This window comes from Podarcis bocagei (assembly GCF_964188305.1).
Source record: "Podarcis bocagei genome assembly, chromosome: 13".
Lineage (NCBI taxonomy): Eukaryota > Metazoa > Chordata > Lepidosauria > Squamata > Lacertidae > Podarcis > Podarcis bocagei.
This window is the reverse complement of record NC_138138.1, coordinates 50635270-50696217: the sequence shown is the minus strand read 5'-3', so window position 1 is coordinate 50696217 and position 60948 is coordinate 50635270. Positions and strand designations below refer to the sequence as shown.

At 47.5% G+C, this 60948-nt stretch overlaps 3 protein-coding genes and 1 gene segment (V, D, J or C); 1 reads left to right on the top strand and 3 right to left on the bottom strand.

Moving 5' to 3' along the window:
- Positions 1–2212: 2212 nt before the first annotated feature.
- Positions 2213–9297, bottom strand: MRPL52 (mitochondrial ribosomal protein L52). The gene is made up of 5 exons (XM_081168263.1): positions 9155–9297; positions 7637–7721; positions 7379–7446; positions 6377–6441; positions 2213–2378 (listed from the first exon to the last, which is right to left on the bottom strand). The coding sequence occupies exons 1-5, from the start codon at positions 9195–9197 to the stop codon at positions 2232–2234; spliced, it is 408 nt and encodes a 135-aa protein (XP_081024389.1). The 5' UTR covers positions 9198–9297; the 3' UTR covers positions 2213–2231.
- Positions 9298–11100: 1803 nt separating this feature from the next.
- On the top strand, positions 11101–28271 carry SLC7A7 (solute carrier family 7 member 7). 3 transcript variants are annotated; one of them, XM_081167938.1, is made up of 11 exons: positions 11102–11450; positions 11599–11832; positions 12674–13207; positions 19303–19428; positions 19927–20071; positions 21264–21387; positions 21716–21819; positions 23831–23927; positions 25593–25742; positions 26677–26860; positions 27894–28271. In XM_081167938.1, the coding sequence occupies exons 3-11, from the start codon at positions 12676–12678 to the stop codon at positions 27974–27976; spliced, it is 1545 nt and encodes a 514-aa protein (XP_081024064.1). In that variant the 5' UTR covers positions 11102–11450; positions 11599–11832; positions 12674–12675; the 3' UTR covers positions 27977–28271. The 3 variants fall into 3 exon arrangements, with proteins under 3 accessions (XP_081024063.1, XP_081024064.1, XP_081024062.1); XM_081167937.1 differs by lacking the exon at positions 11599–11832 and having other exon boundaries at positions 11101–11450; positions 12652–13207; XM_081167936.1 differs by lacking the exon at positions 11599–11832 and having other exon boundaries at positions 11107–11450.
- A 1496-nt stretch (positions 28272–29767) lies between these two features.
- Positions 29768–40784, bottom strand: OXA1L (OXA1L mitochondrial inner membrane insertase). Its single transcript, XM_081167995.1, has 10 exons — positions 40657–40784; positions 38770–38913; positions 38438–38627; positions 36484–36627; positions 36106–36191; positions 35520–35684; positions 33353–33457; positions 32400–32562; positions 31564–31644; positions 29768–29997 (listed from the first exon to the last, which is right to left on the bottom strand). Exons 1-10 carry the CDS (start codon positions 40744–40746, stop codon positions 29894–29896), a joined length of 1272 nt encoding a protein of 423 aa, XP_081024121.1. The 5' UTR covers positions 40747–40784; the 3' UTR covers positions 29768–29893.
- A 9048-nt stretch (positions 40785–49832) lies between these two features.
- The window catches only part of LOC308572139 (Ig gamma chain C region-like), a 23800-nt gene continuing 12684 nt past the window's right edge, over positions 49833–60948 (bottom strand). Inside the window, exons 2-4 of the C gene segment in view lie at positions 56520–56729; positions 50823–51041; positions 49833–50279 (exon numbers count right to left, since the gene is read on the bottom strand).

Sequence of the window (60948 nt, the reverse complement as noted above, 5' to 3'; positions counted from 1 at the left end):
ACAATACTGCGATGCTCGCTGCAAAAATGGCTATTGGGTGTGACAGGAAACATTCCACCCTATTAGAAAAAAGAGGCAATTTAGGAGGGGTAGAAAACCACCAGAATAGATCATTGCGGTAGCAGTGAATGTGTGGGAACCTCTTTTCCATTGGGAAGGAAGTAATATTTTTGTGTTTGTGTGTGCACACCTCAGCCTTTCAAGTCCCTCATTCTCAGCCCTTGATCCTTCCTTCCTGCAGTGCTGTGACTTCACCTCCAGCAGGCAGTGGTTCCCACGGGGCCAAGAGAGGGAAGGTGAAAAAAATAAAATATGAAGAAGCAGCGAGCCATCTCAAGAGGGAATCTACATGGCAGGAGGGGAAAAGGAGAGCTCCCTTTTCCAGAGGAGAGGGCCAAGATTCCTTCCAGCCTGGCTTACGGCCACCAGGAGGTCTGCAGCCAGGCTGAGATCTCCTCCAACCTAAACACACACACAGTTCCTCAGGCCAGCTGACAAAGGCAGAAAAATATTAAGTGTGTAATCCTACTGACTCTCTCCAACCCTTAGGCCGTACGCTTCGGGGAGAGGTAGCAGCAGTTTAAGCTTCTCTTGGAAAACCTCCCCGGAGACTCCGAACAGCTAGGACAGTGGAGCGAGGGAAAGCACTTTGCGCATGCTTTGGCGTCCTCTTCACAGGGTTCCAGGGCTCCTTTAACAGCTACAGATTATTTGGGTAGGCCTTTGGACCCTAAATACTTTCCCATGTATTTTAGTTTTTCTTCTCCCCGCCCCCTTTTGCAGATTTTAGATTCTCGAGGTTTAAAATGTCAGAGGTCTAATCTAGGTTTCTGATTGTTTGCAGCAATGTGTTATTGCTGTAAGCCACGTTTGAGAACCTAGATGAAAAGAGGGGATGCGCGGTTTAAAACAAACAAACATGGTTCCCAAAATTTTCCATGGCTGTTAAGAGTGATACCAAAGTCCTTTAACATGTATGGTGCGGAGGTGACTCTTAAGATGCGTGACCCTGAGATGAGCTTGTTGCAGTGCCCCAGCTCCTGCCCAAACCGTTTTTTAAGCCTAAGCCACATCCCATAAGGCTGCATGAAAAATTGCTCCTCCGCCAAGCAGCGACCGGCTGCTGTGCAAAAGGACCGCCATTTTGTGCCGCTTCCCCCTTAACCCAAACAAACAGGAGCTACAGGTTCCATTTTCTTTGGACAGGAACATTCTAGAAAGGCTCTCGATGGAACAATCCGGTTATTTCCCCACTGCAAACGTCAAGTGGGCACCAGGGGAGGGAGATCACAATGGAGACGAATGGATGTGGCAACCTTGCCAAAGCTAAGCCAGCCAAGGCCGCTTTCTCCTTTGCCCACTGCTTCATCTCCTTAAGATACAGCACAGAAAATGGCTGCCAAGGCAGTTGGCCCCAAGCGAAGGCTCTAGGCCAGTTCTTGAACTAGAACCATGTTGGGAATCTGTTATTCCTCCTCAGGGGCGAAGGAAGGCGGCATGACACCCAGGGCAGGCGTCGTTACGCACGTGCGCTGTACAGTGGTACCTCGGGTTAAGAACTTAATTTGTTCTGGAGGGCCGTTCTTAACCTGAAACTGTTCTTAAACTGAGGTACCACTTTAGCTAATGGGGCCTCCCGCGGCCACACAATTTCTGCTCTCATCCTGAAGCAAAGTTCTTAACCCAAGGTACTACTTCTGGGTTAGTGGAGTCTGAAACCTGAAGTGTCTGTAACCTGAGGTACCACTGTATAGCGGTTTGCCACCGACGCCGCTCCGGCGCCGTACGGACGGTGCCAGAATCCTCCATTTGCGGCTGTAGCGGCGACGGAGGGAACCTGGCACCGTCCGTACGGTGCTGGAGCGGCACCGGTGGCAAACCGCTATACAGAGCATGTGCAGCATCGCTACGTGCAGCGCATGCGTGTGATGTCGCACATGCGTTGTATTTAGCGGTTTGCCACCGGTGCCGGGATCCTCTGCTTGCGGCTGCAGCAGCGAATGGAGGATCCTCCACATGCGGCAGTGCGATGGCTGCTCACGCCGCCGCGAGCCCCCGCGGGGTGACTTCTTGTCACCCCCGCAGATATGGAACCCAGGGCGCCCTGCCCGCCCCGCCCGCAGCAACGCCACTGTTCCTTCTTCCTTGGTATTAAAAAAGAGAACATTTTAAAAAAACAACCACAAATCAAGCACCAAATTGGAGGGGTGTGTACGTGAGGAGGAAAGTATTTATTTGGGGTCTTGCTCTTGGGAGCTTCCTTTAGGTTGAAGTCTGTTGCGTCGCTTTTCCTCTGCCTGTTGCTTTCGTTCATTCTGCTTAGCTTTCCACTTCTCCATCCCGTGATCCATTTCTGCGGAGATCATGGCTACCCGACGCTGAGGAGGCAAGGTGAAGAGCAGAGTGAGCTCAGCGCCTGAGGAAATCCTCAGCGGCCATTGGACAGGCGCAGTCTCTGTTGGCCCCATCTGCATTAGACGTTCAAAGCAGTATCATACCACTTTATACTGCCACAGCTTCTGCCTGATTCCTGGGAACCATAGTTTTTTTTAAAATAACACACACACACACACACACACACACACACACACACACACACACAATCAAGCAGTATATAAATTTTAGGAAATAAAATAAAGGGTTCTGAGTGTTGTTAGGAAACCACTATTTCCCTCAGAGAACTATCATTCCCAGAGTTCCCTGTGAGAACTGTAGCTCTGCTTGAGTTTTAAGTGATTCTCTTTATTGCAGTCTATATTCATATTGGATCTGGAATGGTTTCTACACATGAAATTGCTTTTAAACAGCGTTGTTTCGTTTGTATACATGGAAACACTTTTTAACATATGGAATCTTAAAAATCACTTTTACATATGGAACTGCTTTTAGCGCTGATGCTTTTTTTAAACTGCGAAATCACTTCAAGGTGTTTCAGGGGGGAAGTGATTCATATGCTGGATCAAATAAATAAATAAAATAAGTACATAATCTGTTGCTGAGGGTACATTACGTTATGCCGTGAATTTTAAAACGGGTTTCAAACTGCACTGTCCTTTCTCAAGAAATCTTGAGAACTGTTCAGCAGTATTCCGGAAGGCACAAAGCTAAAATTCCAAATCTTCGTGGGTAGCGATGGGATTCAAACTGGTTTACGTTCATAGCTTTAATGGAAACGCACCAAGGCTCATGCTTCTCTCCCATCCTTATCCCAGTTTCAAGAGGTTAAAGAGCTGGCTGAAGTTGCTCAGCAGTGGGCACTCTGCATATGCTCATAGGCAACCTGCCTCTGAGCATATGCAGACTTAATTCATGGGATCCAGGACTGAGTCTAACATTTAGATTGAGGTTGAATCCTGACAAAACAGAAGTACTGTTTTTCGGGGACAGGAGGCGGGCAGGTGTGGAGGACTCCCTGGTCCTGAATGGGGTAACTGTGCCCCTGAAGGTGCGCAGCCTGGGAGTCATTCTGGACTCACAGCTGTCCATGGAGGTGCAGGTCAATTCTGTGTCCAGGGCAGCTATTTATCAGCTCCATTTGGTACGCAGGCTGAGACCCTATCTGCCCGTGGACTGTCTCGCCAGAGTGGTGCATGCTCTGGTTATCTCCCGCTTGGACTACTGCCCTGCGCTCTACGTGGGGCTACCTTTGAAGGTGACCCGGAAACTACAAATAATCCAGAATGCGGCAGCTAGACTGGCGACTGGGAGCGGCCGCCGAGACCACATAACACCGGTCTTGAAAGATCTACACTGGCACCCAGTACGTTTCCGAGAACAATTCAAAGTGTTGGTGTTGACTTTTAAAGCCCTAAACGGCTTTGACCCAGTATACCTGAAGGAGCATCTCCACCCCTATTGTTCTGCCCGGACACTGAGGTCCAGCTCCGAGGGCTTTCTGATGGTTTCCTCGCTGCGAGAAGCCAAGTTATAGGGAACCAGGCAGAGGGCCTTCTTGGTAGTGGCACCCGCCCTCTGGAACGCCCTCCCACCAGATGTCAAAGAGAAAAACAGCTACCAGACTTTTAGAAGACATCTGAAGGCAGCCCTGTTTAGGGAAGCTTTTAAGGTTTAACAGACTATTGTATTTTAATATTCTGTTGGAAGCCACCCAGAGTGGCTGGGGAAACCCAGCCAGATGGGTGGGATATATATATATATATATATATATATATATATATATATATATATATATATATATATATGCAGGTTTTGGTGTTTTCGGGTATCTTCCCGTGTAAGAGTTGGGGTGTCTAGGCGACGTTTCGACGAGGTCTCACTCGTCATCTTCAGGCTGGTGCTTTCGGCTTCTTGTTACTAGAACAGAGCAGGATCTCAGTGTTTGAGTTCCTATAAATACTGTTGAGGGGGTGTGGTGTATAGCCTCCAACGTTCTGGGCAGAGAGGAAGTTCCCAGGTTATTGTGCCTTTTCTTCTTTTGTTCATTAATTACTTGAGGGATATCTTGAGTGATTTCTTGAGTGATATTCTGAGTACCACTTAGGAGGGTCATTAGGTGTGGATTAGTTGCTAAAGCTTTCGTGTCTTGACCTCTTGAGCTTGTGAAGAGTTTTTCTGAGTTTTTCTGAGAAGAGTTTTTCTGAGAAGATGGCTGTACTGCACTTAGTTGTGCTCTGGCTTGGCTTCGTGTATAGGGGCGAGCTGTGGTTTTGTGCCCTGTGCCAGCCAGATCTGTGTAGGGATTGCAGGGGGGTGCAGCATCCGGAGGTGCCACTATGGTTTGGCTACTGGATGGTATCTGTAATTTATCTGTGGAGAGGGTCTGGGTTTGGGTCTGGTGTGGTTGATTGGAGATGGCGTTCTGTGTGCCTCTGGTTCTGGTGTCGGTTTTTGTGGGGAGGGCTAATTTCCAGATGTCTGGCAGGCGGGACGTGTCGTCACGCTTGTTCATGTTGTGAGGGTGTTTCTCTATCTCGATGGCTTCCATGATTATTCTCTTGTGGTGATGTTCCATGTTAAAGAGCAATTTGGAATCTGCAAAATTAATTTCGTGTCCTGTTTCTTTCATGTGTTGGTAAAGAGAGGAAGTTTTTTCTTCTTTTTTGACGGCATTCTTGTGTTCTGCGATACGTGCATTTATTCGTCTGTTTGTTTGTCCAATGTACGTGGCTGGGCAGACTTTGCAGGGTATTTCATAGACCCCTTGGTTTTCTAACTGGATTTTATCTTTTGGGTTTCTGAGGATATTGGCTATTTTTTGGTTGGTGCAAAAGGCTGTTTTGATATTGTGTTTATGGAGGATTTTGCTAATTTTATCTGTGGTGCCCTTGATATAAGGAAGGAGGGCCATGCCATTGTTTTCTTCTGTGTCTTGGTTTTTGGGGGGTGTTTCTTTTGAACAAGCGTGACGACACGTCCCGCCTGCCAGACATCTGGAAATTAGCCCTCCCCACAAAAACCGACACCAGAACCAGAGGCACACAGAACGCCATCTCCAATCAACCACACCAGACCCAAACCCAGACCCTCTCCACAGATAAATTACAGATACCATCCAGTAGCCAAACCATAGTGGCACCTCCGGATGCTGCACCCCCCTGCAATCCCTACACAGATCTGGCTGGCACAGGGCACAAAACCACAGCTCGCCCCTATACACGAAGCCAAGCCAGAGCACAACTAAGTGCAGTACAGCCATCTTCTCAGAAAAACTCTTCTCAGAAAAACTCAGAAAAACTCTTCACAAGCTCAAGAGGTCAAGACACGAAAGCTTTAGCAACTAATCCACACCTAATGACCCTCCTAAGTGGTACTCAGAATATCACTCAAGAAATCACTCAAGATATCCCTCAAGTAATTAATGAACAAAAGAAGAAAAGGCACAATAACCTGGGAACTTCCTCTCTGCCCAGAACGTTGGAGGCTATACACCACACCCCCTCAACAGTATTTATAGGAACTCAAACACTGAGATCCTGCTCTGTTCTAGTAACAAGAAGCCGAAAGCACCAGCCTGAAGATGACGAGTGAGACCTCGTCGAAACGTCGCCTAGACACCCCAACTCTTACACGGGAAGATACCCGAAAACACCAAAACCTGCATTCCTGTACCCGTGAAAATCTACGAAAGCATATATATATATATATATATATATATATATATATATATATATATATATATAACACAACAGACCTCTAGAGAGAAAATTCCCTGCCTCAGAACCCACTGGATCATTTTCCTATAGGGCAACAGAATAGTAATAGCTCCAGATTGGCTCATTTCCATCTGTTATTACACCTGTGAGGTTTTCCAGCGTTCTGCCAATCCGGGAAGCCCCACACTCTTCCTTAACGGAATTCCAAATTTCCCCCCAAACCAGGACTCCTAAGACTCTTAGGTGCTCTGGCTTCCACTTACAGCCAAGTTTTCGTTCTTTTCCTTCCGATGGAGATGATTTTTCATTGGTGGGGCTGGCTGCCCATCTGGGGTAGAGAAGAAACAAAAGAAGAAAAAGAGTTTGGAGTTGATATTCCGCTTTATCACTACCCAAAGGAGTCTCAAAGCGGCTAACATTCTCCTTTCCCTTCCTCCCCCACAACAAACTCTCTGTGAGGTGAGTGAGGCTGAGAGACTTCACAGAAGTGTGACTAGCCCAAGGTCACCCAGCAGCTGCAGGTGGAGGAGCGGGGAATCGAACCCAGTTCCCCAGATTACGAATCTACCACTCTTAACTACTACACCACACTGGTGTAAAAATAGGATACAGATACTTGCTCCTTCCCTGTATGCTCAAAAGTACAAGAAAGTAACCTCAACAGCACCTCACGCCAGGTTGTTAAGGTTATTTCAACACAGATGCATGCTCTCTTCCAGCCTTCCCAGGCTGGTGCTCTCCAGAGGTTGGACTATAACTCCCATCACTCCCAGTAAGGGGCTGATAGGAGTTGTAGTCCAACAACCTCTGGAAGGTGCCTGCTTGGCAAAGGATGCTACAGTCACACCCTTTTACTGCGCCCTCAGATCATGGCAGATAGTAACAAGTTTTATGGGCCATTTTTGTTTTAAAAAATATTTTTTTATTAAAGATTTCTTAGTTTACAAAAGTACGTGCAATGTCTCTTTTTTTCAAGCTGCGTTTTCTACAGATCAGTTTCATTTGCTGTGAGACATTAGTGTTACATTAGGAAGAAAAGGGGGAAAGAGGTGGAGGGAGGAATGGTGATTATGGGCCAAATTTTAACACTAAAAGTTAGTGCGCTTAGCGAAGTACACTGGTTCTCTTACAGATTAACCGAGCTGTGAGTTGGAGTGGAAGAGGAGATTATAAACACTGACCTAGTTGGATCAATGGTCCGATATTATGCAAATCTGCAACTTAAATACAGTGAAACAAATAATACAAGCACCCATTTTTCTTACCAGCAAACGACCAGTCGGGAAGGTCTGTTAAGGGTCCGTAATGTGAAGGGTTTATAGGGAAACCGTGCCTGGAAGGATGTATACAGAGGGCAAAGTCATTTGCAGTGCTGCCAGAAAAGTAGTAGTAGTAGTAGTAATAATAATAATAATAATAATAATAATAATAATAATAATAATAATAATAATTATAATGGAGTAAGTAAGATGAAGGATCCCTCTCTAGCTCTGAAGATGCCCCCCTCTATCTCTGGCACTCACTTCACTCTCCAGGCCCCACCAGACTGATCCACAGTACTGCAATGGAAGGTCCGAGACATCGAAGCAACTTTTGCCAGCCGAGGTCCTGCAGGGTTAGAAGGGGAAAGAGAAATTCAGGATTCAGTTAGACTCACGGTGCCTTCTACTCTTGAAACCACTGCATATAGATAAATATACTTTAGGGGACACAAAGCTTTCTAAGCATTCTTCTGGTAATTGTTACAACAACCCTGTTAGGCAGGTCTATACTATTATTAGTATAAATAAAAAAATTCCTTCCAGTAGCACCTTAAAGACCAACTAAGTTAGTTCTTGGTATGAGCTTTCGTGTGCATGCACACTTCTTCAGATACACTGAAACTTGCTCATACCAAGAACTAACTTAGTTGGTCTTTAAGGTGCTACTGGAAGGAATTTTTTTATTTTGACTATGGCAGACCAACACGGCTACCTATCTGTAACTGGAACTATTATTAGTATAGTATTAGTATTAGTTTCAATTTCGTTGTTCTGTATGGGACAATGACAATAACAATTATCGTACTGTATCGTATTATTCTTATTCTTATTGCAAATGATCCACTGCCCCAAGGCTACCACCAAGTTCATGGGCAGAGGCAAAACCTGACCCGAGAACTTTGAAAGGATGATGTGCTGTGTGGTAAAGAAAAGCAGGTACTCATTTGGATTAGCCCCCCACCCCCCACATTATGGCAGGAGTGGGGGAAACCTATAGTTCAGCATTCACCAAACCTGTGCCCTCCAGCAGTTTTCAACTACATTTCCCATCAGGCTGTGCTGGGCCAGGCTGATGGCAGTTGGAAGTCCTACATCTGGAGGGTCAAATCGCCTCTCCCTCTCCTGACTTACAGGAACATAAGCGAAGGCGACAAGATCAGGCCAATGGGCCATCTAGCCATCCTGTATTCACAGTAGCTGACTAGATGACTGTGGGAAATCTGCAAGCAGGATTCGAGCCATCTCCCCACTTGCACGTTCTAGCAATGGGCATTTCATAGGCACAACAGCACAATAGAATAATGCTATAGCCAAAGCCGGAGCATAAATCAGTTATAACAATTATGGGCTCTGGCAACAGGTCGCGCTTAAAATGTCAAAAGTCATATTCTATTTTCATCGCAACGCACAAGCTAAAATAAACTAAGCAAAGGCCATTTAGAAATCTTTATATATATATATATAAAGCCATTTAAAAGCCATAAAAGTCGTGCGCCCCCCCCCCTTTTTCAAAAATTGCTAGAGGGGCTACTGTGCATGTTTCACCATCCAGAATTTGACATGGGTATAATTCTGGAACAGCAACCTGCAAGGGCACTTGGGGAAGAACTCTCTTTTAACCCGCAATCCTCCCATGCATGTATACTCGGTAAGGACTCCCCATCGGGTTCGGTGGGACTGACTCCCGGAAAAGCATAGAGCATCCTGCTTCTGGACAGCCATGCAAAATCCATAGCCCCGCTCCCTTCCCTAGCTCTCCCACCGGTAAGATTTCCGTACCCAGCCTCCGAGCCACGCAAGCTGCCATTTTGACACTAAACATCGGAGAAAGGGACCGTGGGCTTCCGTTCGCAGAGGTTGTACGGAAAATAACACACACCTCCACTGGGAGCCGCCATTTTTAAATGAGCGCCGCCATTTTGGGATAATTCGTCAGCGGAAACCACCCACTTGCGGCCGGAAAGGTCGCGTCATCCGGAAGCCTTGCGAGACGTTAACAAAAAGGCCAGGAGGGCGCCATCTTGTACGGAACGTTTCATAGTTCTAAGAAAAAACCGTAGGAAAGAGTAGAAAACGCCCGAAGGCTCCGTAAACCCAGTCGGATATAGCTGCACATTCCCACAGGCCCCGCTCCAGGGCCTTGGGATCGTGAGCTGATCAATATTCCTAGTTGCCGAAGGGAGAGCTTTTCATTAGTGAGAGCAGCCATTTTGGTACGGAGACCCGGATGTGAGTACCGGCAAAAGAAGAGCGGCGCCATTTTGTGATTTAAACCGGAAGCTATATCCCCACTCACCGTATTGGGTTAGGGAACATGCTCTGCGTCGCCTTTTCACGTGAAAGATGCATTTCCCTTTCAGAACTAACACCTCTGTCTCTAACACAACCCATAGCCTCAGGAAAGGCGGCGTGCTTGTTTGTTTGTTTGTTTGTTTGTTTCTGGCGTGCCCTGACTGCCATTTTTCTTAAGGGCGGAAAGGGGCTCTTTGGCCATCTTTGAAATGGGCAAGGCTTTTCCGTCGCCATCTTGGCCTTTGGTTGCTAAGGAAGCCGTCGCCCTTGGAAATGGCATAAACAGGAAGAGGAGTCGCAGTGCGGAGGCCTTTGCTGGCAACCTCGAACTCCTGGGTTCCTGGAGGTTGGGTGGATTAAGTCCCCCCTCCCCTTTGAAGGAACTTGGTCTTTAAGCACGTGTATAAATAACATAGATTTATTAAAGTATAGATTTATAAAGCGCACATTTATAAATTGTGATCTGATATAAATTGAACAGGTGTGCATGTATGGTTCATGCAAGTGGACTCCTCATGCATGATAACTGGAGCCCATACCCCCTTGCATTTCAGTGAAGCCAAATCAATGCGTGTTTCTGCCTGTGATACAACTGAAATAAAAGGCGCAGGAGCACAGCCAGTGAAAAAGATGGCAGCCCTAAATGTAGCCACAGGGGTGGGGTCGGGGTGTTAATTTAACAGGGTGAACCCCTCCCCTGCTGCTCTTGTCCTAATTCTCTTACAGCGTGATCCTGTGTATACTTGCTAGGTCTTCAGTCCCACGCTCTTTATTGAACGGGGCTTGCTCCCAGGGAAGTGTACAAAGGATTGCGCTCTTGCAGTGTAATCCTGTTCGTGTCCCATTGAATTCGATTAAGCTTATTCCCAGGTAGGTGTGCATAGGGTTGCAGCCTGATTCAAAGCCATTATATGATTTGCAAACGTGGAATAATGTGTGGCTCATTTTATCCAGAAAACGACTTGCAAGTAGCCAAGATGCAGGGTGTGTGTTGTGTAGCAATTGTCAAGAGTCGCACAGGACTTTTTCTGTCTGAAGAAGAGTTCGGTGTGGCTTGGAAAGTTGCCATCGCGTGTGATTTATACAGTCTGGGAAAAGATAACATTTGAAGTTTGGGATTCCCACTTGCCATTCACTTGTCAAGTTGTGAAAACAACAACTCCCCTGCTCCAACTCCCAACTACTACTATCAGAAGCGAAGGTTAAGTCTATGGATCATAGAACTGCATAGTTGGAAGGGGCCCTTGAGGGTCATCTAGTCCAACCCCCTGCAATGCAAGAATGGTGGCGAGATTTCCATCTTGAACCAATCTGACAGGCTTGGTTGCCTTCAGGGCTGATAACTTTTTCATTTTGAACAAGCTGCCGATTCCCACAGGTCTCTTTGTCTCTGAAGAGGCGCCCTGTGTGACTTGAGCGGCTTGACGTCTCACAGGATGCATGAGGGGGCTGCTGCGGGAAACTGATAGCGCCGTTTGCGAGCGTGCACATGCACGAGACGTTCCTGCAGGAAGCCAATTCTTGGATGGCTCAGCCATGGGGTGCCCTAGAGGCACTGCCAGTCCTCTTATCTCCCATAGCACTCCTCCTGCCCCCACCTGGCACCAGACGGACCTTGGACTCGGTCAATGGCTCACCCTCCTTTAACCCCCTCACCCCGCCCCCGGCAACCCTGGTTAGTTCCTCATGTTAAAAGTGCTGTTCTGGCAGCTTCTGTCTCTTTATTCTTAAGCTGGTGTGGGGATAAGACGACAGAGCAGGAGGAGGAACTGCGCTGTGGACTGTGAGTATCAGTCAGTTTCTCTTTCCCATCATCCCCATCTATATACCCCTTTCTGTCCCCTAATAATATTGTGTGGGAGGTGGGTGGGAATCCAGCCCCAGAACTGCTCTCTCAAAGCTGAAACCCACCCTCTTTTCCTGGTTCCCAGCCCCCTGCATTCTCCACCCCCCAGACACCTCTCCCTGGGCAGAAGAGGAAATCTACAGTGACTAGCTCCCAACCTCTTAAGATTACCCAACCATTACCTGTTTGGGCTGTTCAGATTTAAGAGATAGTGCCTAGGTAACCTCAGTGCCCCAAATTCGCTTGCTGGACTCGCCTTCCAGAAATGAGGATCGAGGTTCTAGTGCTCATTCTTTGCAGTTCTCCAGGCAAATAAGAGGTAAGAACCAGGCCCTGGGTCCCAGTATCTGGGAGGCAGAGGGTGCCTGCTTCTAGCACTTGTTTGTCTCCTGGGATAGCATGCTCCCCGCCCCCTGGGAAAGTAGAGGCACTCTTGTCCGGTTTCCTTCCTGCCTGTGCATGCCAACTTACACCCCCAACCTCTTTTCTCCCAATGCCCTGTCGCAACTGGCTCCTCCTGGAAGAGAACGCCATCTTTTTGGGTGCTGTACCTCCTAGAGGTACTGCTTTATATTAGCAAAATGTGCCATGAGTACAGCAGAAACGGGAGAGTGTTCTTCAAGTTGTTAAGGAGTTTGGGAACCGCTGCCTTTAATGTGCAAGAGACAAACCCATCTTCTTGGTTTCGAAATGTACCAGGTGCAAGAGTACAAGATGCCCTAGAGCTCAAATGCCTCAGGTCCCAAAACACCTGAAAGATTGCTTACATCCTGACCCTCTTAGATGCCAAGATGGGCAGAAAGGGTCCTCTTGGTAGTTCCTCCCCCCTCTGAGGCTGGAGTGTAGGTGGAGTAGCAGGCCAGGAGAGGACATGATCTCTGGTGAACCCCTAAGGCGTGGGTCTTCCTCCCCACAGACGTGTTTCTGGCACCTTCATTATACAGCTCCTGGAGGATGCTGAAGGCTGAAGACACCCCTCCTTACCCTGGCTTTTGACACTTGAGGTGTATATTTTTATCTGTATGATTGTAAATCGTCTCAAATGGTTTTTAATGTTACGTTTCAATGATGCAACCTGCTTGGGAGGCCTTATGGTTGTAGGACAGGTGATTATTAATAATAATAATAATTATAACAGAACCATTCCTCTTCTTGCCAAGCTATGGCCAAGACCACCCGCTATGAGGCGACTCCTCAGGATGAGCTGCCGGCCAACTCAGTACCCAACGGGACCTCCTCCCGCCAGCCCCTCGAGGACTCCTCCGCCACGTCTCCTGACAACTCCATGAAGCTGAAGAAGGAAATCTCCCTGCTCAACGGGGTCTGCTTGATCGTGGGCAACATGATCGGCTCGGGCATCTTCGTCTCGCCCAAGGGCGTGCTGATGTACAGTGACTCGTATGGCCTCTCCCTTGTGGTCTGGGCCGTGGGAGGGCTGTTCTCAGTCTTTGGGGCCCTGTGTTATGCAGAACTGGGCACCACCATCAAAAAATCGGGGGCCAGCTACGCCTACATCTTGGAGGCCTTTGGGCAGCTGCCGGCCTTCATCCGCCTGTGGACTTCTCTCCTCATCATTGAGCCCACCAGCCAGGCCGTCATTGCCATCACGTTCGCCAACTACCTGGTGCAACCCGTGTTCCCGTCCTGCGAGGCGCCTTACCTGGCAGGCCGACTCTTGGCTGCCGTCTGCATCTGTGAGTGAGACTGCCAGCGGGAACTGTGGGGAGAGTATTTGGGGGAACCCAGCGAGGCTGTGTGAAGTTTTTTGGGAGGGGGGGGCATGAGTTGCTGTTTGAAAAGAAAAGTTAAAAAGCTCTGGCAGTGCCTGAGCTGATTCAGCCTCAGGTGGGCTGAAAGATAGCCCTTTCCCCCCACTTATCTAATCTCCCATTGTTCCTTTATCTTTCTCTGCTGCGACCTTTCCTTCCCAGTTCTGGGAAACTCTTTCCTTCCTTGGCAATGGTTTTGAATCTCCGGCATAAGGGAAGCTTCAGACTTTGTGCTTGGCCAAAGCTCCACCTTGAGCTTCTGGAACTGGGCGTGGGATGGACCCAGGAATTCTGACACCCACAACATGCCTTTAGCTATGGGAGTACCACTCCCCTCTCTGCTTTGGAAGGGGCGGCAGGGCAGGGGAGCAGAATTTGAGGCGGGGAGGGGTTACTGGGTCTAACCAATAGATATGGCTGTTATCTCAGATAAGGCCCGGCTTCTAGCTCCCCTTGCCCACAATACATCTCACTCCTCTAGTTAGACATAAAAGAGAAAAGTATAATTACTGCCTCACCAGGGCTCCACAGCCTTTATCAGCTGCCTGTTTGCTAGAAGTTAACCTTGTACCTCCAAGATGGAGAGATAGAATGATAGAAGTGTAGAGTTGGAAGGGACCCTGAAGCCCACCCAGCCTCATTCTCCTCCGCTGGAGCTCTAGGGTGGTCTCCAGGAAGAATGAAGGAGGTCCTGAGTCTCTGCTTTGTGGAAGATGAGTTGGTTAAAAGCTAAACTGTTTGCATCTGGGCATGTCCGTGCCTGCTTGAGGCTGTTTGGGACTGGGTTTTGCCACCTGTTGCCTTGGACTGAGTCAGGTGCGTGTATTTGATCGGTGGGGAGGGACAGACACTCTGCACATGCTCAGAGTGACACCACTTTCACATCAAGCCTTTCTGACTCATGGTCTGGTGATCCATCAGTGGTGTCTAAACTTGGCACGAGCCTCTCCTCCGGGGCCTCTCGGCTCTCCGTTCCTCCTAACCCTGTGGGTAATTCTGGGTCTCTCTCAGGAAATGAGTGACTTCAGCTGGGAGACGGGCAGTGTGCTGAGTCGGCAGCTGTTGTCCAGATCCAGCTGGCAAGAAACGCAATGTCAGGCTCCCCGAAACCGCTCCCGTTGCAACACACAGGAATGTGACAGCTGAGGGAGGCACGAGGTTAGGCATGAATGCCGGCGGTGATGGGAAGCTAGCTGAGAGCACCCCACAAGCCCAGTGTGTCTTCGAGCAAAGGGTGCTGGGAGAAGGTTAGAGCAGAGGATTGTGTGCCCCCCTGCTGCTGCCCAGGTGCTCAGTTCTTCGCAAACACTAACTCAGTAGCAACAGGTCTGTAAGTTAGGCCAGTGTAGTAATCCCCATTTCACAGACGTAGAAGTTGAAAGATTCATTAACCACAAACCCCTAAATTTGGGATTCCCCCCCAAACCTCTTATAGGGCAAGTGAATGGGACAATGTTGGAGTTTATGGGGGATACCCCTGGTTTGAGTATCAATTACTTAGTTTGAGGGGGGCACTACAAACCATGGGGTTCACGCTACAAACCCATGGGGTTCGCATTACAAAACCCAACAAAACGACCATGAAACATTGGCACAGGTTATGTTATGAATCGGGACAACGTCACATTTCTGCGTGTTAACTACGAACCCTGGTTTGATATACCAATTACTCAGTTTGGGGAGCCCTGCAAAACGTGGGATTTGCCCGACACAACCTTACAAAACGACTGCAAAACCCTACAAAAGGTATGGAGGGTATCTCAGATTTAGGGGTTTGTAGTTGATGATGTTGAAGCTGAAAATCAGAGATAGAAAGAGAACCTTTCTTAAGGCAGTGCCCTAAGTTTCTATAGTGAGATCTCTCAAGGATGTGGTCCTTGCCCAAGGATGCCCTGTTCTTAACAGCTGCCTTGCCCTAGATGTGCTGGGAGCTCACATCCACATCATAGTATCCTGGGAACTGCAGTTTACCATTCACAGAGCTGCAGTTCCTGGTGCCCATTGCAAACTATGGTTCCCAGGATCCTTTGTGTGGGTGGGTGAAACATGATCATTAAATGTATTGTGTGGATGTGATGTATGATTGTCTCCTGGTGTGAGATTCCTACTGGCTTGTCCAGAATGCCATCCTTAAGGCCAGGCTCCTAATGCTGAGACTCAGGTCTGTTTTGAAGAGGAAAGCTGCCTCTCTTTGATGAGGAAAGTGCCCTCTGTTCATGCTCTGTGGCACCCTTGCTGTCAGGCAGCCAGCTGCAAGAAGTAGCAGCCAGCACTCCTGCAAGTGTATTTCTAGGTGGAAGTGGGGTGAACCATTAGACTTCCTTTTCTTAATGGGTTGGAAGAATATTAGGAAGGGTAGTTCTGTCCCCTTCTGCCCCAGATGTGTGGAGGCCAAGGGGCTTGTTCACACACAATGCTTCCATTTTAGGCTGGGTCACATCTAGCCTCAGATGAGATTATTTGGAGACTAGGCTGGGACAGAAAAGGTGGATTTGAGATGGGCTTGGTCCACCCCCTCCCCTGAACTGGGGAAACTGGGCTGCTTCATGCTTGGGGAATTGCTGGAGCCATGTGCAAGTGAGTTCAGCTCACAGTATGTGTGGTTTTCTCTGTTCAGAGCATGTCACCCGCCTGATAAGAGAGAGGAATTTATGGCCTTGTTTATAAAGAAGCAGAGCCGTTGTTTGCAAGGTGTCCCCAGTTCCCCCCACTCCTGCCAATAGGAAAGCTCCATCCACACCCTGGAGCCAAGGGGAAAAGGTACAAAGTGTGTGTGGGGAACCTTCTCTGAGCCCCCCCTGCCCCATGTCTCACATCACCCTCCTGCCGGGTTGGGGCGTCTGGTAGAAAGCTGAGTCCCACACAGCCCCTTGAGTCATAACAACTTGTTCCTGGAATAAACTTAAAGATAAAGGTGATCAGAGTGCCAGGAGCCGGAAAGGGATAAACAACCAACTTCTCCACCTCCTCTCGAGGAAGTCCCATCTCCCTCCCTCTTAATTCAAACTCTGGATGATCGTTTGTGCATTAGCCACAATCCTTGTTATGTTTGCCCATGTTGTTTGGTTTTGTGAATGTTACCTTTTTTATGAGGGGCTAGGATGCGGAGGGGGTCCCCCAAGCTTCTCAGCCTGCAGAACCACCAGCCCTGCTTTGCATCCTCCTCAAGGATTCATGGTGGGTGCATGTCTGTGTCTAGAAGCCAGAAGGGAAGGTGGAAAAGGTCCGTCCCCACAGCCGAAACACTGAAATAAAAAGACCAGGAGCTGCCTTATACCAAATCAGGCTGCTGGGATCTGCCTGACTCCTTGCGAACACTGATGGCCAGCGAGGTTTCGGGCTGTTGTAAACAAAATCTGCCCTTTTCCCCTTATGGGGTATCCAAGAGCCCATATAGAGTCCTTACGTAGGTTCCCTATTGGTAGGAGAAAATAACAGGGGCCAACCAGAGAATATTGAGAAGCAAAGCAGCTAGTAAGCCTGATCTTTATTGATCTGTTGCAACAGGGTGCTCCCCTCACACGCAGGAGGATGGAGGAGGACCCAGAACCAAGGTGTGCCTGCCCTTATATGTTGTTGTTGTTGTTTAGTCGTGTCCGACTCTTCGTGACCCCATGGACCAGAGCACGCCAGGCACTTCTGTCTTCCACTGCCTCCCGTAGTTTGGTCAAACTCATGCTGGTAGCTTCGCGAACACTATCCAACCATATAGCCCTTATATAGACATTTTAAATTCCCTGCCCTGGAGCTCAAGACCAGCCCAAGTACATCCATTGCAGAAGGGGTGTAGCTCAAGACCACCCCCTAGATACATCATGCCTACATCACAGAAAAGGCGGTCTAAAATAGAAATTTGAATGTTGTTTTTCTCCTGTCATTGTTTATCTCCTGTCTGGCAGGTTCCTTGATTGGATACCCTGCTTACTTGATTGGATACCCTGGGGAGCCTGGCCAGTCTTTTGTAATGATAAATACTTAGTTCCTGAGCCAGTTCACAGGCTCACACCCTATTCATACCTTAAATGTACCCTTAAGACAGGATTTGTGAAGGAAAAGACAATGGGGAGGCTTTTCCATTTTCCTTTGGCCTTGCAGAGAAAACATTGGTCAGTTTGGGAATCAAAATGGTTTCAGGTCGGTCTTCCTGTGCTGATCTATGTACGTGCTTGGTTGGTACACTTATGAACATTTAACATATATCTAAGACCTCAAAATTCCTATCACAGGGCAAAGGCGCATTCTCTCAGTTCTGCTTGGAAATGCCATCAGGTATGGAACCTGGGACCTAGGCAGACCCCACTCCTTCTTAGGACTAGGAATAGGTGATAGACTCTGTGCCCTGTGTCCCCCTTTCCATCTTTTGCTCCAACTCTTGGGCGCCATGTATCTATCAGATCTCACACACGCAGGAAACGAGGGGAATGAAGGTCGCCTTTTAGCTGGGGCAATGCGTTCCTTTTCGGCCAAGGCTGACCCATCTAGCATCCTTGCTAGACTCGTTTGCTGACAAGCCATTTCCCAACGCTTACTTTCGCTCTCTTTCTCGCTCGGTCTTGCATCACAACCCAGGAAGGAAGTAGGACTGGCAGGCCAGGGCTATGAGGATTGGACTGAGCTCAGCAGCTGCATTCATTTTCCATGGGAATAAACAGAAGCCAAGCAAGTAGCGGGGTCCAGGGAAACACCTCCCCACCCTTTAAAATCGCAGAGAGTCAGGATTCAGATTTTGTCTCCCAGTGATATCTTGTGAATACACACTCTTTCTCACATCTAGGAGAAGGGGTGCATGTGAGAGGGTCATAGTGGTGTGGGGTGTGTGTGTGTCTGTCCTCCTTTGTGCCTGGTCCTAGACTAGAGATGGCTAACCTTTGGACCCAGGGCTGCAGTGCCTCCTTGCAATTCCTCCAGGAGTACACATGCCAGCCACGGCCTTGTGCATCACAAGACAGACAACACACACCCTTGCAGAGAGGCTTCTGTTAATAGCAACTCACGCCCAAGAGACCCACAAAAGAAGAAAAAGAGTTTGGATTTGATATTCCGCTTTATCACTACCCTAAGGAGTCTCAAAGTGGCCAACATTCTCCTTTCCCTTCCTCCCCCACAACAAACACTCTGTGGGGTGAGTGGGGCTGAGAGACTTCAGAGAAGTGTGACTGGCCCAAGGTCACCCAGCAGCTGCATGTGGAGGAGCGGAGACGCGAACCCTGTTCCTCAGATTACGAGTCTATCGCTTTTAACCACTACACCACACTGGCTCTCAAAAGTGGGGCAGTTAAGGGGTCAGGGAGTCTCCTCCTTCACCAGGTCACTCTAGGGGTGCAGCCACCCCATTTGCCTGAGGACGCCTTGGAAGGTTTGGTCCAACAGCACTAGACTTCTGTACCTTTTGTTTTATTTGCTCCTCGTTTGGAGCAACCGAGGACCTCAGGTGAAGCGTGACCCTCCAGGCCTCTCTGTCCAGTTCTCAGAACTCTTCCCAAACTGCAGCCCTGCTCTCTCTTATCCTTGAGGGCTTTTGCCTGGCTGGATCTTGGCCTTGATCTGCGATGTTGCCTCATGCTTGCCTGGGTAGAGAGAGGTGTGTGTAAAAAACTCTGATTCATACTTTAGAAGAGTTGCACCTGTTGCTCCACCCACTTTTGCCACTGGCCCCACCCACGACTGGGAGGTGGCCCCTAGGAGGTTCTCTACAGGGAAATGTGTCCCTTGGGCTGCCCACCCCAATGTTTTCCCACCTCTGCACTGAGAAAATAAAATGGAGTCCAGCAGAAAAATTACTGGGCAGCTGCGTCCATTTCTCCCTCTCCTTCTCCTCTCTTTCTTTCTCTTTTCCCCATTTAGGAATCAGCCGCTTAGGCATGCATTTATATTTCCGTATTGGATATACGTTTGAAATTGGAGAAGGGAAGGATTCAATGGGACTTTGCTGTGTATATGGATGGTCTAGGGTGGAGGGGGCTGGTGTAATCCAAGGGCCCCTTGCCATGGGATGACTTCCGGCTTGTTTTCTCTTCCAGGCCTCCTCACTTTTGTCAACTGCGCCTATGTGAAATGGGGCACGCGGGTGCAGGATCTGTCCACCTACGCCAAGGTGCTGGCTCTCATTGCCGTGATCATCGCCGGCGTGGTCCGCATCGGGCAAGGTACTCCCATCTCTACCCCTGGTCTCTCCCCTCTTGCCCTCCCTTCACATTAAGGTTTAGAACGGACGGACGTGGCACTTTTGATGCACATAGGCCTAGAAGCATTGGAGCCTTCTTGACCTTTACTGTGTTTCGACCTCACAGCCTTTCGGTGTAGGCCTCTGTGCCCGTTCCGCAGTGGGAGAGCTGAGAGTTAGTGGTCCACTCCAGGCAACTCACTGAACCCACGTCTGAGGCGAGACTTGAACCCAAAGCCCAAACCCAGACAGCCCCACAGCCCACTTTCCCACATCTTGTGGCTTTGTGGGCTTTCGTTTGCACCTGAACAATTTTCGCCTGACAGCTGCGAGCATCTAGCGATGGCTTGCGCAAGGGAACAGTGTGTCAGCACCACAGATGGGACTTTTGTACCCATTCCAATTTTCCTCAGGCAGGATGTTTTTTCATTGCAACTAGAAGTTGACTGATTGACCCAAGTGTGGTTATCTTTCCATGTAGGACATTCGCAGAACTTTGCAGACCCTTTTGAAGGATCCTCCTGGAACACGGGGGACATTGCGCTTGCCCTGTACTCTGCCCTCTTCTCCTACTCGGGATGGGACACCCTCAATTTTGTCACCGAAGAAATCAAGAACCCTGAAAGGTCAGCATTTGCAGAGAAAAGCGTGGCTTTCATCCTCAGCTAGCGAGACCAATGTGTTTTGGCATTTTGTGTGGGATGAGGCTGCAGGGACCTATTGGACAGCGCCTGTGACATCCCTAGGGACAAGCAACACTGTTCCCTCCTTAAAATCTGTGCTCTGCTTCTAAAGGAATTGAAACTGACTAGCCTTAAGTACCGCCCTCCCTCCCTGCTTCTCCTGCAAAGAAGTGTTGGGCTTTCTGTTGCAGAGAAATGGATAAGGGTCTTCTCCATACTTTGCCTGGAGAGTTGTTTTTAAAACAGCTGAGCGAGAGCTCTCCCTCTTGTGTACTTGAAAGCACATCATACAGTCTCAAGAAATGAGAAAAGAAAATATGTGTGTGTGTGTGATGGAGTTGTGGTGGCCGAACCCCGGTGTTCCCTTCCATTCTATAAGTAGCTGAATTTCCTTTCCTCATTTTAAGGGGCTTTGTTTGGGATGGGCTCTTGTGGAGGAGTTCTGCCATCTAGTTGCCACAGCTGGGCATTGCATCACGGTCCAGGGACGGCTGAGAGAGGTTCAGTTTGCTTCCTGGGTCCTGCCGTGGGCTTGGCAGTGAAGGGGGATGCTGTGTGAAGCCTAGCATAAAATGTATTGGGTTTTGCAGAGCAAGCTGTAATCTAAAAATCCACTTTCGGCTAAAGAATTGTTTAAAGGGATCTCTGCAGAAATGTTGATTTGATTGAATCAAATAATAGCTTGGCTTAAGAGGGAGGAGGTGGCAGTCTTGCAATTTTCATCACAGCAAAGCGAGTCTGCAGAGTCAAGCACTGTATTTTCTGCTTAGCTGGAGCATTTTTTCATTTAACACCCTGCTCCGCCGCCTGGTAATAATTTTCTCAATATTCTTTAGTACAGGAGGCAAATGAAAATAAAGGAAGCCAAGGGTGACACAGAGTTTCTTAGGCTACTTAGGGAGCAGGGGATTCTGGGAGCTGAGCCTTGGGGAGTAGGGGATTCTGGGAACTGGGTCTTGGGGAGCAGGGGATTCTGGGAACTGGGCTTTGCAAAGCAGCTTTCTAGGGCCTCTGGGTGGTAATGTGTATTCTGCTAGCCCTGGGCATGACCGGGTTGCAGGAGTAGTGCCAAGGGAAGTACGAAGTGGGCGGTGGAAGGGAGTTAACACTGTTTTTCCTCACTGCCATTCCTCAGGAACCTTCCCCTTTCCATAGGCATCTCAATGCCCATCGTCACAGTGATCTACATCATGACCAATGTGGCGTATTACACAGTGCTGAGCAAGACGGAGATATTAACAAGCGACGCTGTGGCCGTGGTGAGTAGATCCCGTTCCCTCTTCCTCCCGCCCCCAAACGACAGGTCACTTTGGAATCCAGTTGGCTGGTCCATGGAGGGCCATTAGCGTTGATCATTTACTCAAAAGAACATCTTCAAAGGGACATTAGTACAGTGTGAAGTAACAGAGGGGCAATTCATGAACAATTTTGTTGCAATGATTCGCAATGAGTTGCATTCTTCCCGCCTCAGCCTCTTGGAGGACAGGCGCAAGTAGTCTCTTGTTGAGTTGGGAATGAAGTTTATACTAGAAACCCCCTGCAAGGCATTCACCAACTCATTTTCTTCTCATGTTCTCTTCCTTCCAGACCTTTGCCGATCAAGTATTTGGAGTTATGAACTGGACGATCCCACTTGCTGTTGCCCTGTCCTGCTTTGGGGGCCTGAACGCTTCCATTTTAGCGGCTTCCAGGTAACCTGCATGCATCTCCCGTTATAAAGATGTGTGTCTGAACCCACATGCCTGCCCGACACTCGTGTGCATTCCTACACACACTTCCGAGAGGTTTTGGACCTTCCGCTAGAGTTCACATGTGTGTTTGCTACGAATATGTGTTTGCCCACGAGAAGTTCTCATGCAAGAACAGTAAAGAAATTTGGTTTATTACAGGGGTCAGCAAACTTTTTCAGCAGGGAGCCAGTCCACTGTCCCTCAGAGCTTGTGGGGGCCAGACTATATTTTGAAAAAAAAAAAATGAACAAATTCCTATGCCCCACAAATAACCCAGAGATGCATTTTAAATAAAAGCACACATTCTTACTCATGTAAAAACACCAGACAGGCCTCACAAATAACCTAGAGGTGAATTTTAAATAAGAGGACACATTCCGCTCATGTAAAAACACGCAGATTCCTGGACCGTCCGTGGGCCAGATTTAGAAGGCGATTGGGCCGGATCCGGCCCCCGGGCCTTAGTTTGCCTACCCATGGTTTATTACATGAGAGACAGAGGGTATAAATGTTGCTTCAGGCAGCAGAGTTGCAATATAAGTGGGCAGCAACTTGTAGAGTAAAAGAATCCCAAACTATTCCCCAAAGCCTAAAGAACGTGAGTGTGACAATTTTGCCACAGAACCTAGAATAAAAAACAAAACAAGAAAGGTGAGGGAAAATGTATACCTGTCCTATCATGACTCCTAGTGTCAGGCTGGTCTTTGACCGTGTAGAGTCAAAAGGGGCCGATGTTGGTGCTTTTAATATCTCACTAACGATTGAAAATCTTAGGGTGTAAGTGCTGTTTTGAGCCAATGCATTCTCAAAATTGAGGGGACAGGGTCTTTGGGATGAGTGATTTGTTAGATTACCTACATTCCTATTCTGTTGTCTCTTCCTACAGTTTCCTGCCTATTTCCCTATTTTGTTTACCCTGCATAATTGGGACTTGAAAGAACATAATCCTAGTTAGAAATTACAAGACTGGTTATCTTGTTTGTTTCCTGAGTTCCAAGTTTATCTCTTTTTACAGGAGGTGTAAATTAAATTTTGCTGGTAACACCAGATTACTGTGCTAGTCTTTACCTAAAGTATTAAGAAGATCAGGAAGCCTTACATTACATGTTCATGATAAGGAGTTGTACCAGGGTCAAGAAAGTTCATAACGGAGATCTCCTTCTATATCAAATTATGCCAACTTTTACTTGTGCCCATGATCTTCAGAAATAAACCATGGAAAACGTTCAGATTGGCCCACGCCAGTCCACTCCCAGCCCTGGGAGTCATTCAAAATGTAATTTTGGAGCTCTTCCATGAATGGATTAACACCTACTCATTTTCACCAGAGGAACCGTCAACCACATTTGGGAGGGGGGAAAGGTCAGCATGCCAGAGAGGCCTAGTTTAGAAACTAGGTAACTTTCCACTTTTGTGCAAAATTCTGTCTTGCACGGAAGTCTTCCCCTATGTGGTAAAGCTTCTCATGTATGAGAAAAAATGCCTGGATTGACCCTCAGAAACTCACCTGGGATCCCAGGAAACTAGGGGTAAGGCTGTCAGTGTGGATGCTAGCCATATGACGGCTGTTCTCCACCCACTGTTGGTGGCAAAATGGATCTGAATCTGCCCTAATTTTACTTCACTGGAGGAGGCGTTGTGCCACCCTGCGGGTATGGCAAACCTCGCTGAGTGCCAAATATACATCTGTTTCTCAGAGAAAACCCCACCAGTAAAGTTAAGCAGAGGAAGAGGGACTGCAGGAGTCTGGGCTGTGGAAGTGCTTTGGGAAAGGCCGGTTCCCTTGTCTGAATGGAGCGTCCATTCTCTTGTTCTTTTGAATTGACACAGTGGATTCTGGGAACTGTGCCAGTCCCCGGGGGGGGGGCAGCCTGACCCCTTGCCCTGCCCCTCTGTGGGTCTTGGTCACCAGCTAGGACAATTCTGCTCTGCCTCAGCCAGCAGCTTCCTTACGCTCCCTCGCTCTTGCCAGGTTGTTTTTCGTTGGTTCCCGCGAGGGGCACTTGCCTGATGCCATCTGCATGATCCACGTTGAGCGGTTCACGCCTGTGCCAGCACTGCTTTTTAACGTAAGTCCTGGGTAGCCGGGGAGAACACCCTCGTCTGCATGGCAGGGGAGGAAGGGAAGCCAGTCTTCCAACAAAACAAAAAGCAAAAAAGGGCTTTTTGTAGCTCCTGGCAGCCTTGTGCAGTGGGAGACGACAGATCTCCCCAGGTTCACTGGCTAAAGACCTGATCTCTTAATCGGCTTAGATGGGATGGGGAAAACTGAATTTGTTACTGATCAAATATTTTGGAATGCAAGCTCATTTATTGGACTGCTGCATTTCAATTAAAAAACCCCTGTGAATGAACACACACACACACACACACACAGAGAGAGAGAGAGAGAGAGAGAGAGAGAGAGAGAGAGAGAGAGAGAGAGAGAGACAGAGAGGAACCGTATGCCTATTTATTCAGAATCCCATCCCACAGTATCTGCAGCCGGGGTAGAAAAGGAACCATTTTCATCCTGAGGGCCGCATTGCCTTCTGGGCAACCTTTTGAGGGCCAAACACCGAAAACCCGGAAGTGAATGCTTCTGTTTTCGAACGCGCCTCGGAAGTCAAAAGGCATTTGAGGCGCGTTTTTCATTTTTTTCTATTGACTTCGCAGCCAGCACTTTGATCCTTGGTTTTCGAACATTTTGGAAGTCGGACGGACATCCGGAATGGATTACGTTCAAAAACCGAGGTTCCGCTGTAATAACTCCCTTCCAAGGCGATGCGCAAGATATAATAAAAACGGTTAAAACAACGGAAAGGCAAACGTAAAACAATATTAACCAGACGTCCCATGGCAGTGATCTATTCTTACTGCTGGGAAAGCTTAAGTGAAGAAATTTCCCGAAACTGCAGGCTGTGGGCACCTCTCTTATCTCGACAGGAATGCTCTTCCACGGAACAGGGGCAGCCGCACCAAAAGCCCTGCTCTGAGTTCGTGCGGAGCGGCCTTTCTCCGCAGACCACAGCAGCCTAGATATCACTCCATCTGTGAGGTGAACAGGGCTGGGTCTTGGATGCGAGGCTGTCCTAGAAACCAGCAAGACAGCTGCCCTCAGCTCCAGGAAGACGGGGGATCAAGCGCCATGAGTCAGCACCCAGAATAGCACAAACCTGCACTCCTGGGAGATCTTGTGGGGAGAATGTGGGTGGCCCTTTTTGGAAGGGCTGAGTTCACGGAGTCACAGTCTTCAGGGAGAGATGTGTCTATGTGTTTGGTTAGACGGTGGACGCTGTGTTGCTCATTGCATTTCTATGCCTCACCTTTTTTTCCAAAGAGCTCAACATGGTTCTTCCCCTCCTTGTTTAATCCCCACAACAGCCCTGAGAGGTAGGCTAGGCTGAGAGAGGCAGGGGCCAGCCCAAGGTCACCCAAGGAGCTTCATGGCCGAGTGAGGATTTGAAGCCTGGTTCCCCATGTCCTGGTCTGATGCTCTAACCAGGCATGTCCAAAGTCCATTCCGGGGGCTTAATCTGGCCCACTGGTCGGTTTAATCCGGCCCCTGTGGCAGTTTATTTCTTGGGGTAAAATCCTAAAAGAACCTCAACAACTCCAATCCTAAAAAAAGGTCAACAACAGGCCTTCACTTCATCAACTCTGGCCCTCTTTGAAAAGAGTTTGGACACCACACACCGACTTCCTAGCAGAGCTTATCCCAATTACCATCTATTCCCCCCCCCCCATCATCACAGGGAGCCATGGCGCTGGTCTACCTCTGCGTAGAGGACATCTTCAAGCTCATCAATTACTACAGCTTTAGCTACTGGTTCTTTGTGGGCCTGTCGATCGCGGGGCAGCTGTACCTACGCTGGAAGGAGCCGTCGAGGGAACGTCCCCTCAAGGTAGGGCAGGGGAAACCCTCAAAACTCATCTTTGAAAAGAAAAAAAGGATCCCGCAGCCTGCTGTTTAGTGCTTAAATTGACAAGGCACAATGCATGCTTCCCCTCGAATGCTCATTTAGGCGTTCTGCAGTGCTGATCACACACCCTTTCCTGTGAATGGTGCAAAGTGCTTTGCTGCATTAGACCAAAGTCCGCCTCGTCCAGTATCCTTTGCAATGGTCCCAGCCAGCAGGAAGTGGTCTGTAATAATTCAGCCAGTGGTTCTTTCTAAAACTGAGCCTTCCTAAAACCCTAGATGCCTCTCTCGCAGAGCATATGCATTCTGCCCGTGCCCCAGCATCCTTTGCAATGCATCATGGCTGTGGGCAGGTAGTCGCTGTGGCCGAGATTCCTGCCAGGAGGGGATGGGTCAGAATGGCTTTAATAGGCAGAGCAGTGAGCTCCGTGCTGGAAATCAATGGCCCCAGACTCCAAGAAAAAGAGTAGTAGTGTAAGGCTGAGAAAAGTTCATGAAAAGTAAGTTCTCTCGCTCTGTATAATAGTGGTAATAATTTTATTATTTGTACACCACCCATCTGACTGGGTTGCCCCAGCCACTCTAAAAGCATGTGGCAAGGACCGTGAGCTTGAGATGGCTCCGGAAAGGGGATTGTTGCATTCCCAGTGTGGTTGCTGTGCTGGTAGCTAAGCAGAGCTTCCATGTTCAGGTGCAGTATACCCCCGAGGACTAGTCGGCTGGAAGCGAAGAAAGCTCATGGCCGCCCCCTTTATGCCTTCCTTATGATCTCACCCAGCTGCTTGCTTATTAGAAAGAGACTGCTGTACCCGTTGAACTGAGCTTGTTCCCCCTCAGTTCTTCGGAGGAGAGCCTGAGGTGAAGGCGGGGAGGTAGTCTGAGATGCCAAGTGACGCCCCTTTTTCTTCCCCCACCAGCTCAGCATCGTCTTCCCCATCATCTTCTGCCTCTGCACGGTCTTCCTGGTAGCCGTCCCCCTCTACAGCGACCCCATAAACTCTGCCATTGGCATTGCCATAGCAGCTTCCGGACTGCCCGTCTACTACCTGGTGGTGAGGGTGCCTGAGCAGAAAAGGCCCCACTTCTTGCGCCGGGCCGTGGGTGAGTCAGAGGGGGAAACACCCTCCTCCAGTTCACTGATGGCTTCTTAGCTCTCCCTGCTCCACTGCTAGAACAACTACGCTTAAACTGCAGAACAGAAATTAGCGTTGGGTCCCGATAGCGGAGGGAGCTTTGTACTTCCCCCCACGATGTCGATAACAGCAAACAAATGTGCTCCGTCTCTCCAACACCCCTTTCAGGTCTTTGAAGAGAGCTACCGTGTTGTCTCTTAAGTCAGTTGTCTTCTCTAGGCTAAACATACCCGAACCCTCCGAAGTCCCTATGAGGAAATGTCAAAGGGAGTCTGGAGATGAGTAAGAGGGGACACGATAGTCATCTTAAACTGGGCTGGTTCTCCCTGAAATATTTACAGTGGTACCTTGGTTGTCGAACTTAATCCGTTCTGGGAGTCGGTTTGATTCCCGGAATGGTTCGAAAACAAAGACTCGGCTTCCGATTGGCTGCAGGGGCTTCCAAAAAACGTTTGCAAACCGGAACACTCACTTCTGGGTTTATGGGGTTCAGGAGCCAAAACGTCTGAGTACCAAGGCGTTTGACAACCAAGGTACGACTGTATTAAAAATGCAGGATCCATGTTGCATAATCGGACTGTAATGCATAGGCAGAGTTGGAGGGGGATATTATTATTATTATTATTATTATTCTAACAATAACCCTCAAAACCACCTGCTGCTTGAGGCTTGGACTGCAGGGGTTGCCAACCTTTCTAGGGCCCATTTGCAAACTGGAGAAACTGTTGCCTCACTCACTGACGTAGAGCCTGCAGGATCAGGCCAATGGCCCCTGTAGTCCAGCATCCTGTTCTCAGGATGGGGCCAACCAGATGTCCAAATGAGAAGCCTGCAAGCAGGATCTGAGTGCAAGAGCCCCTTTCCCCCCCCTCCTGTGTTTTCCAGCAACTGGTATTTTGAAGCATTTATGCCTCCGACCGTGGAGAAAGCACAGCCACCCCACAAATGCTCCCTGGCTCTCTCTGGCCTCCATCTGACGTGTCCCTTTCCTCCCTCCGCAGCCTCCACGACGCGGCTCATCCAGCTCGTAGCCTTGTGTGTCCTGACGGAGATGGATCCCGACACAGAAGCGAAGGATCAGTGATGCGGACGCTGCCCAGGGGCAGTGGGGAGGCCGGCTTCTCCCCCTCGCCTGCTCCTTCTGTAACAGACTCTTTGGTGACCTCTAATTTATTGTTTGCTACTTGGCCAGACCCATTCGCGAGGAAGTCTTTGGGGACTCTGCCGGGACGGCTGTTGCAGGAACTGAGAGACTCGCTCGCCTATTTTTGTTCTCGTCTGTGAAACGCGGGAGTGTCTCTGTGTCCTTTTGCCCTCAGCAGCTAAGTCCCAATAAACCCTCAGAGTGCCACAGGATTGCCTGTGGACGTTTATTCTTATCTTCACGCTTGCAACCTCCGAATTCTTGGGCCTGCTGTCAAATGAGCCTCACGGCAATCTTAAGACACACCTTAAACAGTCAAGCCATTGGCTCACCCAGCTCAGGCCTGCCTCTACTGACCAGCAGTGGCTTGGCAGAATTCTCTCCCTGGGACTGAACTTGCGACCTCCCACATGCCCTAGCTCTGAGCTCTGCCCCTTCCTCTCCGCGCTTAGGTTTTGCCGCCTCCTTCCTCGAGTCCCTCCCCTCCTTGCTTTCATTTCCTTCTCAGTGATCCCTTTTCCACAGCCTGCCAAACCTATTCCTCCTAGAGTCCACTGGAATGTAAGTATATGAGGAATGTACAGAAGACGAGCCTGGTGGATCAGGCCCATGGCCTATCAAATGCAGGATCCAACCAGGTGGCTTTGGGACCTGAGGGCAAGAGCACTCTTTCCTCCTCTTTCCAGCAACTGGCATTCAGAAGCAGCGCTGCCCCCAACTGTGGAGGCAGCAAGCAGCCACAGATCGCCTTATCCTCGCCTAATACGCTTTTAAAAACCATCACTACCTCCTGTGGCAGTGAGTTCCACAGTTTAACTATCCCCTGTGTGAAGGAGAACTTTATCTGTCCCTGAATCTTCTGACATTCTGCTCCACTGGGTTTCCACAAGAGTCTAGTGTTATATGAGAGAGGGAGAAAACCTTTTCTCGGTCATCTCTCACTCACCTTTTCTGTAAACCAAGTGCTCCTTCTCCTTGATGATTTCGGTTGCTCTTTTCTGAACCTCAAAAATCAGAGTTGGAAGGGACCATGAGGGTCATGCAGTCCAGGCATAGGCAATCTCGGCCAGCCAGATGTTTTGGGACTACAACTCCCATGATCCCTAGACAACAGGACACTAGTCCCGGTCAGGGATGATGGGTATTGTAGTCCCAAAACATTTGGTGGGCCAAGGTTGCCTATGCCTGATCTAGTCCAAGCCCCTGCCACGCAGGAATCTTTCACCCAGCGCAGGGCTCTTTATATTATCATCAGCCAAGGCTCGTGGCCTAAGTTGGCTTTGGAAGAGTGAAGGTTCGCTTTAATCCCTCTGAAAGCGAGGGCAGGGATCTGGCATGCCAAGATCACAAGAGAAGACCCCTAGCTGGATCAGACCAAGGAGTCTGTCGTACTAATCCTGCATCTCATTGAGGGTTGCTTGGATGTTGCCAGGGAGCCAACCAATGAGGCATATAAGGCAACAGCCCCCTCCTGGGTTGGGCTCCGTTCTCGCAGCCCACACTTCCACTATCTAGAAAAAGGATAGGGAACCCATGTCCCACCTGTAACCCAAGTCCCATCATTCCTGACCTTTAACCCGGGGGCTGCCGGAAGCAGGAGTTTAACGTCATCTGGAGGGTTCCTCCATCCCAAATTCAGAGGCTTACAACTCCTGCAGGTTCTGTTTATCTACATTCCCGTGTGGAAACTTTGCGGGAGAAAAATCTGGGAAGCACCAAACGTGGCAGGAGGAAGTTCCACATCCTTTAATTACCTAATCTCAGAAAACAGAGGAGTGGGCCAGGGGTGGGGAGGTGGGAAGGAGAAGGAGGCTCTTTTCCCTGTGCAAAGTCTTTTGGTTTGGTGTCGCTTGCCGCTCAGCCTAACGTGTCCTCCCAGGGTCTCTTTCGTGGTGGAGGCTTCGCAGGACCCGGCTGGTGCTGCTCCAAAGGGTTGTGGGAAAAGGTCTGGCGCAGCGGCCCTGAGTGGAAGAGAAGCCCACGCTTCGTTAGTTTGTTTCCGCAAAGCGGGTAAGGAGACTTGTCAGCCCCCACCAGAGAACTGTGTCGAGAACAGAATAAACACAAGCAGAGCCGGGCTGAATAATCAGAACAACTGTCTACCCAGCCCACTACCCCAATGGCCAACCTCACACATCTGGGAGTCCCACAAATAGGGTCTGAAGGCCATGCCCCTCCCTGCTCATGTTCCCTAACAGGATACAGTGGCATCCTGAGTCTGGACCTGGACCAAAGCGGTGGGCAACCTGAAGCCCTCCCCCAAGTCCTACCATCCCAAGCCAGAATGACTGACAGTATGGAATGAGGGGAGCTGGGAGCCCACTCTGACCTGGTGGGGCACAGATGCCCCAGCCCCTGTCTTAGCTACTAGCCCACAATGCATCTTGTGGCAGTGAGTTCCGTAAGTTAATCATGTGCTACGAGTTCTTCTGCCTGTCCTGAAGCTACCACAAAGTCAGTTTCACTGGTCTATCCCAAGTTTCTATTATTGTGTGAGAGAGAAACTTCCTCTCCCCAACCCATAATTCTGCAAACCTCGATCATGCCTCCTTGCTCATATCTTAAATTGCCATTTTGCTCAGCTGAAAAGCCACAAATACCGCAGGGTTTTCTAAGAGGGAAGGGGGTTCAGATGAAGCAGTCAGTCTCACTCCCCAAATTATTTTGGCTGCCCTTTCTGTACGCCCCCCCTCCTGCCCTACAGTACCATGTTTTTAAGATGTGGGGGGCAGAATTACATTATGTAGGATCAGAAAGCCCACGTGTAATTTGCAAAACGTTTTCTGATGGCAAAAAAGAGGTTCTTAGCACACCAGATTTCTTTTTCCTTTCCTTTCCTCTTTTCTTTTCTTTTCTTTCTGAGCTTCTAGCATTGATACAACCTCAGACAAAATGTACAGGCACTTTTCTCATTTTTTTTTAGTTATAGATCAGCCTACTCATTCCACCACCCCCTTTCAGTTTTTTTTATTTTCCCACTGGGAGAACGTGCCCCTCACCCCAGGAAATATTCCTGCGGACGCCATGCTGGCAGCACACAGAATGTTACCCTGGACCTGCCGTGAAGGCCCATTTTCTGCAGCGAATGGGGGGGGGCGGTGATTCTGGAACGGGCTGTCCCTTCCCCTTGCTCCACTTGGCAGGCCAATATTCAAATTATATGTCACTTCCTCGTGTGGGAGGCTGACCTTCCCACAATTGCTAACACAACTGCAGAGGCCCGAGTGAAATAAACGCCAATGAGATGAAGGCAAAGAAGCGCTAACTTATGAATAGGAGGCGTATCGAAACAGTCGAGGACCTGCAGAAAGGGCCAGGAGGGTTGTACTGAGATAATTGCCTCTTCTCAAGCGACAAGATGACAGCAGAGAACTGGGAAAGGTGGTGGCCTCTGATTTGCACATTGCAGAGCAAGTGGAAGGAACAACACATCCCAGGATCCCCTCCTCCCTGCAGGAAAAGGATCGCACACAGGCCTAGTGGCTGTGGATGGCGGCAAGTGAGGGCGAGGGGTGCAGGAAGCTTACCCTTAGCTGCCAAATTCAGGTGGTTTTTGATGCGCTGCTCCCTCTCTTCCAGCTGCTGAGCCATCTGTGCATTTTTCCAGCCTGGAAGGGGGGGGGGCATGTGGAGACGCAAGTGAGTTAACCCTGTAGGAGCTGGAGGCCTTTGAGAAGCCCTTATCCCCTCCCTCGCACCGCAGCAGCCTTCGGCCACCCTGCTCCTCCTAAGTCAGCTTTCTTTTTCGTTTTCTGTTTTTAAGTAAAAATAAAAAGTGGAAAAAGGGTATACTACATCATTGTAAGAGCTAACAATTACAGTTATCTGTATATTTATCTAGTATACAGTCGTGCCTTGCAAGTCGAATGGAATCCGTTCCAGAAGTGCGTTCGACTTCCAAAACGTTCAGAAGCCAAAGCGCGGCTTCTGATTGGCTGCAGGAAGCTCCTGCAGCCAATCAGAAGCTGCAGAAGCCCCGTCCAAATGTAGTTTGTATACCGAAACAGTCACTTCCGGGTTTGCGGCGTTTGGGAGCCAAAATGTTCAAGAACTAAGCTGTTCAAAAAGCAAGGTACGACTGTATAGGTATGATTACCATCCAAATTCATATATGTTTTTAACCTACTACAGGGCAATGACCTACTACAGGGCAATGACCATTTATTTTTCCCAGTTATCAAACTCCGTATGTAGTTCGAAAAAACGTTTTCCTCTGAAAATTTTAGTTTTTCCAGCACAGTTATATTGATAAAATCTGCTCCTTTCTCCCCAAACCTATTAACTGTAGGACATTGTAAAAACGTGCATTTTAAAAAACAACACTATGCTTACTGCATCTCAAACAACGTGCTGCCTTAATCACCTTTCTTGAAGTTCTTTATGAAGCCTCCCTGAGCAGGCAGGACGCTGGGGTCGTGTTGCACTCGCTCGGGGATGCCAAGCCGGGCGCGAACTGCGGGCAGCCGCAGAAAGGCCACTTGCACCAGCGAGAAGAGGTTGGATGTCAGCCAGTAGGTGAAAACGGCCTGCAGGGAGGGAAAGAGAGAGCATCAAAAACCCCTTTCCTTGGCCCACCCTGTTGCAACAGGACAGCTGCCCTGTGGCATGAGAGGAGCTGGAGAATTGGGGGTCAGCGGGGAGGAGGTGGGAACAGCAGCCCCACAGGAAAAGGCGTTTTGGGTCCCCCTCCAGGTGATAAAAGTTCAGGAAAGTCCCCCACAGCTCCCATCTGCCCAAGCAAGCATAAGTAAAGGTAAAGGGACCCCTGACCCTTAGGTCCAGTCATGACCGACTCTGGGGTTGCGGCGCTCATCTCGCTTTATTGGCTGAGGCAGCCGGCGTACAGCTTCTGGGTCATGTGGCCAGCAGGACTAAGCCGCTCCTGGCAAACCAGAGCAGTGCACGGAAACGCCGTTTACCTTCCCGCCCGAGCGGTACCTATTTATCTACTTGCACTTTGACGTGCTTTCGAACTGCTAGGTTGGCAGGAGCAGGGACCGAGCAACGGGAGCTCACCCCATCGCAGGGATTCGAACTGCCGACGTTCTGATCGGCAAGTCCTAGGCTCTGTGGTTTAACCCACAGCTCCACCTGCGTCCCGCCCAAGCAAGCATAGCCGATGGCAAAGAATGATGGGAGTTGTAGTTCGGCAACATCTGGAGGACAGAGTACTCCCTGCAGGTTTCTGAATCAAACGGGGGCCAAGGCTGAGACAAAGGAACATGGGTTTGTGCAGGGCAAGTCAGAACTGGCCTCAATATATTTCGTAGGAAATACATAAAAAGCAATTGCAATCTGCCTGCGGCGGCGGCTCACCGTCGGGAAGGAGATCGTGAGAGGCAGGATAGCGAGCGGCATCACCCGGAAAACGGTTTTCATAAGGTGGAGGTTCGGGTTCGACACTCCGGATTCTGCTCCTAGCTGCAGAGAAGGTGGACACTGTTAACACTCCTGCCATTTCCCCCATTTTTCACTGCGTTGTCCTTTCCTACATGAGGTTTTCTGCCAAGCAGGAATTTTGAAATTTGTGGGGGTGGGCAGTGGATCCCATCGCTCCAACAACTGGCTTTAGGAGGTTGACTGCAGCCTTATTATCTAGGCCCCACCCCCCAATTTATTTTGGGATAAAGCAAATTCCGAACGTTCCGCTTTCTCCTCACGATCTCCTTTGGGTGGGACAATTTTGGAGCTTTAGGGACAGACCAGAGAAACACTGATCTATTCTCTTCTCATGCTAGCGTTAGGAATAATAATAATAATAATAATAATAATAATAATAATAATAATAATTTTTATTTATATACTGCCCTCCCAAGCCGAAGCCAGGCTCAGAGCGGCTAACAACAGTAAAAATAACACAGTTTACATCGGCAAGCCGTTTCCCCACAGGTTCTTGCATGAAGGAGCAGACTATAAGCTAAGGAATAATAAAAATAATATGCTGGCTAACTTTTCTGGGAGGCTGGCATCAGCTGTGGTTGTCCTCTGGGTGCTGATGCCGGGCCTGTCAGCAGGACCCTCATTGTGGTTACTTAGAGAGCCAGTGTGGTGTAGTGGTTAAGAGCGGTGGACTCGTAATCTGGGGAACCGGGTTTGCGTCCCCGCTCCTCCACCTGCAGCTGCTGGGTGACCTTGGGCCAGTCACACTTCTCCGAAGTCTCTCAGCCCCACTCACCTCACAGAGTGTTTGTTGTGGGGGAGGAAGGGGAAGGAGAATGTTAGCCGCTTTGAGACTCCTTAAAGGGAGTGAAAGGCGGGATATCAAATCCAAACTCTTCTCTTCTATCTTGTAAACTATTGAAAATGGTTTTTGTCGCTACCCCTGTCTAATACAGACCCATAATATTAGGGGCACCAAAATAATTCACACATCTGGTCCTGTCTAAGCTCTGTTTCAGAGCCCATGAGGCCTCTGGTCTCTTTATTTCCTATTTGTTCTGTGATATGCAGACACCTCAAATTTCTTCATTAGTCCACTAATTCATTTGCCTTCCCCACACCTTCTGCCCCCACAGCATAGGAGCTAGTATCCACAGAGAGGTTTGTTCTCCACAAACCTCTCTTAATCCCCCTGTCATTGCCTCTTGCAGAATCCAATGCCTAACTATGCACTGTGTGAAAAAAACACTTTCCTTTGTATATTTATAATAAAATAAAATAAAATAAAATAAAAATAATATTTCATTTATACCCTGCCCATCTGGCTGGGTTGCCCAAGCCACTGTGGGCAGCTTCCAAAACATAAAAACATAATAAAACATCAAACAGTAACAATCTGATCCAATATAAAAGTCACAATAACTTTAAAATAAACCTCTTATATCAAACAAAGCAACATTCGACAATCCCTAACAGTAAACAGCAAAATTAAACATCAGCAAATAATACTCAAATAGTTCAACCACAATAAAGAATTACCAATCTATAATCAATAAAAATAACAGCAAATCTCAACGCATAAAATACCACAAAACCACACAAAAGGATCAAATTGAGAAACAAAGAAGCACAACTTAGAAAGCTATTTTTTTTAAAAAAATATCCCTGAACTCCTCTCTTCCCAGCTGCTGCTGCTGTTTTCAAAGTCATAGTCTGGGAAAGACTAGGTGGGGCAAGGCAGGTGGAAAAGCCATTGCCTGATGAGGAACAGAAAGTCTCTCTCCCCTCACAGTTCTTCCTCTGGAGCAGCTCTCTTATGAAGGCTTCCAGAATTAGAGGTTCAAATGTTCAGCTTTGTTGTATGCCCATGAATTCAAGCATTATGGAGAGGGAGAAGAAGGGTCTCCCTAACTTACTTCCTCTACACCAGCGGTAGAGAACCTTATCGGCTCCATAGGCCAGATTCTCAACCCAGATTGGCCACATGAGCCAAATCTGACAGCAATGTGATGTTACATGTGAGCAGGCAGCTGCCTCTAGTCAAATTCCATTGTATCCATGAATGCAGTAACAAAAGGACCTCTGGAGGGACCCAAAGACTTACTTCCAAGATGGCCCACATGGTGACGGTCACTGTCAGGGGCAAGACATAGTAGGGATCGGCAGCTGTGAGATCTGAGAACCACCACAGACCCCCAGTTTGAAGGCTGGGCACAGGGAGCTCCGCCATTTTGCGCAGGGCAATGAAGAACGAGATGAAAATGGGTGCCTGAGAGAGAGAGAGAGAGAGAAAGAAAGAAAGAAAGAAAGAAAGAAAGAAAGAAAGGGAGAGAGGATGAGTGTGAGAAGGGGAGGAGGCAGAACTGGGAGTAATATTCATATACCAGACACACAATTTAAATATTTATATTTATTGACGCTTTCATGGTCCCCGCCCCCCATAATTTCTATTTGCATTGCATGAATCGCTTCAGGGCACCCCGGTGTAAAAAGTGGCAAATAAATACAGTGAGAGATAAATAAACGAACAACACAGATGTGAAATTTGGGGTGGGAAGCTTCTTTCAACTGACTTTCGTATCTGGTAGCTTGCATTAATTGCTGTGGCTTGCCCTGAAGTCTACAGGCAAAGGGCAGGATGTAAAAATAGAACAAAAACAAGCCGGCCTAGCAGTGGGGCAGAGACTCACTTGGACCAGGGGAACAAGAAATCCTCGTAGCGGGTTGACATCGTGGGTTTTCTGGTAGAGGTTCAGGTCCGTATAAGCTTTGGCAACTGTGGGAGAAAAGCGGAATGATTTGCGGGGAAGGCAAAGGAGATTATCGCCCACAATCTCCTTCTACAAGCCCTTTGCCCTCCCCTACAGATCAGGCCCCACCTGCTGACAAAATGTGGGCAACCCTATTCCTTGAGAGCTCCACTCTCTTGCCTCCCCAGCCTTGTCTCCTCCTATCACCCCAAGTACCACCTCCTCGATTCATTCAACGTGGTCCCTTCCAATGTGGTTTGTTTGCAACCCCAGCTCTGCCCCTTTTCCCCAGAGCCCTGCACGTTGCCCCATACTCACACTCAAATTTGTTCCCCGAGCGCTTGGCCTCGTTCATGCGGGTGGTCAGCTCTGAAATCTGTGGCATGTGGTTGTTGAGCTTCACTGCCTCCCTCTGGCCCTTCACGATGAGCGGGAAAACCACGCAACGGGCCACAATCGTCCCTAAGGAGTTTGGTGGGGAGAGAGGAGGATACCCGTTACTCTCAAGTGCAATGGCTGCGATGTTACCCACAATGCAATGCCAGAAATCACTACCTTACCCAGAATGCACCTGGATACTTCTGCCTGGGCTGATCGCTGAAGAATGGATGCTTTTGAATTCTGGTGCTGGAGGAGACTCTTGAGAGTCCCATGGACTGCGAGAAGATCAAACCTCTCCATTCTGAAGGAAATCAGCCCTGAGTGCTCACTGGAAGGACAGATCCTGAAGCTGAGGCTCCAAGACTTTGGCCACCTCATGAGAAGAGAAGACTCCCTGGAAAAGACCCTGATATTGGGAAAGATGGAGGGCGCAAGGAGAAGGGGACGCCAGAGGACGAGATGGTGGGACAGTGTTCTCGAGCTTGTTTGGAGGTTCTAGCAGGGGAGCGCAGCTATTGTATACCCTTGACCGAAGAACGGTACACTCCTTCTATCTGGAATGGTCATCCTCTTCCACCGAGCGCGCAGCTTCGGGAGGGACGCACATGGAGCGGTGAGGGAGGAAGGGGACACCCGCCTAGCCAGCCAGATCAGCCGAATCAACCCTGGCGATCAATGGGGTGACAGATGTCGCAGCCAGATCACCCTCACATCCTGGTTGGACAGTGTTCTTGAAGCTACCAGCATGAGTTTGACCAAACTGCGGGAGGCAGTGGAAGACAGGAGTGCCTGGCGGGCTCTGGTCCAGGCGTCACGAAGAGTCAGACACGACTAAACGACAGCAACAACAACTTCTGTTTGGAGGCTTGTGCAAAAAGGGTAGGCGGGCAAACTTCTCCTGCAGAGGCTGAAGGCATCATTTACCCAGAAGGCAGTAGTGGTGATCATTAGGGGACCACACATTTTGGTTACTAGCTTGCCTTATTAAACCCAGAGGTTTTCTACGTTACATCTCTCCAAGCGAGCTAGAGGGCACATTCCAGTCAAGCCAAAGAATGAGAGAAACGTGGAGCAGGGCAGGTGAGGGTGTGCGGGCTTTGGGGAAGGAGTCCTGAGGGGTGAAGAGAGAAGCCTGGAAAGCTGAATTTGGCCCCAGTGCCCAAAGTTCAGCTGCGGTCTCCGTCTCAGAGAACGGGCTGCACGTTTCCTGCTGTGCTCCTTCTCTGTGGGGCCGAGTCACAGCGGGGAAAGAGCAGAGGTGGCTTAGCACTGCATCTGGCTATTTGTCTATAGAGCCCAATACGGTGGAACCTCGGCTCCCGAACGCCTTGGGAGCCAGAACGTTCTGATTCCCGAACGACTGAAAACTGGAAGTGATTGTTCTGGTTTACGAACGTACTTTGGAAGCTGAACGTCCGGCATGGCTTCCGATTGAATGCAGGAAGCTCCTGCAGCCAATTGGAAGCTGCGCCTTGTTTCCAGAACTGTTTTGGGAGTTGAATGGACTCCCAGAACGGATTAAGTTTGAGAACCAAGGTTCCACTGTAAAGCAGCTCCCCAGGATCTTTGGCAGAGATGCTTCTCTCTCATCAGCACCAGTGACCTCGTCGTTTTAACAAGAGATGCTCTACGCTAGGAAACTGAGCTTGAGGTACAAAATTTGTGTTTGGGGTGTGTGTGTGTGTATCGCCTCATGTCTCTCTCTGCGCTGTGCACAATTTTTGGCAAGAGCATGTAACCTGCCAAGTGCTAAGCTCAGACTCTATTGCCAAGCTCTGGCCCCTCCCGGCAGCAGCGTTCCCCAAGCCACGGAGCCAAAGTGCCCACTCTGATGACGCTCTCTGCCAGCCCAAATCTCCACCCGCTTCCCCAATACAGCAGGCCCCTTCACCTGCCATGATGGCTCCCCACCACGGCAGCCCTATATCCACGTGGAGGGACTCCAAGAAGCTCTGGATCAGACCCACCGGGGTGTGGGACCCCAAGCCCAGCTCTGCAAAACTCTGCTCTTGGACAGCCTGGGCAAGGTCCCCCGCAGAGAGAGCGCCCTCTAGTGGCGGGGAGGATACAGGCTGAAGAACCTGAAGAAGGAAGAGGAAGGAAAGTAAGTTAGCACTGAATAATCTGAACGCTCTCAGCCCCCACCTGCTAGGTTCTCTTTGCTACCTTCATTTGCAACCCTCCACCGTCACCTTTCAAATTTCACAACCATGCTGCTCTTACCTGTGTTCCAGCAGCTGCTGCTGTGCTTTGACATCTGTTTGTGGGCCTCAACAGGAGAACGTGGCAGCCGTTTTGAGGTCGCGGGTGAGGGGCAAAAGGAGATTTAACTCTGAGCCACGTGAATGGGACAGACGTTCTGTGGATCTGGAAGGCAAGTTTTGAGAATCAGCATTCTGACAATGGCACTTGCTAGGAAGATGACTACCGTATTTTTCGCTCTATAGGACGCACTTTTTCCCCTCCAAAAATTAAGGGGAAATGTGTGTGCGTCCTATAGAGTGAATGCAGGCTGCGCCGCTAAGCCCAAAGGCAGAACAGGGAGATGGAGCGCTGTGGAGCACTCCGTCTCGCTCTTCTAGCTTGGGGATGGCTGCGTGCAAAGCCTCTGCAGGGCAGTGGGGCGCTGAGCTCCAAAGGCTTCAGGGATCTTTGAGGCTGGCGGTGTGGGGAAGCAGCGCTTCCCCCCAGCACCAGCCCCACACACTCGGGTGAATGCACCTTGAACGCACCTTGTTTTAGAGGGGGAGAACAAGGAAAATCCCCCCCCCGTTCTCCCCCTCCTATGGTCCAGTGCGTCCTATAGAGCGAAAAATACGGTACTTCTGTGATATACAGGAATGTGTGCGGAACAAATTCCTCAGATTTGTTATCAACGCCGTCTGATTCCGTTTTTTTTTTTGTGGGGGAACCACTTTAAATTTACAGGGAATCAAAATTCAATTGTAAAACCATTTTGTCTCTTGTGCAAGTTTTAGGGAGCAGGATGTATTCATAGTTGAAAGTTAAAAAATTATTTTGGGTTGGGTGGAGAGTGGGGCAACTTTGGGCAACCAGTCTCTCATTGTAACCTACTTCACAGGGTTGTTGAGAATAAACTGGGGAACATGGGAGAAGCAAGTATGCCACTGTGAGCATTTAATATGTATATTTATATACATATATTAATAATCTATTAATTCTGGACATAGTTTAGAAAGCAATAAAACACAATAGGGCAGAAAGGGTGAATCATATTTTGATGGACAGCAGATGTAAATAATATACATAATATAGATAAACCAACCCAGGTGCTTACAAAGTTGAAGCACTTTTAATTCCTCCCCCCAGCATTTTAACTTTTGTATGTTTTATAGCACAGTTGTACATTTGTAAACTGCTTTGAGGTTTTCTTTTTTACAATCAAGTGGTTGTGTAGGTTTTACGAAACAAATAAAAGACTAGCGCTTCTTGCGATTCATAGAAGCTGGGGCACCTTAAGCAGTCCTGTTGCCTCTCGGTGCCTATAATTCTTTGCCTAACCATAGCTTTTACTTGGCCCAAGCCCGACTTAGAAGGGCTTGAGGGGCAAAACCCAGTTTCTGAAGAGTGTTCAGGACTGCTGTCTGCCAGCCTGACTGGAACTGGTCGCAAAGGATCAGTGGGGCTATTCCTCAGGAATGGCTGTCCTTTCAGTGACAGCCATTCAAAGACTGATGTTAGGTTGATGTGAGTATATTCACTGAGATCTCTCCAAGCTGCCCTGAAGGCTTTTGGCTTTGTCCTCCTAGCAGCCAAAGACTCTTTACACCCCAGCTGGACTTAACACCTGCCTCTCTTTCAACCTCGGGTCCCCAGGTGTTGTGGGACTACAATTCCCACCATCCCTGACTCGCTAGGGGTGATGGGAGTTGTAGTCCACCAATATTCGGGGACCCAAGAAAGGCCTCAATCCCCCTCTCCCCCCCCCACAAAGAAAAGGTCTTCTTCAACAGCTGCGCGGCAGGACGCTCCCCCTCCAAGGAAACTGCACCTAGCTGCTAGTCCCTGGGGTTCCGGCCCGCAAGGTCATGACCCCGAGGCCAGGGCAGCGCCGCAGAGGCATAGCGCCCGCTTCCCTGCATCACCCACCTGCCTACGGAGGCTCCCCGCGAGGGGCATCGTCCCCGGCAGCCGAGACCGGCTCCACGCTCTCCCGAACGCCGCTGCGGAAGCCGCCATCGCTGCTCGGCCCCACCCCCGGTCGCGTCACGCGCAGCTCTCGCGAGGACTGCGTGACGCCCGCGCAAGGCTGCCATCTTTGTTAAGGGCAAACAAAAACCCTTCGACTTAGCGCGAAGGGTCGACATCTTGAGTGAGGGCAACTCTCCTCTCGAGACCCTGAAGTTCCTTTTTTTTTGTTTCGGGCGCAGGCGTGTGTGGGGGAAAGGCATGTAACCGCTGAAAGGGAGGCGCCAGTCGATTCTTTTCCCGGCTATGTTAAAAAAAGGGGGGACTAGAGCAAAGTGGGCTGGGGCCATGTTCAAAAATAGCGATGCTGTTCTTCAATTTAGCAGTGGGAGAGAGGCGGGGTTGCTGATGCGGCCATGTTGGTTCCGGGCAATATAGAAAAAGCGGAAGCGCGGCCATGTTGGTTATGGGCGATATGGGAAAAGAGGAAGCGTGGCCATGTTGGTTATGGGCGGTATGGGAAGAGAGGAAGCGCGGCCATGTTGGTTTTGGGCGGTATGGGAAGAGAGGAAGCGCGGCCATGTTGGTTATGGGCAATGTGGGAAAAGAGGAAGCGAAGCGCGGCCATGTTGGTTATGGGCGATGTGGGAAAAGAGGAAGCACGGCCATGTTGGTTATGGGCGATGTGGGAAATGAGGAAGCACGGCCATGTTGGTTATGGGCGATGTGGGAAAAGAGGAAGCGCGGCCATGTTGGTTATGGGCGGTATGGGAAGAGAGGAAGCGCGGCCATGTTGTTTATGGGCGATGTGGGAAAAGAGGAAGCGCGGCCATGGGCGGTATAGGAAGAGAGGAAGCGCGGCCATGTTGATTATGGGCGATGTGGGAAAAGAGGAAGCGCGGCCATGTTGGTTATGGGCGATGTGGGAAAAGAGGAAGCGCGGCCATGTTGGTTATGGGCGATGTGGGAAAAGAGGAAGCGCGGCCATGTTGGTTAATCTTCGCTGATTGGTACAGAGCTTAGTCAAGTTTAGCACGTGTTTAATTTTACTTTATTTTCACAATAATTCTATAACGCTTAATTTAAATACGCGCGCACACATTTAAGCAGTTTATACAAAACAATATTCAATTCAAATACCAATAAAAAAGTTTAAAACAAGTTGACGTCAAACTGATCAAAACAGAAATAAAACGTGCAGTCTCAAAAGAAATACATTTCATAAAACCTCATGTTAAATTTACGTTTTACAAAATCACACTGTTCTTATTTTGATTATTATTATCATCTCAATTTATTGCCCACTGTAATCCCAGGTCCGATTATGATTTCACATGGGTGCTCTGGAAAAGACCATACTGTATTTGCTAATAGCATTATTTGTCAGCAGCAGTGCTGAGCGCGAAGCCGCGTTTTGCAACAAATTCCATTGAGGAACCGGGTGCATTCATCAGAAAGGTCACAGGAGGGCAGCAGAGAGCAAGGTGTGGAGGAGCCCCTTTGATCTTGACACTTTCATGCAGTTTTTTAAAACCTTGTTGTCCTCTTCACATTCTGCAGAGATGGGAAAAGATGGAAATAGAAAAACTCTTTTAGACTTAGGGACCTGACACCCAAGTCCCGGGAGCCCCACAGCAGAATTAAAGCTGCCCCTTTTTCTTGTTCCCTTTAAAAACAATCTCACCCCCTTCTTCTTCTTTAGTTATATACATAACCCCCCTTTTTCTTATTAATAAATTATCAATCATTATTCATCCATTTTATACACTTCTTATTCATTTCTTACTCATTTTTCATTATTATTATTATTACCCATTAATTCACTTAATTTAAAAAAAATTCTCATTAAAGAATCTTATTTTACTTCTTTTTTCTTTGCCCCTTTCATCCCTATTTTATCTTTTAGATCTCACCACTTCAACATTTTGAATTATTATTATTATTTTAAGTATCTACTTCTCCATCCCCTCCTTCCCCCTTTCCCCCCGATTTACTTACTATTATGGTTCCCCCTTGTCTTTTCTGAATAAACAAACAAATGAATAAGAATACTATATATCTATATGCATATGGGGGGTGGGGTATTGGGTTGTTTTTATTTTTATTTCATATTTTATGGTTTTATATTTTGATTTTGTTCTGTGACAACCGCCCTGAGACCTCTGGGTATAGGGTGGTATATAAATTCTAATAATAATAATAATAATAATAATAATAATAATAATAATAATAATAATAATAATAATAATAATATATTCCCCCACCAATTTTCAAAAGGACTTTCCCCTCTTTTCTTTTTCTTTCCCTTTTCTTTTCTGTCTTCTCCTTTATCTCACACTCTAACTTGAATCACTACCACAACTTTTGATTTTTAAATATAATTACATTAGCCTTTAATTTTTTAAAACTCTTATCTGTGAACTCCCAACCCCATCCCCCACCCTTAACTTGACTCCACCCCCTCATGTGTGTGCATGGATGTGTGTGTACAAATCAGTCTATCTGTAAAAAGCCTCCTGCTGCCCTCATGTGGACTTAACCACTTACTACAAGTGTCTTAAAAAGCGGGTGGTGCTGTGGTCTAAACCAGTGTTTCCCAACCTTTTTTGGGCAAAGGCACACTTGTTTGATGAAAAAAATCTCGAGGCACACCACCATTACAGCCCCGTGACGTCAGCGCGCAGCGTCACGCCGGGAGGGACGCACGAAAGTGTAAGTTTCAATTTTTTTCCCTCCCCCTTGCCAGGGAACCTCCAAGCTTTGGGGATGGGGGGGAGGAGGCAGCAAAGCGAGGCAGGAAGGAGAGCGCGGCTTGGCTGGGTGAGCTTTGGCAGGGGCAGGGAATGAGAGCCGCGAGGCGGGCGCTGCGGACGGAGGCGCTGCCCGCCGAGCTCGCAGGCAGCCAGGCAGGCAGACGGCGAGAGCCCTGCGCTGGGCGGCCTCTCCTCGCCGCCGCCGCCCCGCCTCTCGCCGCCCGACTCGCCCGCCTCCCTCCAGGCAACATCTCACGGCACACCAGGCAACATCTCGCGGCACACTAGTGTGCCGCGGAACAGTGGTTGGGAAACACTGGTCTAAACCACTGAGCCTAGGGCTTGTTGATTGGAAGGTCGGCGGTTCGAATCCCCGCAACGGGGTGAGCTCCCATTGCTCTGTCCCTGCTCCTGCCCACCTAGCAGTTCGGAAGCACGTCAAAGTGCAAGTAGATAAATAGGTACCACTCCAGCGGGAAGGTAAACGGCATTTCCGTGCACTGCTCTGGTTCACCAGAAGCGGTTTCTTCATGCTGGCCACATGACCAGGAAGCTGTATGCTGGCTCCCTCGGCCAATAAAGCAAGACGAGCACCGCAACCCCTGAGTCGTCCGTGACTGGACCTAACGGTCAGGGGTCCCTTTACCTTTACCTTTACAAGTGTCTTAACATCAAACCATGTTAATTTGCATCCCAGGTTGTTGCACTCAGGTACTGCTTGTGGGGCATTTGGTTGGCCACGTGGAGAACAGGTTGTTATACCAAATGAGCCACCATTTTCTTAAGTTCTCTTTCTCTATATTGAAGACTCATGGAATGATAGAACGATGAAGTTGGAAGGGACCCAGGGGTCATCTAGTCCCACCCCCCTGCTACGCAGACATCTCAGCTAAATTGCTGAAAAAAATTGTGGCAAATAGTTCCACTTTTTTGCTGGTTTTTTTGCCAGTTCCAGGGACACTGGAAGGTGTGCTATAGCTTACCCACTGTAGCACAATTTAACTTCTTAAAAAATGAACGAAATAGACTTTTCTATTTTTGTGTGTGATGTCCTTCAGAGAGAGGCCACACCTGCATATCAGAAACTGCTCTCAGTTTCCTATCTTGAACCAATATGCTTATGTCCCATTGTCAGGGAACTGATATCAACTCAGAGGCGAGAGATGGAAGGGCAGTTGTGTTATAGGGAGCATTTGAAAATCTTGTGAAGCAGTTCTTCCTCTGGCGAGGAGGAAAGCCCCACCTCCAGTGGAGAAGAGGTGCAGGGACCAGGGAATGCTAGGGAAAGCCTCATCAATGAGCCTGAGCAAACCGGAGAGGCGGGAAGTACGCCCCTGCCAGCGCCCATTCTGCGCAGTAGACTTCGGCGCAGGGAAGGGCGGAAAAGGTTGGGTAAATATACTCGGAGTCGAGTGTGGATTTCATGCTCTTTATTCAGCTCATAGTACTGAGGAATGAAAGTTCCCCCAAAATATCTGCTTTGTATACATTATTTACACAATGGGCCGCATGTGATTGGCTAATTCTGGGATTCTCCTGTAGGCCAATCAGGTTGCAGATTCACTTCCACCTGGAGCTGGATTGGGTGGCTCCTGCGGACCAATCATACTGTTGCATTGTTCTAGGACCAATCAGACTGCTGCATTCTGAATCCTATTGTTCTAGGACCAATCAGACTGCAGCCTTTTTAATCCTATTCAACTCAGTACATAACATTGGGGGTGACGTGACTTTTATGCTGGGGGAGGTACAAAGACCAACCACTCCCAGATTCTGCTAGCGATTGAGCCAGACATGAATTTACGACGCTCTTCACTGTAAATAGTTTGCACCAAGAATAAAGCCTGGAAAAGACAGGTCAGAGTCTTGCCTGTTTACTCTCGAGCAACCACACCAGCATCAGTCACCCATGATATAGAAAGAAACATGGAATGGGCCTGACTTAATTCATTAATTAATCTCAATTCATTAATTAACCCCCTTTTATAGATTACCGGTAGTTAAATGAATGGTGTTCACAGCAAATGCTGCTTTTAGTATCCTCAGATATGAACCAGACGCATCCTTGTATTAGTTTAGGTTTTGATAACAACTTTTACCCAGATACGGTTTTTTTATATTTGATGTTTGTTTATATTTGATGTAGTTTCATTTTGCTTTGATGGCAGTAGGCTATCCTGAATCAAAATTATAGCAGAAGTTGATTTAGCCCATGATTTATCAAATGAATTTATGTCGTGGCCTGAAGCAGATTGTGGCATTGGACTAAAGGGAGGCCCTCAAGGGGCTTGTGGGTGTTGATGGGAAACTGTGCTAGAGATAGATAAAGCAAAAGTCTTAAGTAATGTTGCAGAAGCCTCTTTGCTCTTTTCATCATCAGACACTAAAAGGAGAGCTGAGTATGAGTATGTTGTATGGAGGGAAGATACTGTGAAGCATATGACAGGATATTGGACCAGAGCCCAGTGGAATGTGACCCAGATTCAAATATGAAACTCTCCAGTGGCTGTTCTAAGGATTACATGGGATGGCCACATATACAGTGGTACCTCAGGATGTGAACGGGATCCATTCCGGAGCCCCGTTCACATCCTGAGCAGAACGCAACCCACGTTTGCGCGTGCACGGGTTGCGATTCGCTCCTACTGCGCATGATGTCATTTTGAGCGTCTGCGCATGCGTGAGTGGCGAAACCTGGAAGTAGCCCGTTCCGTTACTTCCAGGTTGCTGTGGAACACAACCTGAAGCATATTTAACCCGAGGTATGACTGTATACAGAACTCAGAATTCTGCAACCCCCAACTTGGATACAACTGGTGGTTTATCATTTTTCTTTATTATTAAATTCAAATCCCACCTTTTCACCAAAGAGTTGAAGGTGGCACAGATATGCCCTCCAAGCCTCCTGGTTTTCCAGGGACAGTCCTAGAATTATGAAAGCCACCCCAGTTTCTGATTTGATCTTGGAATGTCCCAATTTCTCCCCACCAGTGCCGAGTTCGGTGAGGAGGTTGAACTTGCACACGTCCCGAATGAGTGAGGGAGCATCGCGTTGCCTCTCCATGGCTTCTCATAGAGCGCAGGCAAGGAGGAGGAGAAACTGCCACCAGCAAGGCCCAGCCTCATGTGATGTGTCAGCTCTGAGGGGAGACAGAAGGCCGGGATACCCTGTGTGGGACGAAAGGGGGAGTGGAGAAGAGCGCATTGAGTCTTGACTTTTTTTTAAAAAAAAAATGTTTTGTGCATCCGCGTTTGATCTTGCTCCTTTCGGAATTTTATTTATTGGTGCGTGTGTCTTTTTCTTGTTAAATCTATCACAAAGGATAAAATCACATTAGAAAAACACCAAATACATAAGCAAAATAAAAATGAAAATAACCTTATAATCTGGCCAGAACACGTTTTAGAAGGGCATTGGATAGCAACCAACCAAAGATCAGGTTAAAGAGGAACATTTCTGCCTGGTGCCTTAATGTGTATAATAGAGGGCCATTAACAACACAAGAAAACTCCTTTCCCCTTGCCCTGAGCTGTTAACAGAGGCAGGGATTTCAGTGATGGGGTGGGGTGTTTGAGGGGACAGGAAAAGGCAGTTTTTGAGCAAGGTTCCCTGGGAAGAAGCAGCAGGAGAGGAGCTCAGCTCCATCTTGGGCAGGCAGGCTGAAGGATGCCTGCGCTGCTGCCCCATGAAATGACCATGCTGTAAGATTTGCACTCCCACCATGCAAACTGAAGGTGTAAATAGGTGAATAAACCATGAGTTTGACCAAACTGCGGGAGGAAGTGGAAGACAGGAGTGCCTGGCATGCTCTGGTCCACTGGGTCACAAAGAGTTGGACACGACTAAACGACTAAACAACAACAACAATAGTCTTTACTGTGTTTTCTATTCCTCCAAAGGGACACAGACCCTGTGCGAGTGCCAGGGACCCCATGGACTCTTGCCCCCACTCGGCAAAGAGAAGGGCAGGCATCCAACTTTTGTAACAATATTTTAGGTCACACCATAGATTTGTATAACAGCATTACAATATTGGCTGTTTTATTTTCAGTTTTTTTTACTAATGTGGCTGCAGGGATCTGTTTAAAATGAAGGGGTTCCCAGCAACCAGTCTTCTTAACCCCAATCCGGTTCTTCAAGCTGCAATGCATGGAGTCAGGACACAGGATGTGGGCTTGTATACAGGGGTGCCATCTTGGCCTCAGGATTGTGGGTGCCCACAGCTGTAACATGGAGGTGCAACATCACACGCACACGCCTGCACATAGTGCTCATTGACTTTGTGGGTGCCCAGTCCATGCAAATTACATTATTGTGGGTGCCCAAGCACCCACGGCCCCCTGAAGTTGACGCCTATCCTTGTATATTTCCTTCTCATTCTTGCTGGTGCTATTGTGATACACCACACAGGGCCATACCCATGTATTTTACAGGTTTCCAATTAGCGTCATTTTTTGGATTTGAGCCAGAACACAATTCTGCCATATTTGTCGGTGAGAAGATGGGAAGGAGGAGATATCTGCAATTTTTCAGCAGGAGGGAAATGCCAATGAAATGGAGGATCTTGCTGGCTGTAGCGGAAGCAGACGGAGGGAGGGGTTACCAGCTGGCTGCAGAATCTACACAGAAGTGGGCTTTTGTGCTACACTGGTGGATGGCCGTGGCCTGTGAACATGGCTCTAGAGTAGAACTTGCTTCAAAGGACAGCAGCCAGGTGAAGACAAACAGGATTGAAGTGACGCTCTGGGGGTCATGGAAAGCAGGGCAGGGAACATTGCAATATCACATGCTGCTGATTGTAGCAGCTGCCAGAGGGCAGGCGAAGAGGAGGAGAGATTGCCACCAGCAAGGCCCAGCCCTGTGTGGGATGTGCCAGCTCTGAGGGGCAGGCGGAGGGTAGGGCCGGCCTGGGTGGGACAAAAGGGGGACTGGAGCAGGTTTAATCTTGCCCCTTTCTTAAAAACATATTTATTGGTTTGTGTGTGTTTACCAAAGAATAAAATAGAACAAAATGGGGACTAAGGTTTTTTGTCAGGGCGGTGGAGGGACTGTGTGTGCGATGTCCAGTGACTGCTTAAAATCACATGATCCAACTTTGAGTGTATTGTTATAGATTTAGTGGTGGCATAGCTGTCAACTTTTCCCTTTTCTTGAGAGGAATCCTATTCAGAATAAGGGAATTTCCCTTAAAAAAACGGAAACGTTGACAGCTATGAGTGGTGGAGATCCTCCTAAACCCAAGAAATGAAGAAATGTTAGGATCCTGGCACCATTTCCCTTCTCTCTTTATGTTTTGGGGTGGGGGGAGTATGAGAGAAAAGGAGAGGCAAAAGCTATTAAGTTTAGACATAACTGATGGACAACAATTGGTATTGGTGTATTCAAGTTGCTGCAAAGGTTGGGTTTGAAAAACAATATTGGCTTAAAACCTCCCGTATCTTATAGTGTAACCTCTGCATTAGCTATTTGTTGTTGTTGTTTATGTGCCTTGATGATGGAGTCCGGCACGCTTTCCTGCGCCACACTGGACTCCCGTGCGTAGCTCACTGTCAGCGTCCTTCAGCAGAGTCTCCACAGCGGAAGAAAACTGTTGCAATGTGTGTGTAATAAATCAGACTGCACGCAGGCTTTCTTGCTTATCTCCAACAGTCTTTAATCGTGTAGAAAAACATCATAAATCAGCCCGGCGAAAGAGCACACATCTTTCGCCTCTCGGTCAAAACCGAAAGAGAACCCACACACGGAGAACGTTCCCGTATGTGAACATAACCACGCCTCAGAATGTGAGACGTCACTCAGAACTGTTTAACCCTGTAAGTTCTGATTCTCTTCACAGTTTAGTCATGTCCAACTCTTCGTGACCCCATGGACCAGAGCACGCCAGGCACTCCTGTCTTCCACTGCCTCCCGCAGTTTGGTCAAACTCATATTGGTAGCTTCGAGGGCACCCTAAATTAGCTATTTAGGGAGGTCTTGAAATGTGTGGACTGGGCCACCAGGGCAAGTGTCTGAACCTTCATCTGATAGGAAATGTTTTGCAGGAGTGGGCAACAGATAAAAAATGTGACATTGAGGAGGGTCATATGGCGGAGGGAGTGAGAGTGAGAAATGTCCTTATTTTCAAATGAGGAATGTTGGAGAGTATGCATACAGTGTACTCTGCCTCCCCATTTTATTCTCAAAAAACCCTGGTGAGGTGGGTTATGTGGATAGACAGTGACTAGCCAAAAGCATTCTAGTGAACTTCATGGTTATGTGCTAAATACACTTTGCTTCTACAATAATCAAACTTCAACACGATTTTGCAGGGAGATTAATCCGTTCCCCACTTCTTTCAAGAACCCACTCACCACCTCAGTCAAGTGATCACATCAAGAGATATCTGCGGGTTTGCTCACTTTTATTCAGCCTTAGGCTACCTAATTACATGGATATTATTGAATCTGGGATAGGCTGCGGAGGGAAAACTGAGATAGGTTGAGAAAGGGGTGTGCATCACTTTTCACAATGGGATTTCTCCTCAGGCCTCTGGGTGGGCTCCACGGTGCCTGCTGTGCAGGTAAACATACAGGAGTATGAAGTGCCGTTGTTCCAGTCAGAGTAGGGGACTACCACCTGGCTGAAGGCCAAGAGGGAATCCTTGATGCTGCCCTTCAAGACTCGGGGATTCACATGGCGACCTTCAAGGAGGGCATTCTTCACCCACTGGACAGAAATTTCACTTGCCTTGGGCCCTATGACCATGCCGGTGAGGATTGTCTGTGCTTGCTGAAGGCTTTTTTTTTTACGGTTGGTGCGATAGAGGTTCTCACGGAGACCGGTCCCTTTGTCTTTTTAAGTTTTGTGGTTGGGGAAAGTATGAGAGAAAGGGAGAGGCAACAGCTATTAATTTTAGACATAATTGATGGATAACATTTATGACACTATTTAGTGCTGATTATTTTCTGCTGGATTTTCTGACAAACATTTTTAATCTGTAGGTAGAGGGTGTAAATCCTTAATGAAAGCTTTAAGGAGCAAAGGGGATTTAACTGAAGTTCTTGTGTGTGTGGACCTGAGTAGGAAGATCTGTGGCACATACATGGGGCTTCCTTGAGCTGGATGAGGACACGGTGGGATAGTGGAGATTCCAGGAATATTTACACAGCTCCTTTCCTCAACATGTATAAAGAAAGCGCCCAGCACAAAAAGCACCCCAGCCTTCCCAGAGAAGGTATTGTTGTATAGGCTGGGTTTGAAAAAGAAGGATAGCTAAAAACATCCCATATCCAATGATACCATCTCTGCACAGTTGCTCCTGGAAACAATTATCCCGCTCCCAAACCATGCTTTTCAAAGGAAAACTAAGTCCCAACTGTGTCGAGAGTTTTTACCTTCAGGTTCATTGACTTTTGTTTCAGACTCAGGGTGAGATACTCGACAGATGAAGCGGTCTACCCGCGAATTGCCTAGTGGTTTAAGGCTGAAGTGTGCTGTGTTACCAGTGCTTCCACTTATGATGCCGGAGGTGTTATCTGATTGGCCACCTTCCTCCCACGTAATTAGCATGTCTGCGGGAAAAAAGCCAGAGATAGTGCACACCAATATTGCACCTAAGGGAACAAAATAGATAGACAGACAGATGAAATTCCTGGTTTTTTAATGACTTTATATTGCTGTTTTTATGGTTCTTCTGATATTGCTTTACAGTTTTTATGTTGTTTAGTGCACTATTTAAGATTTAAGCAGCATAGAAACCTCTACTTTTCATCTCAGTCCTTCCAGCCGTGCTTTTGTCTGCCATCTGTTCTTCTCTGCACCCCTGTGATTTTCCTTCTCTCTGACCCTCTTTCCCATGCATATTCTCTTTCGTGGAATCATAGAATTCCAGATTTGGAAGGGACCCCAATGCTCATCTAGTCCAACCCCCTGTAATGCTTACTTATTTACTTCATGCAAACCTTTCTAGGCATTACAAACATAGGGCATCCTAAAACATTTAAAATATATACAAATAAACAGCCATGTAAAATATATAATGATGAGGAATTTCATTGGGATTTCTTCCTGCTAAATAGTGCCATTTAGCACTCCAAGAGATACTATTAACAAAACCTCAGCCCCCCTTGCAGTTAATTCCAGGTTAATCGGATATTTTCATTGTGCCCAAAAAGGGGGAGTAGCATGCGTTTGCATAGCAGGTTGTAAAATGCACAGTAGAAAAGGATATGTTCTGTAGTGTCCGGCACATTCAAAGAACATCCATGTCTTTCATTTCTGGGGATGTTTAAAAATCTGCCCTTGACAAAAGCTGAAGGAAAAACATTCAGTCGGGCTAAGATAAAGGTCCTGAGTTGGACAGAAATTATTAATTTTGAGATATGTGACCCTGTTATCTTGGGGGAGCAAATTATATTTACACCTGGCTTGATGTTTTTGTTTTTTTAAAAAAAGATATTTATTGGGATTTTCAAAATATTACAAAAAGGAAAAAAATAAAATAGAGGCAGAAGAGCATACAAAGGATAAAAATAGTTTTTTAAAAAAAAGAAAAATTCCAAATGAGAGGGGAAAAAAACAGAAAAAAGAAGAATGCAAAAATCACAAAATTTTAAAAACATTTAAAAACAAATTCATTATTTTCAAATCCTTAACTGTCATTGCCTTCTTTCTTAGACCTCCTCCTCCTCCCTTTCTTTGTATCCTAGTTATTAATTATCCCAGCAAATCCTTGACCTCATCTTTCTATAATAAAATAAACCTTAACACTTAAAACTTAAATCTTATCCTTACCAACTTCTCATAATCATAAAATTCTTTCATAATTCTTTAAACATCTTTACTAAAGCCAAGTATTTTCATTCCAACATTTCCCTATCATTCATCCATTTTATAAAACAGTTCTAATAGTAAGAAAAAGAGGCATCTTCATCCAGCGTCCCTTCCTCCTGGTTCCGGGTTTCGTCAGTCCTTATTCCCATCAGTCTAGCCCATTAACCTGACAACCTTATGTCCGAGGCCCTCAAGTCTCTTCCATGACCCTTGTCTCTTGCTCGTGATAACTCCAGCTTGACAATGTTTTTAATCCTTCTCACCAGATCAGCCCCTTTTCCATGTTCAACAATGAATTCCATGTAGTATATAAGAGCATGTTTCAAAGGCCCTCCAAAATTGAGAGCCCCCACAGTCCCAAACATCTCATGGCCCATTGCCATATTTGAAAAGTCCAAACATCCCAGCATAGGGGGGTCGATCCAGCCCCCCATTTCCAAACTGAACCAAACTTTTCCTTTCCAGATATGGTTTTTTCCACGTTCCTTTGTCAAATCCAAAAAATCATATTCCTGTTGGGCCTGTTCTGTCAAAACACACTCCTGATTTAATGTCAAAAACTCCTGTTCTGTCAAGACGCACTCCTGATTTAAATCCTGAGTGGGCTCCACATATACTGGCTTGATGTTGTTATCCCCCCCCCCCCCATGTACCTTAATCTGTTTTGACTATTGCAATAAATATATTGCTCACTCGAATTATACAAGGGTTTCAAGATCTGATTTGAATACCAATAGATCTGATTTTCCTATGTAAGAGTTGGAACTTCTGGATTTATCACAGTCCGTAAGTAGGTCAGAGAGTAGACTCAAAGGTTGGCAACAAAATGGAAATGCAACCCGTATTTTATAGTGCTAGCCCACACCCAATATTCCATCGTGTGTATTCCTAGTTCTGCACACATTGTCTCATACATGATTGAACTGGGGAGCCCCAGGAGACGTCTCAAGACGGATGTGAGGGTGATCCGACTGAGACATCTGTCACCCCATTGATCGCCAGGGCTGATCTGACTGACCTGGCTGGCTAGGCAGGTGTCCCCCTGTTTCATGTGCGTCCCTCCCTAAGCTGCATGCTCAGTGGAAGAGGAAGACCATCCCAGATAGGAGTGTACTGTTCTTCGGTCAAGGCTTGATGATAGTTGTGCTCCCTGTATAGATAGAACCTCCCTGATATCTCCTCCCTCTGTAATGCAGGAATCTCAGCTAAATAATTTCAGCTGCATAGTTTGTGAGAGCCCTGCCTTCTTTGCCCCTATCAGAAGAATGTCTCTTCTGTCCCCTAAACCTACAAAGACCTCAGCACACAGAAACAGGCACTTACAAATGTTAATAAAAGGGTATTTGTTTTGGAACCATGGGATCTGTCGCTTTGGAATGACTATCCCGTTTACTGCTGGCAAAGAAGCAAACAAGTTGGAGTAAGAGAATCCAAGGGTTGTTATTGCTCTGTTTCTAAGGGTGGTTCCAGATGCCCAGATTTCAGGTACATGCATGAGAAGGCTGCAAAGAGGAAGGAAAGAGAAGCAAACTCACCTGGAGCAGCCTGGGAAGAAGTCAGTGGCAGGCTGGCCCCGCAAAGGAGTCCCACAAATGGTAAGAAGATCTTGGCCCACATTTTCGGATTCAGTGTGAATGGCATGTGGGCCACCAGGCCTGCTTATATAGCATCCTTCCGGAAACTTGATTGTAATTGGGATTTGTGGGGAATTCTAATAGCTATGGGGAAGTTTGCCTATTGTTATTATTTCATTTGTATGCCACCCTTCATTAGCAGATCACAGGTGAGGATATTTCACCCCTCCCATTGAAAGCATCTGCTGACAATGTTTCAGAAAGGAGGGGGCGGATTGTGTTCATTGCTTCTTCCGCTCCAGCCTGTGAGAGTCTGAGTGTTATCTGTATATAAATAAGGTGACTGCTCAAGCAGCTGTAACACTCATGCAGTCCAGCGTCTCTGATTAGTCTTTAGTTAGTTTATGCAGTAGCTGTAGATAATAAAAGAAGTTATACTTCAGAGCTGTCGTTCGTGTGGTTCATACTCTGCTGTGTTCCGCTGACTTTTGGAACTGAGTTTGGTGCGCCCCACTAGACTCCCGTGCGTAGCTCACTGTCAGCGTCCTTCAGCAGAGTCTCCACAGCGGAAGAAAACTGTTGCAATGTGTGTGTAATAAATCAGACTGCACACAGGTTTCTTGCTTATCTCCAACAGTCTTTAATCGTGTAGAAAAACATCATAAATCAGCCCGGTGAAAGAGCACACATCTTTCGCCTCTCGGTCAAAACCGAAAGAGAAATCACACACGGAGAACGTTCCCGTATGTGAACATAACCACGCCTCAGAATGTGAGACGTCACTCAGAACTGTTTAACTCTGTAAGTTCTGATTCTCTTCACAGTTTAGTCATGTCCAACTCTTCGTGACCCCATGGACCAGAGCACGCCAGGCACTCCTGTCTTCCACTGCCTCCCGCAGTTTGGTCAAACTCATATTGGTAGCTTCGAGAACACCCTAAATTAGCTATTTAGGGAGGTCTTGAAATGTGTGGACTGGGCCACCAGGGCAAGTGTCTGAACCTTCATCTGACAGGAAATGTTTTGCAGGAGTGGGCAACAGATAAAAAATGTGACATTGAGGAGGATCGTATGGCGGAGGGAGTGAGAGTGAGAGATGTCCTTATTTTCAAATGAGGAATGTTGGAGAGTATGCATACAGTGTACTCTGCCTGCCCATTTTATCCTCAAAAAACCCTGGTGAGGTGGGTTATGTGGATAGACAGTGACTAGCCAAAAGCATTCTAGTGAACTTCATGGTTATGTGCTAAACACACTTTGCTTCTACAATAATCAAACTTCAACACGATTTTGCAGGGAGATTAATCCGTTCCCCACTTCTTTCCAGAACCCACTCACCACCTCAGTCAAGTGATCACATCAAGAGATATCTGCGGGTTTGCTCACTTTTATTCAGCCTTAGGCTACCTAATTACATGGATATTATTGAATCTGGGATAGGCTGCGGAGGGAAAACTGAGATAGGTTGAGAAACGGGTTTGCATCACTTTTCACCCTGGGATTTCTCCTCAGGCCTCGGGGTGGGCTCCACGGTGCCTGCTGTGCGGGTAAACGTACAGGAGTATGAAGTGCCGTTGTTCCAGTCAGAGTAGGGGACTACCACCTGGCTGAAGGCCAAGAGGGAGTCCTTGATGCTGCCCTTCAAGACTCGGGGATTCACATGGTGACCTTCAAGGAGGGAAGTCTTCACCCACTGGACAGAAATTTCACTTGCCTTGGGCCCTATGACCATGCCGGTGAGGATTGTCTGTGCTTGCTGAAGGCTTTTTTTTTTACGGTTGGTGCGATAGAGGTTCTCACGGAGACCGGTCCCTTTGTCTTTTTAAGTTTTGGGGTGGGGAAAGTATGAGAGAAAGGGAGAGGCAACAGCTATTAATTTTAGACATAATTGATGGATAACATTTATGACACCATTTAGTGCTGCTTATTTTCTGCTGGATTCTCTGACAAACATTTTTAATCTGTAGATAGAGGGTGTAAATCCTTAATGAAAGCTTTAAGGAGCAAAGGGGATTTAACGGAAGTTCTCGTGTGTGTGGACCTGAGTAGGAAGATCTGTGGCACATACATGGGGCTTCCTTGAGCTGGATGAGGACACGGTGGGATAGTGGAGATTCCAAGAATATTTACACAGCTCCTTTCCCCAACATATATAAAGAAAGCGTCCAGCACAGAAAGTATCTCAGCCTTCCCAGAGAAGGTATTGTTGTATAGGCTGGGTTTGAAAACCAAGGATAGCTAAAAAAATCCCATATCCAATGATACCATCTCTGCACAGTTGCTCCTGGAAACAATCACCCCGCTCCCAAACCATGCTTTTCAAAGGAAAACTAAGTCCCAACTGTGTCAAGAGTTTTTACCTTCAGGTTCATTGACTTCTGTTTGGGACTCAGGGACTGATAAGAGATAAGAGGAGAATTACAGTTCGGACCTCCACCAGACTGATTGCAGTTTCAAGTTGTGTCTCTAGTCAATATTAGCACCAATATCATGGCAACTGGTGGGGAAAGTCTTATCTCAACAGGCCATAATGGAAAGCAGAAATAAATTTCTGAATTAAGGAGGAACCAGTCTTAAAATGGTCAGTCCCTGAGAGGATCTTAAGCAATCAGGAAACAATTATCCCACTCCCAAACCATGCTTTTCAAAGGAAAACTAAGTCCCAGCTGTGTCGAGAATTTTTACCTTCAGGTTCATTGACTTTTGTTTCAGACTCAGGGAGGGATACTCGACAGACGAAAAGGGCACCCTCTGAATCGTCTAGTGATTTAAGGCTGAAGTGTTCTGTGTTACCACTTATGATGCCGGAGGTGTTATCTGATTGGCCACCTTCCTCCCACGTAATCGTCATGTCTGCGGGGACAAAGCCAGAGATAGTGCACACCAATATTGGACCTAAGGGAACAAAATGGATAGACAGACAGACAGACAGATGAAATTTCTGGTTTTTTAATGACTTTATATTGCTGTTTTTATGGTTCTTCTGATATTGCTTTACAGTTTTTATGTTCCTTAGTGCACTATTTAAGATTTAAGCAGCTTAGAAACCTCTACTTTTCATCTCAGTCCTTCCAGCCGTGCTTTTGTCTGCCATCTGTTCTTCTCTGCACCCCTGTGATTTTCCTTCTCTCTGACCCTCTTTCCCATGCATATTCTCTTTTCGTGGAATCATAGAATTCCAGATTTGGAAGGGACCCCAGTGCTCATCTAGTCCAACCCCCTGTAATGCTTACTTACTTACTTCATCAAAACTTTTCTAGGCATTACAAATATAGGGCATCCTAAAACATTTAAAATATATACAAATAAACAGCCATGTAAAATATATAATGATGAGGAATTTCATTGGGATTTCTTCCTGCTAAATAGTGCCATTTAGCACTCCAAGAGATACTATTAACAAAACCTCAGCCCCCCTTGCAGTTAATTCCGCGTTAATGTCAGACAGATAGAATCAGATATTTTCATTGTGCCGTGATGGTAGACTACCCAAAAAGGGGGGTGGGGTGGTAGGATGCGTTTGCGTAGCAGGTAGTAAAATGGACAGTAGAAAAGGATATGTTCTACAGTGTCTGGCACATTCAAAGAAAATCCACAATGTCTATCATTTCTGGGGATGTTTAAAAATCTGCCCTTGACAAAAGTTGAAGGAAAAACATTCAGTCGGGCTAAGATAAAGGTCCTGGGTTGGACAGAAATTATTATTTTTGAGAAATGTGACCCTGTTATCTTGGGAGAGCAGATTATATTTACACCTGGCTTGATGCTGCCCTCCCCCAATGTACCTTAATCTGTTTTGACTATTTCAATAAATATATTGCTCACTCAAATTATACAAGGGTTTCAAAATCTGATTTGAATACCAATAGATCTGATTTTCCTATGTAAGAGTTGGAACTTCTGGATTTATCAGAGTCCGTAAGTAGGTCAGAGAGTAGACTCAAAGGTTGGCAACAAAATGGAAATGCAATCAGTATTTTATAGTGCTAGCCCACAACCAATATTCCACCGTGTGTATACCTAGTTCTGCACACATTGTCTCATACATGATTGAACTTGGGAGCCCCAGGAGACGTCTCAAGACGGATGTGAGGGTGATCCGACTGAGACATCTGTCACCCCATTGATCGCCAGGGCTGATCTGGCTGGCGTGGCTGGCTAGGCAGGTGTCCCCCTGTTTCATGTGTGTCCCTCCCTAAGCTGCACGCTCGGTGGAAGAGGAAGACCATCCCAGGTAGGAGTGTACTGGTTCTTCGGTCAAGGCTTGATGATAGCTGCGGTCCCTGTATAGATAGAACCTCCCTGATAGAACCTCCCTCTGTAATGCACGAATCTCAGCTGAATAATATCAGCTACATAGTTTGTGAGAGCCCTGCCTTCTTTGCCCCTATCAGAAGAATGTCTCTTCTGTCCCCTAAACCTACAAAGATCTCAGCACAAAGAAGCAGGCACTTACAAATGTTAATAAAAGGGTATTTGTTTTGGAACCATGGGATCTGTCGCTTTGGAATGACAAAGAAGCAAACAAGTCGGAGTAAGAGAATCCAAGGGTTGTTATTGCTCTGTTTCCAAGGGTGTTTCCAGATGCCCAGATTTCAGGTACATGTATGAGAAGGCTGAAAAGAGGAATGAAAGAGCAGACTCACGTGTAGCAGCCTGGGAAGAAGTCAGTGGCAGGCTGGCCCCGCAAAGGAGTCCCACAAATGGTAAGAAGATCTTGACCCACATTTTAGGATTCAGTGTGAATGGCATGTGGGCCACCAGGCCTGTTTATATACCATCCTCCCGGAAACTTGCATGTAATTGGGATCTGTGGCATATTCTAATAGCTATGGGGAAGTTTGCCTATTGTTATTATTTCATTTGTATGCCACCCTTCATTAGCAGATCACAGGTGAGGATATTTCACCCCTCCCATTGAAAGCATTTGCTGACAATGTTTCAGAAAGGAGGGGGCGGATTTTGTTCATTGCTTCTTCCGCTCCAGCCTGTGGAAGTCTGAGTGTTATCTGTATATAAATAAGGTGACTGCTCAAGCAGCTGTAGCACTCATGCAGTCCAGCGTCTCCAATTAGTCTTTAGTTAGTTTATGCAGTAGCTGTAGATAATAAAAGAAGTTATACTTCAGAGCTGTCGTTCGTGTGGTTCATACTCTGCTGTGCTCTGCTGACTTTTGGAACTGAGTTTGGTGCTCACAGCTCTAAGTTGTCAGTACACAGCACTTAGACCTGCTCCCTGCAGTGGAAGGTCTCTGGAAGTGCTTTCCCAGCTCGCCTGGCCCAGTCGGGGCTGAAGAGGTTGAGCCCAGTCGTTGGCACTGGCTCAAAGGCGAAGCTGACATCGGTTATGGGCCCAGTGGCTTCTGACGCTGATGCCGGACGCAGAACAGAAGCTGCATGTTGGATTTATTTGCAGTGCCTAGAAGCAGAGTTTCTGGAGCTGTTTTCCATGCTGCTACTGTTGCTTGATTTATGGAGGTATGTTGCTGGATGCCAAGGAAAGAAGATAGCATCCCTGTTTGCCTGTTAATTGTGCTCTGAGTGGGAGAGAGAGTGGCTGAAGGAGTCCAAGGCTTTATTTGATGTTGCACGTAGGGAAGTGTCTTGCTTTAATTAATAGCAGACATGGCCTGTGCACATTCCGGCCAGATGGCTCTATCCTTTCCTCTCCTCATGCCTGAGACCTATCCAACGTGGCAGGTGAAAATGAAAGTGCTTTTACAGAGGGAAAAGCTAATCTCAGTCCTGGAGGTGCTCTTGAACATGATTAGGGAGGACCGGTTGGTACAAGGAATACTGGTCGGAGTGAAACAATATAAACTGAAAGCTTTTGCAGATGACTTGGTTTTAACATTACAGGAGCCAGAATCTAGTACAAAAAGAGCCTTAGAATTGATTCATGAGTTTGGTCGGGTGGCGGGATTTAAGTTGAATAAGCAAAAAACTAAGGTTTTGGGAAAAAATTTGACATCTTCAGAAACAGATGGGTTTCAGAAAGGGACAGAATTAAGTGTGGTAAAAAAAGTGAAATACCTAGGGGTTCATTTGTCTGCTAAAAACTTGAATTTATTTAAAGACAATTATGAAAAATGTTGGTCGGAAATCAAAAAAGATTTGGAAATTTGGTCAAGACTGAAACTTTCCTTGTTGGGTAGAATCGCAGCCATAAAGATGAATGTATTGCCGAAAATGTTATTTTTGTTTCAAGCCCTACAGATTGTGGACAGAGTGGAATGTTTTTGAAGGTGGCAGAAGGATATATCAAAGTTTGTTTGGCAGGGCAAAAAGCCCCGGATAAAGTTTAAAATATTAACCGATTCAAAAGAAAGAGGGGGGTTTGCCCTGCCAGACCTGAGATTATACTATGAAGCTGCGGCCTTCAGTTGGATGAAAGATTGGTTACTTCTTGAGAACACTGATGTCCTAGATCTGGAAGGGTTTGACAATGCTTTTGGTTGGCATGCATATTTGTGGTACGACAAGGCAAAGGCTCATAAAATGTTCAAAAATCATATTGTCAGAAAATCAATATTTATGGTCTGGACAAAATACAAGGACTTACTAGAAGGTAAGACTCCGAGGTGGCTATCACCAGCAGAGGCCAAGGCCTGGAAAAACCCCAATATGGAGGTTGGTTGGCTAAAATATGGGGAAATTAAAGAAAAAGTTGGAGAAACTTGGAGGCTGCAGAGTTTTGAAAAACTAAAGAACAAGGTGCAAAACTGGTTTCATTATGCTCAAATTCAAGAGGTCTTTAAGTTGGACAAAAAAATAGGTTTCCAGGTGGAAAAATCGAAACTAGAGACAGAATTGTTAGAACCAAAGACCAAGGTACTTTCGAGAATGTATAATTTGCTGCTTAAATGGAACACTCAGGACGAGACAGTCAAATCAGCAATGATAAAATGGGCTCAGGACATTGGGTACAACATTATGTTTGAAGACTGGGAAAGGTTATGGACCACTGGTATGAAATTCACGGCATGTAATGCCCTGAAAGAGAATATTATGAAAATGATATATAGGTGATACATGACCCCAGTCAAGCTTGCTAAGATATATCATTTGTCTGATAATAAATGTTGGAAATGTAAGGAGGCTGAAGGGACATTCTT

Coding starts and splice junctions, on each gene's coding strand:
- OXA1L (XM_081167995.1), bottom strand. CDS start 40,746: ATGGCGGCTTCCGCAGCGGCGTTCGGGAGAGCGTGGAGCCGGTCTCGG. Junction 32,563..33,352: donor TCACGATCTCCTTCCCGACG/GTGAGCCGCCGC, acceptor CCCTCCCTGCAG/GCCGTTTTCACCTACTGGCT. Junction 31,645..32,399: donor CATAAAGAACTTCAAGAAAG/GTGATTAAGGCA, acceptor CCCCCCTTCCAG/GCTGGAAAAATGCACAGATG.
- SLC7A7 (XM_081167937.1), top strand. CDS start 12,676: ATGGCCAAGACCACCCGCTATGAGGCGACTCCTCAGGATGAGCTGCCG. Junction 19,429..19,926: donor CGTGGTCCGCATCGGGCAAG/GTACTCCCATCT, acceptor CTTTCCATGTAG/GACATTCGCAGAACTTTGCA. Junction 26,861..27,893: donor CTTCTTGCGCCGGGCCGTGG/GTGAGTCAGAGG, acceptor CTCCCTCCGCAG/CCTCCACGACGCGGCTCATC.
- MRPL52 (XM_081168263.1), bottom strand. CDS start 9,197: ATGTTTAGTGTCAAAATGGCAGCTTGCGTGGCTCGGAGGCTGG. Junction 7,722..9,154: donor TTGCGTGGCTCGGAGGCTGG/GTACGGAAATCT, acceptor CTAACCCTGCAG/GACCTCGGCTGGCAAAAGTT. Junction 6,442..7,378: donor TCCCGACTGGTCGTTTGCTG/GTAAGAAAAATG, acceptor TCTCTACCCCAG/ATGGGCAGCCAGCCCCACCA.